The following is a 72089-nucleotide window of genomic DNA, read 5'->3' as shown; positions in this document are numbered from 1 at the left end:
TGGGCCAGGTATGATGATTCCCCTAAAAATTCTTTTATTGTTAGGAATTGTTTTCCTATTCTGTTTTTTTTTGTTTTGTTTTGTTTTGTTTTGTATTTTATATTTCAAGATGAATTTGAGAATTGCTCTTTCCATGTCTTCAAAGAATTGTGTTAGAATTTAGGTGGGGATTGAGTTGAATATCAAGATTGCTTTTTAATTTATTATATTAATTATACAAATCCATGAGCATGGGAGATGTTTCCATTTTCTGAGGTGTTCATCAGTTTCTTTCTTGAGAAACTTGAAATTCTTGTCATATAGATCTTTCACTTGTTTGGTTAGAGTCACCACAAGAAATTTTTATTATTTGAGAGTATTGTGAATGATATGGTTTCTCTACTTTCTTTATCAACCCATTTATCATTGTGACGAATGAAGGCTACTGATTCATTTGAGGTAATTTTATATACAGCCACTTTGCTGCAGTTATAAATCCTAGAAGCTCTCTGGTAGACTATTTGGAGTTGTTTATGTATACTATCGTATCATCTGCAAATAGTGATACCTTGAATTTTTCTTTGCCAATTTGTATTCCTTTGACATCCTTTTGTTGTCTTATTGCTCTATCTAGAACTAGTACTAGAGTACTATATTGAATAGATATGGAAAGAGGGGGCATCCTTGTATATGCTCTGATTTTAGCGGGATTCCTTCATTTTTCTTTCCATTTAATTTGATATTGGCTGTTGGTTTGTTGTATATTGCTTTTATTATGTTTAGCATATTTCTTGAATTTCTGCTCTCTCCAATACTTTTAACAAGAGTGTTATAGCTTGTCAAAGAATTTTTGAGGATTTAATGAGTTGATCATGTAATTTTTTTCTTTGAGTTTGTTTATATAGTGGAAAGCATTAATGGATATTCACATATTGTGCCAACATTGCATCCCTGGAATTAAGCCTTTTTGATCATGCTGAATAATGGTTTTGATGTTTTCTTTGATTTTTTTTGAGATTTTTTTATTTGGTATTTTTGCAGATATTCAAAGTGAAATTGGTGTTAAGTTCTATTTCTTTGTTGGGTCTTTGTGTGTTTTAGGTGTCAGAGTAATTGTGGCTTCATAGAATGAATTATGTACTTTTCCTTTTATATTTTTATGGAATAGTTCGAGGAATATCATTTTCATTAGTTCTTCTTGGAAGGTCGCTTAGAATATTACATTAAAGCCATTTGACCTTGGACTTTTTTTCTGCGGAGCGGGGATGAGAGTGTTTTAATGATGTCTTTTATTTCCTAGGGTGATATTGACCTGTTTAGATATATTACTTACACTTGATTTAACTTTGTTATATGGTAACTGTCTAGAAATTCATCCATTTCATCCATTTGTTGACTATAGGCTTTTGTAGTAGGATCTGATGATGTTTTGGAATTTCTTCCATTTCTGTTGTTATGTCTCCTTTTTCATTTCTGATTTCTTTTGTCTATTTTTGTTTATTTTCCATATAAAACATTCTGAACATTAGTATTTTAACAATCTCATGAGTGAATGGAAACTGACATTTTTATATAAAAAAATGTAAGCCACCTTTGTCACAAGTAACTTTCTGTAATTTATAACTAAATCAACAGTTTCTCCATGTTCATGTTTTCATTTTTATTTTTCGTTAATCATTTTATTAGTTTAATTCTCAGATGAAATCCCACTTCCCAGTTATCACTCAACAACACTCCCCTTGCCAATATGCACCTACCCCTTCCTTCCCTTTGCTTTAATGAGGATACTTTCCTGCCCACCCAACCTCTCCTGCCCCACTGCTCCAGCATCACTCTACACTGGAGCATCAAACCACCACAGGATTCAGGACCTCCTCTCCCAATGATGTCAGGCAAGGTCATCCTCTGCTACATATGTATCCAGAGTCCTTGATCTCTCCCTCACTCCATTGTTGGTGGTCTAGTCTCTGGGAGCACTGAGTGGTGCTGCCAACTGATGTTGTTGATACTGTTTTCCCTATGGGATTGCAATTTCCCTCTGCTCCTCCAGTTCTTCTATCAGCTCTTCCACCAGGGTCCCTGAGGTCAGTCTGATGGTTAGCTCCACACATTCACATCTTCATTGGTCAGTTGCTGGCCAGACCTCCCAACAAGCAGCCACAACAGATTCCTGTCAGTAAGTGCCTCTTGACCATAGCAACAGTGCAGGGATTGGTGTTTGCAGACAGGATGGATCCCCAGGTGAGGCATTCCCTGGTTTGCCCTTCCTTCAATCTGTGCTCCATTTTTCCCTGTTCTTCCTTTGGACAAGAATATTTCTGGGTTAAAAATATTGAGACGGGTGTGTTGGGACTGTGCTTATCTGTTGGAGGAGGTCGCTATAGGTTCTACATTCTGAGCCTCTGAGCATTTGGGCTATAGTCATCCAACGTGGGTCCTGGGAGCCTGTTGTTTTCTTTTTGTCTAGGAATCATTCAATGGCTATCCCCAGTTCCTTGTCTCCTCCCATACATCCTAGCAACATAATTTTATTTGATTTCCTGTCCATCTGTACCTCTCTCCCATCCACTCCAGTACCTATTACAGCACCCTTATTTTCTCCATCTCTTGTCTTCCTCTCAGATCCCCCTCTCCCTATACCTCCCTCGATTTTCCTATTTCCCCTGAAACAAGACAGAAACATCTACACCTTGTTTTTCCTTCCTACTATGTTCCATATTGCCAGTGAGTTGAAACTTGGCATTGTGAGGTTCTGAGCTAATTTCCACACAGCAGTGAGTACATACAATGTATGTTTTCTTCTGTCTGTGCTATCTCACTCAGAATTACATTTTCTAGTTCCATCTGCTTGCCTGGGAATTTCACGAAATCATTGTTTTTAAGCTCTGAGTAGGAATCCATTATGTAAATTACCACATTTTCTGTATCAATTCTTCTGTTGAGGGACTTCTGGGTTGTTTTCAGCTTTGGGCTATTATAAATAGGGCTTCTATGAACATAGTAGAGCATGTGTACATGTTATATGTTGTGACATATTTTGGATATATGTGCATTAATGGTATCGTTGGGTCTTCAGTTAGAGCTATTACCAATTTTCCAAGGAACAGACAGATTGATTTCAAAAATTGATTTATAAGCTTGCAAATCCCACCAGCAATTGAGAAACATTCCCCTTTCTCCACATTCTTGCCAAGATTTGATGTCACCTGCACTTTTGATCTTATCTATTATGATAGGTGAGAGGTGGAATCTCAGGATCAATTTGGTTTCCATTTCTCTGATGAGTAAGGTTGTTGAACATTTCTTTAAGTGTTTCTCAGCCATTTGAGATTTCTCAGTTGAGAATTCTGTTTACCTCTGTACTTCACTTTTTAATAGGGTTATTTGCTTTTTTGGTGTCCTAACATCTTGAGTTCTTTGTATATTTTGGATGTTAGCCCTATATTGGATATAGGGTTGGTAAAGATATTTTTCCAATCTGGAGGTTGCTATTTTGTCATTTTGATAGTGTTCTTTGCCTTACAAAAGTTTTTCAATTTTATCAGGTGTCATTTGTCAATTGTTGATCTTAAAGCATAAGCCATTAGAGCCCTGTTCAGGAAATTTTTCCCTGTTTCTGAGTATTTGAGTCACTTCCTCACTTTCTCTTCTATTAGATTCACCATACCTGGTTTTATATGGAGATCCTTGATCAATTTGGTCTTGAGCTTTGTACAAGGAGATAAGAACAGATCAAATTAAATTCTTCTACATGCAGATTTCCAGGTGAACCAGTACCGTTTGTTGAAAATGCTGTTTTGTTTTCCACTGGATTATTTAAGCTTCTTTATCAAAGCTCAAGTGACCATGGGGTAGTGGGTTCATTTCTGGGTCTTTAATTCTATTCCACTGATCTATGTTCCTGTTTTTGTAACAAAACCATGTGCTTTATATCACTACTGCTCTATGATAAAACTTGAGGTCAGGGAAGGTCATTCCACCAGAAGTGCTTTTATTGTTAAGAATTGTTTACCTATCCTGGGGTTTTCATTATTCCAAATGAATTTGAGAATTACTCTTTCTAACGCTATGAAAAACAATTGAACCTGTACATTGCTATTGGTAAGATGGCCATTTCTATTATATCAATCCTGCCAATCCATGAGTGTGGGAGATCTTCTGAACTTCTGAAATCTTCCTCAATTTCTTTCTTCAGTGATTTGAAGTTCTTGTCATATATATTATTCACTTTCTTAGTGAGAGTCACACCAAAATATGTTATTTATCACTATTGGGAAGGGTGTTGTTTCCCTATATTTTTACTCTGCCAATTTATACTTAGGGTAGATTAAGGCTACTGATTCTGTAGAGTTAATTTAAATCCAGCCACTTTGCTGAAGTTGTTTATCAAGTACAGGAGCTCTCTAGTGGAATTTTGGGGATTGGTAATGTATACTGTCATATGACCTGCAAATAGTGATGTCTTGACTTTTTCTTCCCAATATTTATCCCTTTGATCTCCTTTTGTTTTCTAATTGTCCTGGCCAAAACTTCGGGTACCATATTGAATAGTGAGGGAGAGAGTGTGCAGCCTTATCTTTTCCCTGGCTTTAATGGGATTGCTTAGTTTGGATACTATTTCTCTGCTGTTTATTTAGTTTTTCTAGGGGCTTAAATATTTTGTTGATTTCCTTGAAGGACCAGCTTTTGATGTGGTACAATCTTTTATAGTTAGGTATGTTTCTTTTTGTTTAATTTCAGTCATGAGGTTTACTATTTCCTTCAGTCTACTCTTCAAGTGTATCAAGGACCTCAACATAAACCCATATACACTGAATATAAAAATAAGAGAAAGTAGGGGCTGGGGATTTAGCTCAGTGGTAGAGCGCTTACCTAGGAAGCGCAAGGCCCTGGGTTCGGTCCCCAGCTCCGAAAAAAAGAACCAAAAAAAAAAAAAATAAGAGAAAGTGTGAAAAGCCTCGAATTCATTGTCATGTGTGTGTGTGTGTGTGTCTCTGTGTGTGTGTGTCTGTGTCTGTGTGTGTGTGTCTCTCTTTGTGTGTATGTGTGTGTTCCTAAACAAATCTTCAATGGCTAATATTCTAAGTTCAAGAATTATTAAAAAAATTGGAACCTCATGGAACTAGAAAGAATCTTTTTTTTTGTTTTTCTTTTTTTTTTTTTTTTTTTTGGAGCTGGGGACCGAACCCAGGGCCTTGTGCTTGTTAGGCAAGCGCTCTACCACTGAGCTAAATCCCCAACCCCTAGAAAGAATCTTTAAGGCAACAGACATAGTCCATAGGACAAATCAGCAACCTACAGATTGGTAAAAAATTTTCACTAACCCTGCATTGGATAGAGGGCTAATATTCAAAATATATCAAGAACTTAAGAAGCTAACCACAAAAAAAGAAGAAGCAACCCAATCAAAAAATAGGATGTAGACATAAAATGAGAATTCATAACAGAGATATATGTAATGGCAGAGAAACACTTAGAGAAATGCTTAAAGTTCTTAGTGATCAGTGAAATGCAAATCAAAGCAACCCTGAAATTCCAACTTACAGCAATCAGAATGACTAAGATCAAAAACTTAAATGATACAACATGCCAATAGGAGGATGTAGAGATCGTGGAACACTTCTCCATTGCTGGTGGGTTTGCAAACTGGTACAATCACTCTGGAAATCAATTTGGAGGTTCCTCAGAAAACTGGAAGTAGATCTACCTGAAGACCCAGCTACACATGGCATGTACTCACTAAGAAGTGGATATGAACAAAAAAAGAGTACAGAATATCCAGGATACAATCCATAGAACTCAAGAACCTTAAGAAGCTGAAGGGCTCAATGAAGATGACTCAATCAAACTTGGGAGGGTGAAGAAAACAATTATGGGGGTGGGGAGTGGCAAAAGGAGGGTGTTACCTGTGTAGGAAAGAGGAAAGGAGGGGAAAGGGAATATGTTAAGGTACTGGGGAGGATGGGACTGAACCCCCAAGGGCCAACAGGAAGAATGGAAATGGGAACCTTGAGAAGTAGGGGTTTAGGTGCATTGTTGTAGAATGTACCAGAGACCTGGGAAGGTGAGAGACTCTGGGGACTCAGAGGGAAGGACCTTAGATGAAATATCCTACAGTGAGTAGAGGGAACATGTAGGGTCCACCTCCAGTAGAAAGACAGGGAATCAAGTGGAGCAGGTGAATTTGCCATCCCACAGTCAATAACACTGACCCAGACTTTTGCTTCTCTAAAAGAACTGCAGGAAGAAAAGTGGAAAAGAGCCTAAGGGAAAGGCTAGCCAGTGACAGGTCCAAATTGAGATCAATCTCAAGTGGAACATCCAAGGCCTGACACTATTATTGATGTTATGGAATGCTTAAAACAGGAGCCCAGGCATGGCTGCCCTCTGAGAGGTTCAACAATCAGTTGGAAGAGTCAGGTACAGATACCAAGGGAAAGCAGTCAGGGACCACTGTGGCTTAAGTAAGGAGAAAGTGGAAGAAGCTGAGAAGTAGGGCTACCCTATAGGTAAACCAACCAGTCTGAGTTATTGGACTCCCAAGATCTCTCAGACAACAAGCCACCAACCAGGCAGTATACAAGACCTGATATGAGGTCCCTGACACAGATAGAGCATAAAACTGCCTGGACTTACCTCAATGAGAGATGATGCCCCTATTGGTCAAGAGAATTGAGGCCCCAGTGAGTGGGAGGTCTAGTGGGGTGGAGGATGGTGGATGGGGACATCAGCTTGAAGACCAAGGATGGGAGAAGTATGGGATGAGGAACGTCTAGAGGGCCAGGAGAGGGATAAAGACTGAAAGAAAAAGAATTAGGTAATCATCATCATCATCATCATCATCATCATCATCATCATCCCAAATGATTCCTGTTTCAGAGACGCCAGACTGTCTGATTATAGTAGCTTTCATATATCTGTCTTCATTTGCTCATTGCCCCAGTTAGGTTAAACCTGCATCCATGCAGAGCAATGGTGGAGAATTACTATCAAATGAGTATGCTGTGGTTACCTGTATGGATGCAAATAAAAACAATAAGGAGCTGCATTTATTAATGCCAATAGTTTGCAAAAAGGGGCTAATGTTCCATGAAACTTTTCCCTTAAGAAGACAAAGTGTTGACAGAATGAAACTTGTGCAATCTCAGCACTGATAGTTATAAGTGAATAGAGGTACCTTTTTATGGTACACAAGTAGCACAGCCAGATGTTGGTCAGAAACATCCCAGAGATCTCCAAAGCAACATGGATTATTGTTTTGCTTGTAGTTTCTCACCAGATCAATATTATAAGAGCATATTACTGAACACCTTGGTTACTGCATATAGAGAAAACAGTTTGGTCAATTTGGATCACACCTAGAAGCTTTCTTGCTGCAGGCTTGTATACAGAGAGAAAGAAAGTGACACGTAGGCTAAGGAGGAAAAGAACTTCTACCAAAATTATTTTGCAGCTATGAGCTATGAGGGCTAGAATACCAGCCTCCCAGTCAAATTGGCTTTTGGAAAAGGTATAAATATTTCTATCTGTTAATTTGGCAATATTTGTACTTTAATATATTTGTCCCTTTTCTTAAATTGTTGCGTTTCTGCTATTTTTTAAATGTGTGTTAGTTTCTTATGGTTATCCAAATGAAACACATGCACCAGTGGAATAGAATATGAAACCAGAAATGAACCCACACACACCTGGTCACTTGATCTTTGACAGAGGAGGTAAAACCATCCAGTGGTAAAAAAGATACCATTTTCAATCAATGTTGCTGGTTCAACTGGAGGTCAGCATGTAGAATAATGCAAATTGTACCATTTTCATGGTTCTATACTAAGGTTCAGTCGAAGTGGATCAAGGACTACCACATAAATCCAGGTACACTCAAAGTAATAGGAGAAAAAGTGGGGAAGAGTCTCAAATACATGGGCATTTCTTATTTCCTGAACAAAACATCAATGTCTTATGCTCTAAGATCAAGAATCAGCAAATGAGATCTCAGTAAACTGCAGAGTTTCTGTAAGGCAAAGGAAACTATTATTAGGACAAAATGGCAACCAACAGATTGGGAAAAGATATTGACAAATTCTACATCTGATAAAGGGCAAATATCCAAAATATACAAAGAACACAACAAGTTACACTTCAGAGAGCCAAATAACCCAATTAAAAAATGGGGTACCGAGCTAAACAAAGAATGTTCAGCTGAGGGATATCAAATGGTTGAGAAGTACCTAAATAAATATTCGTCATCCTAGTCATCAGGGAAATGCAAATCAGACCACCTTGTTATTCCACCTCACAGCAGTCAGAATGGCTAAGAACAAAAACTACAGATGCTTGTGAGGCTGTGAAGAAAAAGGAACACTTCTCTATTGTTGGTGAGATTGCAAGATGTTACACTTACTCTGGAAATCTGTCTGGACATTTCTTAAAAAAAAATTGACATGGTACTATCTGAGGACCCAGCTACACCATTCCTGTGTATATGCCCAAATGATTCTCCAACATAAAACAAAGACACATGCTCCATTATGTTCACGGCAGCCATATTTATAATAGCCAGAAGCTGGAAAGAACTTAGTTGCAATTCAACAGAGGAATGGATACAGAAAATGTGGTATACCTACACACTAAATATTTCTCAGCTTTCAATAACAATGCCTTCATGAAATTCACAGGCAAAAGAATGGAGCTAGAAAATATCAACCTTAATTTGGTGACCAAATCACAAAAAGAAAACCACACATGGTACGCACTCATTTATAAGTGGATATTAGCCCCAAAGTTTGAATTACCAGAGATTCAATTCACAGACCACATGAAGCTCAAGAAGATGGTTGACCAAAGCAAAGACTCTTCAGGCCTTCTTTAAAAGGGGAACAAAAATATTTAAAGGAGGGGATTTGTTGATAAAGTTTGGAGTGGAGACTGAAGGAATGACCATTCAGGGCATATATATATATATATATATATATATATATATATATATATATATATATATATATATGTGTGTGTGTGTGTGTGTGTGTGTGTGTGTGTGTGTGTGTGTGTGTGTGTGTGTGTGTTTGTGTGTGTGTGTGTGTCACTGAAAGGAGCCTGATATTGTTGTCATCTGAGTGACTCAGCCAGAACATGACAAATACAGAGTCAAATGCTAGCAGTAAACAATCGAACTGAGAACAGGGTCCCCACTGGAGGAATTAGAGAAAGTATTGAAGAAGTTGAAGGGGCTTGCAACCCTTGAAGAACAACAGAACCCACAAACCGTAGCTCCCAGGTCCTAGACCACTACTCAAAGACTAAACATGGATAGACCCATGGATCTAGCTGCATATATAGCAAAGGATGGCCTGCTTGGGCTCCAATGAGAATCTTTTTCCTTGGTCCTGCCAAGGCTGGACCTACCTATTTAGTGGAATATCAGGGTGGGGAGGTGGGAAGGGGGGTGTGTTTGGTTACTGGGAACACCCTTACAGAAGAAGTGGGGGGGAGCTACTATACAGTGCTTATAGACTCAAAGCCTAGCAAAAGAATAACATGTGAAATATAAATAAAAGTATCCAATAAAAATGTAACTTTTCCATATTTAGAATAAAACAGTAATAACATGAAGAAAACAACAATAGCAAAAAACAAGGATATCATGAAATTTGCAGTAAATTAATTGAACTAGAAATTATGGTCCCAAGTGATGTAATTCATATCTAGAAAGACATATATGCTATGTACTCAGTTATAAGTGGACATTATCCTTAAAGTACAGGAGATACATGCTACATGTCATAGATTTAAAGGAACTAAGTCATAAGGAGGACTCAAGTGAAGATGCTTATATTTCACTTAGAAGGGGAAATAAATATATATCAGAGGTGTATGAATGGGGAGAGTGGGTGAGGAAACTAATGGGGATGGGATCTAGTGTGGTGCAGGAAAGCAGAAAAGGATTTTGAGAGAAAAGGGGACCCATTTATGGGACATGTCTGGGGATAGCCTGAGACCTGGGATGGAGGAAACTTCTGAGTCTTTATGGGAATGACCCTAGTTTAGACATCTACTAACTGGGTATATGGAGACTGAAGTGGCAACACCTCTCAGACAGATAAGACTTCCAGGAAGGAAATGGACACCAAGCTACATCCAACAACTTTGACTGAACATTTCTCCAGCCTACGAAATACACTTGAATAAAGATGGAGCAGAGATGGTGGGAATGGCCAACAACTGACTGCCACAACTTGAGAAAGAGCCAAACCCTGACATGATTAATGATATTCTCTAATGCTTTCAGATTGGGACCTAGCATAACTGTCTCCTGAGAGTCTTCATCTATTAGTTGATGAATACATGTGTAGTGTCTCCACATTCAAATATTAGGAAAGGCTCAGGAACTATTGTGAATGAGTGAGGGATAGGATAGAAAGAGTCTGAAGGTCACTGATATCACAAGAAGACCTACACAGTCAACTAACCTGGACCTATGTGGCCTCACAGAGAAAGAACAACCAACCAAAAACCATGATTCAGCTAAAACTGGGACCCCTATATATTTTCATTCTATGTATGACTTAGTTTTCACATGGGTCCCCTAAGTATTGGAGTGGAAGCTGCTGCCAATCTGTTGTTTAACTTTGGATCATCTTCCCCAATAAGGATGGTCTTGTCTAGCCTTAGAGGCAGAAGCTATGCCTGCTCTAATTGCAGATGCCAGAGCAGTTTCTTAGCCATGGAGTGTTTCCTTTTATTTGAGGAAAAGGGGAAGGGTTAATGGGAAGTGGCAAGTGAGTGTGGATATATGAGGAGTGGAGAGAGTGGTGAATATATAAACCATTGAATAAAAGAAAGCAATCACAAGCAGGAATGGAGGGCTCTGGGAGGGAAAGGGAATTGGGGGTTGGGGAGGAGAGGGAACATTGATATGTTATTAGATGGGAGAAAGGACTGAAAGGCCTGAGGACCAGCAGAAAGAATGGAAACAGGCAACCTCAGGAGGTAGGAGGTTGGGAGGATCCTCCAGAATGTACCAGTGACCTGTGAAGCAAGAGACTCTTAAGACTTAAAGGAAGAGACCTTAGATGAAATGCCCTACAATTGGGAGAGGGAACTTTTAGAGTTCATCTCCAGCAGAAAGACAGGGCATCAAGTGAGTGATTGGGTTACTATTCCACAGTCAAAATGCTGACTCATAAATGTTCTTGTCTGAAAGATATGAAGGGATGGAAATGAACTGAAGACTGAGGTAAAGGAGATCCAGCAACAGGCCCATAGTAGGATCCAGGTCAAGGGGAGGCCCCAAGACCTGACACTATTACTGAGGCTATGGAGCACTCACAAAATGGAGCTGTCATGACTGCCCTCTGAAAGAGTCAGATGCAAATATTTACAACCAACCAATTGACATAAGCTGCTGACCCCTGTGGTTGAATTAGGGGAAATCTCTGAGAAGTTGAGGAGGAGGGAGACCCTATAAGAGGATGAGCAGTCTCAATTAACCTGGACTCTGAAGATCTCTCAGCCACTGGACCACCAACCAGGCAGCATACACCAGCTGATATGAGGCCCCCATCACATATTCAGCAGAGGAGTGCTGAGTCTGGATTCAGTCACAGAAGATGCACCTAAACTTCACCTAACCTTCAAGAGAATAGAGCCCCCAGTGACTTTCAAGTTGTGCTGGGGTAGGGGATTTAGGGGTGGGGAAATCACCTTGAAGTCAGGAGGATGAGGAGGAGGTATGGGATGAGGAAAAGTGAGAGGGTAGACTGAGAGGAAAATAAAATCTGGAGTGTAAAAAAATTAAATACAATTTTTAAATAATTAAGAAGATGAAGAAGAAGGAGGAGGAGGAGGAGGAGGAGGAGGAGGAGGAGGAGGAGGAGAAGAAGAAGAAGAAGAAGAAGAACAACAACAACAACAACAACAACAACAACAACAACAACATAAACAACAACAACATAAACAACAACAACAAGAGAAAAAGAAAAGGAGCTAAACTTGAGATATGGAGAAAGACTGAAATAAAGTTTCTCTATAATTTCTGCTTTGAGCCTTCAAGTATATGCTTGTTCCATATTCCTTTAACATCTAGTAGCAACATGTGCCATGAACTGAACCAGTCCCTTTAATGTTTATTTGGTTCAGTGTCCAACATAAGACAGAGACTGGGGATAATGGAGGTTCACCCAAGAATCAGTGGGCATGACCTTAGGGATACCCAATAAAGACTATGAGTGCCATTTGTATTCAACATAGTGTACTGGCCAGTTTTGTGTGTCGACTGGACAAAAGCTGGAGTTAAAACAGAGGAGCCTCAGTTGAGGAAACGCCTCCATGAGATCCAGCTCTAAGGCATTGTCTCAAGTAGTGAACAACGGGGAAGGTCCCAGCTCATTGTGGTTGGTGCCATCCTGGGCTGGTGGTCTTGGGTACTATTAGAAAGCAAGCTGAGCAAACCAAGTGAAGCAAGCCAGTAAGTAATATCCCTCAATGGCCTCTGCATCAGCACCTCCTTCCTGATCTGTTTGACTTCCAGCCCTGACTTCCTTTGGTGATGAACAGTAATTTGGAATAAACTGATTAATCTGAAGAAACACTTTCCTCCCCAACTTGCTTTTTGTTCAGGTTTGTGCAGGAACAGAAAGCCTGATTAAGACACATAGTAACCCTAAGGTAACACATGAAATGACTTATTAGTTCTGCACTTATATACAATTAACAACAGCTGAATCACAATGCAGAGTGGTAAACACACTTAATTGCTTGGTTCTCCTAGCTGTTGTCTTGACACTTGGAGTAGTTGCACAATACTTGCCTCTGAGTTGGGAGCTGACAACCCAGTGGTTGTTTAGTACACAAAGCTGGGTCTCTTAGTCCCACTGTGGCAGGAAAAACATTTAGGATTCTGGAGAGCTGCTGTTTCTTAGTCCAAGATTGAAGCTTGGAAATGCTGGCACTTACATTAGCTGATTCTATTGTGTGGTGAGTTGAAACAGACCATAAAAATGCATTTAGTCCAAAAGATTCTCTGAGATGTTACATGTGGATTCTGTGAATAAATACTGGTTTCTGTGGAAGACTAACCATTATTGATATGGCTACTCCACATTGTTGTCAGGACTATGAATGATAGCTGAGGTTATTTGGAATTTTCCTATTGAACTCCTATATATTTACTTAAAATGAGAGAGAACTGTTTCATACAAAGGGCTAAGCTATAAGCTGAATTACAGATACTTTTCCCTCTTTCAATAGTTGGATCCCTAGGCTTATTGAATAATATTTCCCATCAAAATAAAAAAAAATAATTACACAATAAAAAGTTAATGAAAGATTCAAATGCTGGATATGGTAGATCACTTTGAAAATCCAGATCAAACAGGTTTGAAGGAGTTTCAGAGCTATGTCACATACATCATAATTCTGGGCCATCCTGAATTATATGAGACCACACACCATAAAGAAGAGATAAATTTAAAAGAATAATTGCTTTACGGTGATGAGCTGAACCTGCAGACTCCATAGAGGATGCAGCTGAACTGGATTAGAGTGTCTGCTCTGAAGTATGACATAATGAGAAAACAGAGACTGAAGAAACAAAGGTCTCATGGATTGTTTCTTAATTGTCTTCTCCAAGAGTGACTTGTATCCCTGGATATTGAAGAGCCCAGTTATCTGCAATAAACCCTATCTGAGCCCCTTTTATCATTCTGAATACACTCCTGAATCAAGTTCTTATATTCTATCAGTGCTTGAGTCCATCTAGAACAATGTGGGTAGGCAGGAAAGGCAGAGTGTTAAAATAACTGTCATTATAGATGCACAGGGTGGACACACACACAGGAAATCTCAAAATAGAGCTGTTTGGAGTTTCCTTAATACCTATGAAGTTTATCATATTTCATTGTAGTTAAAAATTCTACCTTAAAAGACAGCACCAAGTGGTGAGACATTGACCAGGATAAGCCAGTTCTCCCAGTGAAGCAAGTGATCAGACCATTATTTCCTATGGACTGGTGGCTGCTTCAGCTGTCCCTCATCTCAGCCAGGGAGAGGAAAAAGAGCTCACAGCTGAGCAAAGATGGTGCTGAGGTTTTAGGGTGTGACTGGAAGGTTTAAATGTAGGATTTAGATTGTGTCTCTCTCAACATAAAGAAGAGGGCAGTTGTGGTTTCACAAATACGGTTTTTACAGTAAAACAAAAATGAATGTGTGTGTTGTGTAATGTGTGTGTGTATCTGTGTGTGTGTGTGTGTGTGTGTGTAATGTGTATGTAAGTATACTGTTATTTTTGTTTTTTCACAAAAATTTTGTAAGATGAAACTTAAGAAAACAGAATTTCTTCATGTTCTTCACTTCTCTGTTTTATTTCTTGGTCATGTGAAGTTTAGTGCTTCCTCTTTTAAGGTGAAGCTTGGATAAAGAAACAAAATATGAGTGTCAGTCAGTTCCATTTCTTCTGCAGTCACTATATCTTCAATGCTGATTGTGCCGCTTAACAGTTTACAGTCTTCCATAAATTCAGAACTCAACTCTACAGAGCTTAGAGGAAGCTGTTGCTCTTTGGCTTTACAGTTATATGCATCCTCCTGTCTCTGACATACAAACAAAGAAACAAAAACCAAACCCTGCCTACTCTGTGTTCAGTTTCTGTTAACTACCCTCTTCCTTCATCAGGCATACTGGTAGGTACCCCATGTCCTGTTCATACTTTGGTCACAGTAATGTATAACAAGCTCTTGGGTTCCTTCACACAGTTGTTGCATGCTGTTAGAGGAGGCAAACAAAATGCAGAGAACAGAAAGATCTGTCCCTTGTGCATGCAATTAACCTCCATGGTTAGGATGAAAACCTCTCAGCAGAGATAAAAATGCAAGTTGGTCTCAGCACCATTGCTATTTCTGTGGGTCATATGACATAAACATTTCAGATTTGAGGGAGTGGTGTGGGTTTTCTAGAGCAGCAATGGCTCAGGGCCATAGATGTGACAGTCTCTCACTTTTGCTCAAATAACCTCCTTTTCTTTTCTTTTCTTTCTTTCTTTTTTTTTTTTTTTTTTTTTTTTTGGAGCTGGGGACCGAACCCAGGGCCTTGCGCTTCCTAGGTAAGCGCTCTAGCACTGAGCTAAATCCCCAGCCCCATAACCTCCTTTTCTTGACCTTCAAAACACCTGCACTCTTGGAAATGGTCAGGTAAAGAATCTAGGCCATTTTTTTTATGATAGACTAGACACACACTATTACACAGTTCTCTCTTCCCTGTAGTTTAATTCTGTCTCTTTTGAAGGAGTTCTACTCAGGACTTCTCATCACAATTCTATGAGCAAATCTCTTAGAATAAAAATTCACCTTATCTTTAAAAAATTAATTGTGAATTTGTTCATGCCAAATGACAGACTATAAATTAACTAGACATCAGGTACCGATCGATATTAGAGTTTCTGATATATGAATCTGCCTTAATTCCATGACTTCATGCATAAAATGACTTTTTCAGTATGCTCTAAAGTATGCTCCATGTAGTTCTTCAATTAACAATAAAAAAATTCTATAAAACAAGTAGGATGTTCACTATGGGAGGATTACCTATTTAATTCATGCAATATATAATTGATTAGTAATTATATATGGCTTTAAAAATATTGAGACCAATATTTATAAAATGCAGAACTTCTTTTTATTTTTTAGAAAATATCTATCACAAATGGCATAAATTGGGGTAGTGGCATACAGCTATAATTCTAAGAGAAAAATTAGTGAGCACAAAGTTCTGTGAATGTGGCGTCAGCTGTGCTACACAGTAAGATACAACAAGTATTTTAAAATAACATCAACAAACAAACTAAAACCAAAACACCAGAACAAAATATAACTCAGGGAATGAGTATATACTGAACAGGTTAATTGTCTTAGGTTTGATTTCCCAACACTGTGAACATATCAGCATTTAAATCACTTCATGTGAAATGACAATGTTAACATCAAATATCTATGTTCAAAAGTGAGAAGAGAGTAAAAACGTCATTACCAGTGGAGTGCTTTAATGGCACTTCTAATCCATACTTTAAGCTGCTATTATCATAATACAAAATCAAGAAGTAAGTTTAAAAGTAGTAATATAAGACAAAATTTCCAACAGTGCATTTGAAATCTAAGCACAGAGCAGCTTCATTCCCCCCTTTTCCTATTGTTTTGCTAAGGACACTGGTTTTGTTCTCTCCGCAGTTTATATCTTCTCAGTCTTCCAATGTTAATTATTGACATGTATTTTGCAGCAGCACAGTATGTTGCTTCTTTGCTTTGCTCTCAGAGTTAGCTTTCATTAAACAATTTCCTCTTTTCACTTTGGTCGAGAGGAGGGGCAGAAAGTCATGAGGTTGAGTATCACTGAGAGGAAAGTTAGTTTTGCCTTTCATGTGGGAGCCTCTTTGTGGATATAGACCAGGAAAAGTCAACTCTGCTTCCAATTGGGAGACCAATACCTTCCAACAGAATCACTTCGGTATAGAGACACAGGTAAAAATACCTGCTTTTATTGTTTTCCTAACAATGATCAAATATTTTTTAGAGAATTTCCCATGGCTTGACATGAAAATAGGATTGATGAAGAAACCCTGCTGTTTCTGTTAGATCAGGTTAACTCTGGCAGCATGTGAAAACTGTTATTCTGCACTGGTGATTTTCTTTCACGGTATGATGTGAACTTTATTGTGTGCTAAGAAGTTAAGAGCGAGGGATCTATGGAGTTATTTTCTCTTTAACTGTGTCAAATGTGTATATATTATCCATCTGACAAATGTCACGATAGGACCAAGGTGAGATGGATCAGTTTGTAAAGGTACTTGCTAAACAACCTTGATCAAATACTTGAATTTAATCCAACTAACATTTAAGGTGGAGTGAGAGAACTCACTTTGTAAAGTTGGCTTCTGGACAGATGAACCTTTGCTCAGCCAGCTCCACCCTAGAGACAATAATAATAATAATAAGAAAAAAAAACAATTTGGAAAGAGAATTGTTTATTGAAAGGGATTTTTTGTCAAAAAATAAGGGAACAGGTAAATCACCCCAGAAAACTTCATAAATTAAAAACAAGGGAAGAATGTTGTAATATGTGCAGTGTATTATCTTTATTATCTGCTGTCTCACATCTCAGTAGTTAATGTAAAGGTAAAGTCAGTGACCAATACTTACTATTTACTAATACATTGTTATCTATTATCAGATTGAATTTTTCATGGGCATTAGCTCATGTATGCTGCATAGTAACAAAATTTATTTTCATATATCCTCCTCTTGCTACATCATGTATATTCTATGTGAGATGGTTGTGTACATAGAATGCTTAGAGATTAAACTTCATATTGTATCCTCTATGCTTCTCTCTGTTGCTCTCATACCCAACCAGCCATTTCCAGTTTTTTACTTTTCTTGTTGCTGCAGTTACTAGAGGCTACATAGGATTTCTGAAGACTTTGAGCCAGGAGCCTCACATGAGAGACAATATTTAGTTTTGTGTATTTGGGTCTGGATTATCCCACTCAGTAGGATCTTTTCTGGTTGCATCCATTCACAAGTTACAAGCATAGAGAACAAAGTGTAGATTGTGGCTAGAGGGAAAAGTACATCTCAGCTGATTCTGGCTTCCATGAAGAGATACTTACACGTCTTAGATCACCTGAAATATTCACTTTCAAATATTCCTTTGAAGGTATTGTCTGGGAAACTCTGAGAGCCATATATAAAAAAAAAGACTGTAAAAATATTCAATGTTTATGTGTTTGTAACAGAGCAACATTTTTATTTATTCCTAATGCTTTGACTCATTTTTATTTAATAGTTTCTTTAAAAGTTTTTTAATGATTTTCAGTGGTACCAATTTTTTTGTATTTCTTTTTTTTTATTTTATTTTTTATTAACTTGAGTATTTCTTATTTACATTTCGAATGTTTTTCCCTTTCCCGTTTTCCCTCCCCCTACCCTTCTACATGGGTGTTCCCCTCCCCACCCTCCCCCCATTGCCATCCTCCCCCCAAAAATCACGGTCACTGGGGGTTCAGTCTTAGCAGGACCAAGGGCTTCCCCTTCCACTGGTGCTCTTACTAGGATATTTATTGCTATCTATGAGGTCAGAGTCCAGGGTCAGTCCATGTATAGTCTTTCGGTAGTGGCTTAGTCCCTGGAAGCTCTGGTTGCTTGGCATTGTTGTACATATGGGGTTTCGAACCCCTTCAAGATCTTCCAGTTCTTTCTCTGTTTCCTTCAACGGGGGTCCTATTCTCAGTTCAGTGCTTTGCTGCTGGCATTCGCCTCTGTATTTGCTGTATTCTGGCTGTGTCTCTCAGGAGCGATCTACAACCGGCTCCTGTCGGCCTGTACTTCTTTGCTTCATCCATCTTGTCTAATTGGATGGCTGCATATGTATGGGCCACATGTGGGGCAGGCTCTGAATGGGTGTTCCTTCTGTGTCTGTTTTAATCTTTGCCTCTCTATTCCCTGCCAAGGGTATTCTTGTTCCCCTTTTAAAGAAGGAGTGAAGCATTCACATTTTGATCATCCGTCTTGAGTTTCATTTGTTCTAGACATCTAGGGTAATTCAAGCATTTGGGCTAATATCCACTTATCAATGAGTGCATACCATGTGTGTTTTTCTGTGATTGGGTTAGCTCATTCAGGATGATATTTTCCATTTCCAACCATTTGCCTATGAATTTCATAAAGTCATTGTCTTTGATAGCTGAGTAATATTCCATTGTGTATATGTACCACATTTTCTGTATCCATTCCTCTGTTGAAGAGCATCTGGGTTCTTTCCAGCTTCTGGCTATTATAAATAAGGCTGCTATGAACATAGTGGAGCACGTGTGTTTTTTAAATGTTGGGGCACCTTGTGGGTATATGCCCAAGAGAGGTATAGCTGGATCCTCAGGTAGTTCAATGTCCAATTTTCTGAGGAACCTCCAGACTGATTTCCAGAATGGTTGTACCAGTATGCATTCCCACCAACAATGGAGGAGTGTTGCTCTTTCTCCACATCCTTGCCAGCATTTGCTGTCACCTGAGTTTTGGATCTTAGCCATTCTCACTGGTGTGAGGTGAAATCTCAGGGTTGTTTTGATTTGCATTTCCCTTATGACTAAAGATGTTGAACATTTCTTTAGGTGTTTCTCAGCCATTCAGCATTCTTCAGCTGTGAATTCCTTGTTTATTTCTGCAACCCATTTTTAATAGGGTTATTTGTCTCCCTGTGGTCTAACTTCTTGAGTTCTTTGTATATTTAGGATATAAGGCCTCTGTCTGTTGTAGGATTGGTAAAGATCTTTTCCCAATCTGTTGGTTGCCGTTTTGTCGTATTCACAGTGTTCTTTGCCTTACAGAAGCTTTGCAGTTGTATGAGATCCCATTTGTTGATTCTTGATCTTAGAGCATAAGCCATTGGTGTTTTGTTCAGGAAAATTTTTCCAGTTCCCGTGTGTTCGAGATGCTGCCCTAGTTTTTCTTCTAAAAGTTTGAGTGTATCTGGTTTTATGTGGAGGTCCTTGATCCACTTGGACTTAAGCTTTGTACAGGGTGATAAGGATGGATCGATTTGCATTCTTCTACATGTTGACCTCCAGTTGAACTAGCACCATTTGCTGAAAATACTATCTTTTTTCCATTGAATGGTTTTGGCTCCTTTGTCAAAAATCAGGTGCCCATAAGTGTGTAGGTTCATTTCTGGGTCTTCAATTCTGTTCCATTGGTCTATCTATCTGTCTCTGTACCAATACCATGCAGTTATCACTATTGCTTTGTAATATTGCTTGAGTTCAGGGATAGTGATTCACCCTGAAGTCCTTTTATTGTTGAGAATAGTTTTAGCTATACTGGGTTTTTTGTTAATCCAGATAAATTTGCAAATTTTCTGTCTAACTCTTTGAAGAATTGGATTGGTATTTGAATTTAATGAAAATGAAGTTACAACATACCCTAACTTATGGGACACAATGAAAGCTGTGGTAAGAGGAAAACTCATAGCTCTGAGTGCCTGCAGAAAGAAACAGGAGAGAGCATATGTCAGCAGCCTGACAGCACACCTAAAAACTCTAGAACAAAAAGAAGCAAATACACCCAGGATGAGTAGAAGACAGGAAATAATCAAACTCAGAGCTGAAATCAGCCAAGTAGAAACAAAAAGAACCATAGAAGGAATCAACAGAACCAAAAGTTGGTTCTTTGAGAAAATCAACAAGATAGATAAACCCTTAGCCAGACTAATGAGAGACACAGAGAGTGTTTCCAAATTAACAAAATCAGAAATGAAAAGGGAGACATAACTACAGATTCAGAGGAAATTCAAAAAATCATCAGATCTTACTATAAAAGCCTATATTCAACAAAACTTGAAAATCTGCTGGAAATGGACAATTTCCTAGAGAGATACCAGGTACTGAAGTTAAATCAGGAACAGATAAACCATTTAAACAACCCCATAACTCCTAAGGAAATAGAAGCAGTCATTAAAGGTCTCCCAACCAAAAAGAGAACAGGTCCAGACGGGTTTAGTGTAGAATTCTATCAGACCTTAATAGAATACCTCATACCAATACAATCCAAACTATTCCACAAAATTGAAACAGATGGAGCACTACCGAATTCCTTCTATAAAGTCACAATTACTCTTACACCTAAACCACACAGAGACCCAACAAAGAAAGAGAACTTCAGACCAATTTCCCTTATGACTATCGATGCAAAAATACTCAATAAAATTCTGGCAAACCGAATCCAAGAGCACATCAAAACAATCATCCACCATGATCAAGTAGGCTTCATCACAGGCATGCAGGGATGGTTTAATATATGGAAAACCATCAACGTGATCCATTATATAAACAAACTGAAAGAACAAAACTACATGATCATTTCATTAGACGCTGAGAAAGCATTTGACAAAATTAAACAACCCTTCATGATAAAAGTCCTGGAAAGAATAGGAATTCAAGGCCCATACCTAAACATAGTAAAAGCCATATACAGCAAACCAGTTGCTAACATTAAACTAAATGGAGAGAAACTTGAAGCAATCCCACTAAAATCAGGGACTAAACAAGGCTGCCCACTCTCTCCCTACTTATTCAATATCGTTCTTGAAGTTCTAGCCAGAGCAATCAGACAACAAAAGGAAATCAAGGGGATTCAGATTTATAAAGAAGAAGTCAAAATATCACTATTTGCAGATGATATGATAGTATATTTAAGTGATCCCAAAAGTTCCACCAGAGAACTACTAAAGCTGATAAACAACTTCAGCAAACTGGCTGGGTATAAAATTAACTCAAATAAATCAGTAGCCTTCCTCTACACAAAAGAGAAATAAGCCGAGAAAGAAATTAGTGAAACACCACCCTTCATAATAGACCCAAACTATATAAAGTACCTAGGCGTGACTTTAACCAAGCAAGTAAGAGATCTGTACAATAAGAACTTCAAGACTCTGAAGAAAGAAATTGAAGAAGGCCTAAGAAGATGGAACGATCTCCCATGCTCATGGATTAGCAGGATTAATAATGTAAAAATGGCAATTTTACCAAAAGCAATCTACTGATTCAATGCAATCCCCATCTGTGGTACCAATTTTACCTAACATTTTATGAGCTGAATATATAGAACAAAGGAGTTGCCTCAATATTATAATTACTTAGTAAATTTTTAAGTCTTTATAATGTTTCGTAACAAAAACTGCTGTGAACATCAGAAATAAAAACAAATTAAACAGAAATTTGCAAAGTATTCTAACCTGTGATGAAAATCGGGCTCATTCCACGTCAGGATGTTTGGATCATTAAGTGGATTAGACCCCACCCTTTGCCAGCCCTCTGTATCATCAAATCCAGGTACCATACCAAAAGCGAATTGTTTCAACTTCTTTTTAGGAAATCACTCAAGGCCGCATTTTAACTTAAAATCTACTTCATACATCACTCCCAAGATGAGTGAGCAGGAGGTCACTTACTCAACTGTGAGATTTAAAAAATCTTCAGAAATGCAGAACCAAGTGAGGCCTAAGGAGCCTCAAAGGCCCAGAGAAGCTGGCCACAGAGGTAAGTGTTTTAAGTGTCCAAAATTATTTGATTTCATGCATTTTAAACTTTAAACAATTAAAAATATCCTACTGGTTTCTATTGAAATTCATAATTTTCCATATCATCTCGGATTCATTATGGACAATGGTAGAAGAGAATCGGAAGTATTAGTTGGAGGATAATCAAGCACAAAATTGTTCAAAACTAAGTTTAAAATATACAGCAATCAAGTTTTAAAATTAAAAAAAAGAAAGAATTATAACATCACTTCTACCCTTTAGTTGCTAGCCAGTTACAAAATAAATCAGATAAGGAGAATAGAACAATGGGAATGTGTAAGAAAAAAAAATCTGTAGAAACTAGAAGTGAGAAGAAAGAAGTCCAAAATGTGGATGCTTCAGTCCTTCTTAAAAAGGGAAACAAAATACTCACTGGAGGAAATATAGGGACAATGTGTGGAGCGGAGACTGAAGGAAAGGAGACCCAGAGACTGCCCCACATGGGGAACCATGCCATATGCAGGCACCAAATCCAGTAACTATCGCTGATCCCAAGAAATGGTTGCTGACAGGAGTCTAATATGGATGTCTCCTGAGAGGGTCTGCAAGGTACTTACTGATACAGATGGGGATGCTCAAAGCTAACCATCAGAATGAGTATTGGAAACCCAATGGGCGACTTAGAAAAAGGACTGAAGAGCTGGAGCAGTTTGCAACCCAATAGTAAAAACAACAATATTAACCAATGAAACCATCCCTGAGCTCCCATGGACTAAACCACCAACCAAGAGTACACATGGAGAGACCCATATCTTTAGCTGCATATGTAGCAGAGGATAGCATTGTCTGGGCATCAATAGGAGGAGACGTCCTTGGTACTGTGAAGGCACATTTCCCCAGAGGAAAGGAATGCCAGGGTACTGAGGTAGGAGTGTGTGAGTCAGACGGAGAGCATCCTCAAAGAAGCAGTGGAGGAAGGACGGAAGTGGGGGTGGGAAAGGGGATAACATTTGAAATAAAATATCCAATAAAAAATAAAAATAAAAAAAGTGAGAAACCATAAGATTTTTTTTTAGTGTAGTCAAGAAAAATTTTGAAAACTTTAAAACTAACAGACGAACTAGAATCTGAAAAAGAGTAAAGTTTCTAGAGAAACAAAATGCTACAGAAATGAAGCTTATGCAATAGAAACAATGCTTTAATTCTTGAGGAAAGTGTTTTGATTGTAAATACCGCAACATCTAATACAACAGGCAACAAAAGTTATCTGTCAGCTTAGGAAATCTCCAAATGAAGGTTGAAGATGAAGGGAGAATGAATGAGAGGATTAGTGGCTGTGGGAATGACTAAACCCTGTGAGTTCCTGAAATGTCAAAGAAATCAAAGCATAATTTCATTTATTTTTTTTTCGGAGCTGGGGACCGAACCCAGGGCCTTGAGCTTGCTAGGCAAGCGCTCTACCACTGAGCTAAATCCCCAACCCCCATAATTTCATTTCTTAATGAAAAAGCAGAAACATCACTTTTATTTTGTGTTGTTTTTTTTTTTTTTTAGTTTTTAAGTGTTTTAGTTTTTTACACACTGTTACATCTCAGTTCCGTGCTGAGTTTGTTTTCTTGTTTGAAGTAGTAGTAACCAGAAGCATGACTTTCAGATTCCGAGTACCTTACATTCAACAAAATGTCTAGTGTTTTATAGAGAAAAATCAAATTTATACAGAAAAAGAGATAGTTGACTTATATGCCCTTTCAAGGATGGCGATGTATAAAGATCAGGTCCAGAACAGCTGTGGTTCCCTACCAGTTCTCAGGAACATCCATCCATCTTTCATTCCTCTCAACCCTCAGTTATCTCTCTTGGTGGACTCTATGCTCCAGTTTGTTATCTTGTACTGCGATTGTATCTATGCCTCCAATGCCTTCTATAGAATGCACTTTTGTTCCTGTAGAACCGGGTGAGGGCACATGTGTGTCATGCATCTACTTCTATTTTGAGTTGGGAGGATTTACCATACAAGGCTAAAGCAGAAATGAGTTCAGAATTTTGTGAAACTTCAAACATTTAGTATTTCTTCGGTGGGTGTATTTTAGGTAGAAATCTACAATTTTGAGAGCATCTGTACAGCCTGTTTGTATCATTGACTTGAGCATAATTTCCCCTTCTTTTCATGTTGTACAAAAATATAAATAATATTTAGATGTGCACTTTTAATGGTGTTGTTTTTCTTGCTTTGTTTTGTTGATTTAAGAGAGTTCAGTCCCCTGGCAGCTCATTGTGATAGCTCTTGGAATCCTCTGTTCCCTTCTGCTGGTAACTGTTGCAGTATTGTTGACAAAGAGTGAGTAATTGAAGTACATATTTGTTGAACTTCTGCCTAAAATATAGCTTTGGACAGGGATGATGCAGTTATACACTCTGTCCGTTGTCCTGCCTACAATTAGGGGATGACTCAGAACCTATGAACTTTAATAACGTTTCCTGACACGGTGCAGTGCTCTGTTCTCTTTCATACCTAATCTGTCAGCTCTGAGGCTATTAGGAGCTGCCCTACTCTTTCTCACTCTTGGTCATATTCCTTTTGATGACTTGGTAATAGTCTACCTTATGCACTCAGGTGACGTTAATGTTATGTAAAAATATTTTAAGACACAGTTGTGCAAAGAACTTATGACATTCTTTTCATTTTCATTAATATATATATATATATATATATATATATATATATATATTGAGGTTATGGTTAAGTAAAAAGTCTTCATCAGTAGAGAGCTATTAAAGGATAAATTTCATTTAAAGAGAAAATCACTTCCAGGCTCTGTTAAAAACATGTGTATATTTTGTATTCCATACGCTCCTATAACAGGTGTCCCATTTATTAAAGTTTTTCTTTAGTTCAAATTTTCATGGTGGGTTAAAAAGTAGCTGTATATTTTATTTAGGTATTTATTTGGAAATTTGTGCTAAAAACTGAAATGATTGAAAGTTATTCCCACCATAATTTTATTCAGCTGTATTATTTTGTATAGTCAACTTAACTGTAGAGAAAAATTGATGTATATGTTTCAATAGTGAGACAATAGAAGGGGTAACTTGTAAATACTATGTACCCATGAAAAGAATAATATGTGTTGGCTGTCAACATAAAGCTTTTTATCTAATCTTAAAGTTTATTATGTACTGCTTATGGGCATTTTTGATGTTTCATCTGTGACTAATCTAGTTTTTCAGTATAATCACGAAAAACATGCACTGCCGGAGGAAACTCTAAGCCCCATCAATAACTGCAGCACCATGCAAAGTAATATCGATTTAAAGGAGGAAATGCTAAGAAATATGTCTATAAACTGTAGTCAAGGCAATGATCTTCTTCAATCTCTAAACAGAGAACAGACAAAATGGTACAGTGAAACTAAGACTGTTTTACCTTCCTCTCAGCACACAGGTATGTAGCGAGGGAGGACCATGAATACAGAATTGCATTATCATTTATTGTTTCTTTCATGGAAGCTTTGATGTCTAACCTTCAGCTTAAGATGTTGGTGATGCCTTGGTAAATCATTTGAGGGTTCCTTATTTCATGTAGGAACTGGCAGCTCAGAAATCCCTATTTAAGTTAGCTGAATCTTATAGTTTCTAGAAGCCAGTGTATCTCTGACACTTCTACTGCCCGCTGGGCATGAAATTACCAATCATCAACATAATCATGAGAACAGACTATCAACATCAAAACCTCCCTTGTATGCTTCTCATTTCTCTCAAGATAAGAGAATTTAACAAAAACATGGCACAATGCTAAGTTCACAGTACTTTGTGGAACAGTGTGGACACAATGCATTACAGCATATCTAGAATTCTGTCATCAGTTTAACTTCTTCTGAATAGCAAGTGCTCATTTCCTGCCCTCCAGCTCCTGGTATCTTAAAAGCCTCTGTTTCATAGAACTAGGCTGATTTAAAAACCTAGTCTGATAAGAATCATAAAGTATGGTCCTAGTCCTGGTGTGTTTCCCTTTATTCACCATCTTCAAGTTCATCCATGTTTGACACATACTTAGTTCAGCATCTCTCTCTTGGGTTTCATGTGAGACATGATATCATTGTGTAGTCCAGGTTGACTTGGAACTCAAAGTGTATCCAAGAATTGCCTGGAAGTCATTACTTAACTTAGGATGACCCCAAACTGATAGTTATCTTCCTGTCTCTCTGTTCAGAGTACTCAGGTTATAGGAATAAGTTATCATGCCCAGAAAAAGAATTTCCCTTTAAAGGATTAATGGTATTCTTCTCTCTATTTATTGATACATTATTGACCCAAGAAATGTTTCTATATCTCTAGTGTTATCAACAATGTTGCATAATTCATAAATGTGCAGGGGTCTGGACATTATAGAATCTCATTTTCTGGGACCTGGGAGATTTTACCCCATCCACTCCTCCTTTCTTTCTTTTTCTTTCTTTCTTTCTTTCTTTCTTTCTTTCTTTCTTTCTTTCTTTCTTTCTTTCTTTCTTCACAACCTTAATTAATATTGTGTTCTAATAACACAATTCCAGAAAATAATATATTTAACCATATAACTTCACTTTCACAGGCAAAAATGTTGAAATATACTGGTTCTGCTATGGTATAAAATGTTATTATTTCATCCTGGACACAAAAGCATGGAATGGATGTAAACAGACCTGCCAGGATTCCAGCTTATTCCTTCTGAAGATAGATGATGAGGACGAACTGGTACTGTAGACACTTGCACCTTAATTCTGTTCGATTTTGTGTCTAGTCCTGAAAAAGGAGATACTAAATTCATATTTTTCATTTGTATATGATTTTCCTATAATATGAACAAAATGTTGGGACAAGGGTCTTCTAGGGGGAGACCCATTACTACAGATACACTTAGGTCTTTCAGTCTACTCACTTACTCAGGAGCCTAGAAGAGAGTCCCTCAGAGAGCATGCCTTTTACTGATTAAGTTTAAGTCTTTCATACAGCACATCCTTTGGCTGAGAGTTATTTTCTACATAGAGTTCTAAATAAACTCCTTCTGTCTAATGTTTGCTCTTTGCAACTGGAAGTGAGAATTCCTGAGATGAGAAATCAGATGCCAAAAGGAAAAGTAACTGACCTCTGTTGCTGTTTGTAATATGAGATGATATGAAAAATGTGTCATTAAGTTCTTGACCAGTTAGGCCCATGGTGATTTTCACTGAAACTATCCCTACCTTTACTGAAAAGTATTCATATGTTTTATAATTTAATATCTGACATTTCCTGTTTTAATTATTACTAATGAAATCTCATTGAAGTCTTTATTTTTCTAGAGAAATGATGGCAGGCTCACCTTGAATACATTGTTATTTATAACACAGTATATTTATATATCAACTGAATACATGTTCAAATAATAACATAAAAGTATGTTTAACTACAAATAATAGAATAAGTATCCATTTGGTACACTAACTGTAAACAATTTTTATAATTTTTACTATTTTTGGGTAGTGGTAGTAGTAATAGTAGTAGCAGCAGTAGTAGTAGTAGTAGTAGTAGTAGTAGTAGTAGTAGTAGCAGTAGTAGTAGTAATAGTAGTAGTAGTAGTGATAGTTGTTGTTGTTGTTGTTGTTGTTGTTGTTGTTGTTGTTGTTGTCAGTGTTGTGAAGCAGAAGCAGCAGCAGTAGCAAGAGAAGGAGCAGGAGCAGGAATAAAATTATTTTACCCCCTGTTTTCTCAAACCCTGGCACATCAAGACTGCAGGTTGGGCTGTGTACTGTGAAAGGTACCCTGATTCCTGTTCAAGATAGATCGAATCCCTGGAAAGCCTAAATGGAACATCAGGCAAATTCCCAGTCTCCCAGATCAAGGCATCTAGCTGCAGCCCCCCACTGAACCCTATAGAGATATTTGAGACAGACTTTTCACATAGAGCAATACTCAAAACACCTACTCTATATGTGAGGACATGACCACAGGTCACATAGGCTCAAGACAGATCAGTCAAAGAAATAGGTCCATGCCCCTGGATTTGAAGATGAGGTCTTCCCAAACTCTCAGGAGAAACCAATAGGAAGTACCTTCTGTCAGACACTGACCCATCCCAAAACTATATTCAATAATCATGTTAAGGATTAAAAGTGTGCGGGAATTATTCCATTGTCTGAGAGCTTCTGTCATAAGAACTGTAACATTGTATCTTGGGGAAGAGATCTGCTCTCCCAAATTGCCACCAGAAGCCCTCTAACATCCTTAGCCAGCTAGTCAGTCTGCTGCTGGCTCAGCCTGGTCTGACTTGGCAGCAGCAAAATAGAGGACTGGCAGCGGGCATGGCAAAAGCTGTTCCCTCACCCTACCTGAGTTCTCTCCCTTCTTGGTACAAACCCATGAACATAGCCAGGCAATAGATCTCCTTGAGGAGCCCCAGGCAAGGTGCATACTCTTCCACTGAGGTCAGACAAGGAAGCTCAGTTAGAATATAACTCATATACAGCCAACAACTTTTGTCTGCTGCAATTGTTCAGATACCAAAAGAAGACAAATCTGCATATATGCTGGGAAGCCAAGGTACAGCCCTATATATATTCCTTGTTTAGTGGTCTGTCTCTGAGATTCCCCAAGGGTCCAGGTTAGTTGTTACTCTTGGTCTTCATGTGGAGCTCCTATCCCCTTCAGGGACCACAATTCATCCTCCAATTCTTCAATAAGGGTCCCCAAGCTCCATCCATGGTTTGGCTTTGGGTTCCTGTTTATGCATGACTAAGCTGCTTGGTAGAGTCTCACAGAGGTCAGCATGCTAGACTCTTGTCTGCAAGCATAACTGAATATCATTAATAGGGTCATGGATTAATGCTTTTCCACAGGATGGGTCTCAATTTGAGCCAGTTATTTGTTGCCTGCTCCCTAAGTCTTACTCCATTTCCAAATCCTGTATTTCTTATAGACAGGGTGAGTTTGTTTCAAATGTTTTGTCACAATATTGATATTGCTATTGCTCTCCAGGGATTCTTTCCTGGCTACAGGCAGCTTTCTCACCAGTCTACATAAGTGTCTCAGCTAAATACACCCATACTGATTATTGTGTGCCTCTCCTATCACTGGTCACCACGTTCCAGAAGATGTTCCTTACCGACATCCTCAGCAGTTGCTGAATTCCACTGATTCTCATGACCATCAGGTCATACTCCCATGCTTCCCCACACATGGAGCTGCAACTCCACTCCCGCCATGAACCCCTCTCCTGCTCAGTTCCCTCTCTCCATTTGCCTTCCATAACCATTCCATTCCCCCTTCCAAGTGAGACTCAAGAATTCTTGCTTGTGCCCCTCTTTCTGTCCAGACAACTTGGGTCTGTGGTATGTAGCAAAAACATTTTCTTTTTTATGACTAATGTCCACTCATAAGTTAAAACATACCAAAAATGCCTTCGTGGGACTTGGCAACCTCAGGATTATATTCTCAAGTTCCATCCATTTGTCTGTAAACCGGGTGTCTTTGTATTTCATAGATGACTACTAATCCATTGTGCAGATGTTACATATTTTATTAATTCTTCAATTGAGGGACATCTAAGAAGTTTTCAGTTCCTGGATATTATGAAGAACACTGCTATGAACATAATTGAGCAAGTGACTTTGTGGAATGATTGCACACTTTTTGGGTATATGTCTAGGAGTGGTATACCTTATTCTTGAATTAGAAATATTACACTTTTCGGGTAAACCTCCAAATTTATTTCTAAAGACATTGTGGAAGTTTCCACTCCCTCCAACACTGGAGCAGTGTTCTCCTTACTCCATAACCTTCTTAGCATGTGCTATCACTTGAGCTTTTAATATTAACCATGCCTACTGGTGCAAAGTGAGGTATCAGAGTTGTTCTGATTTGCATTTCTCTGGTTGCTGAAGACATTGAATATACATTTATGTGCTTCATGACCATTCAAGATTCCTACATTAAGAATTTCTATTTAGTTCAGGCATAGATAAAGCACTGAAAGAAATTGATACATCAGTCCAAAAATGCTAAATCAAAAAATAGCATTAAATTACCCTTAAATAGGAAGATTGTGACTTCTAGTCTAGTCATGCATACTTAGTGAAATGTGGTCTAAGAAACATACTCACACAGCATGCCATGATCGTAATATCTCAGGACACTTGAAGGTTTTATATTGAATAGCTTATAGAACTTAGTTTTGATTTAAATGTGCTATTGTAGGAAGTCCTTTCCAAAATGAACATGGTGGGATTGATGAATGAGAGAACAGGACAGCACAGAATGATACTGGAATGGTGGGAAATTACCTTGCTTGTTCTTTCACCAAACCTACAGAAAACTCATCATATGGTGTGTTGTTTCTTTTATAGAAGTTCCTTCGGCTACAGTTTCTTTCATACCAGTACTGGATTGGATTGTCATATAATAAAACAGAAAAGGAATGGTCATGGATTGACAATGGCCAATCTGAATTGTGAGTTTCCAAACTCTTAAGACTAAGACTGGTGTAGGTACTGGGAGGTTTGTGTGCAAAGGCTTTTTTCTCATTTCACATGTCTTTCCTCATATTCTCTGAGCTTATAGTTAAGGACATGTAGCATAAGGCAGTCTCTGAGAAAGTGTTGCAGAGGCAAGTTGTATGTTCACAGAACTGACAAAAAGTGGCTTAAAACTGCATACATCTCAGAACTGTTTCTTGTAATATAAGAAAGGCTCTAGAAAGCCAATAACTAAAAATAGTGTGGAGTGACCAAATGATCATGACAGATACATTGCACCTGAGTCATTCAGACATTCATGTTACATTTCTTTTTGTTTTCAGCTTATATTATATATACATGTGCCTGCCATTCACTTACGGTGTTTAGAAACTCCTTAGTAGTTTGATTATTTATAATTTGTTAGAAAACTCTTCCATGACTATCTTTGTTATGTATTTTTATTGAATATCATATTTACTTCCAAAAATATATGAACATATCAAACCCTACCCCTTCTAAAAGCTCAAACATGCATTATATTCACTTATATCTTCATAACTGTCTATAAGTGCATAGTTGTATGCACTCCACTGGAACAAGGAAACATACCGGTGGCCAACCACTCAATAAAGCATTATCTCTTTTTTGCATGCAGCTGTCACCTAAGAATAGTGGATTCTTGGGAAGAAATAAATTTGCAGAAATTTCTTCTTGTTCAGAAGCTTGAATTTCACAGAGCTTTACCCCTTGTCTTGCTCTTACATTTTTTCTATCTCCTCTTCTCTGCTCTCCTCTGAAATTTGCTGGTTGTGTGGAGGCAAATAAGTTGACTCAGATGTCTCCTTTAGGGCTCAGCACATATACACTTCTCCTATGCCCTGTGATAAATTCTGCAACTCTACATGGACTATAGCCTGCTATGTAAAGAAGGTTCTCTGCCTTAGAGAAGCATTTCAGCTTTATGAGTTCCCATCTGTTGATTGTTCATCATATAGCATGAGTTATTGGTGTTCTTTTCAGCAAAATTTGTTACCTGCCCAGGTGTTTCAGGCTCTTGTCTACTTTCTCTTCTATTAGATTTAGCATATCTTTTTATTATGTAGAAGACCTTGATCAACGTGGACTTGATCTTTGAAAAGGAAAATAGAATGAATCAATTTGAATTCTTCTACATGGTGACCCTCTAGGTAACCCAGCACCATTTGTTGAAAATGCTGCCTTTTTCACTGAATGGTTTTAACTTCTTTGTGAACATTGAAGTGACCATACGCTGTGGTTTATTTCTGGTTCTTTAATTCTATTCCATTGATCTATGTGCATTTCTCTGCACAAATACTATGCCATTTAGCTTTTTTTATCACTATTGCTCTGTAGAACAGCTTGAGGTCTGAAATGGTGGTCACCCCAGAACTTCTTTGATTATTGGGAATAATTTTTGCTACCTTTTTTTTAATTCCAAATGAATTTGTGAATTTCTCATTATACCTCTGTGAAGAATTGTATTGGAATTTTGATGAGGATTTCACTGAATATTTTGGTTTTAGACTTCTTTGGTAAGGTGGCTATTTTTATTATGTCAAACCTGCTGATGCATCAGCATGGGAGACTGTTCTATCTTCTGAGGAATTCTTCAATTCCTTTCTTCAGAGACTTGAAGTACTTGTCATACAAATCTTTCGCTTACCTGGTTAGATTCATACCAAAGTTTTTTCATAATATCTGAAACTATTGTGTAGGGTGTTGTTTTCATATTTTTCACAGTCTATATATTCTTTCAGTTTAGGAAGCCTATTAATTTGATAGAATTTATTTTATATAATTAGTGACTATTGTGAAAGATGTTGCTTCCATAATTTCATTGTCTGCCCATTTATTCTTTCAGTAGGGGAAGGCTCATTTGTTAGAGTCAATTTATATCCAGGCACTTTGCAGAAGTTCTTCAACAATTGTAGGAGTTCTTTGGTAGCATTTTTTGTGGTCTCTTATGTAAACTATCATAATATCTGCAAAGAGTGATATTTTGACTTCCTCCTTTTCAATTTTTATTTCCTTGATTTACTTTGTGGTCTAATTGCTCTGGCTAGAAGTTGGAATACTATAATTTTGACAAAATCACAACTTATAGATTGTAAAATATCTTTACCAAGCCTAGAATAGATAGAGGGCTAATATCTAAAATTTACAGAAACCTCAAAAGTTAGACAGCAGAGAGCCTAATAACCATATGGAAATGGGACTCAGAGCTAAACAAAGAATTCTCATGTAAGGAATCTTGCATAATCAGGAAGAACCTAAAAAATGTTCAACATCCTTAGTCACTGGGGACAGGAAATCAAATTATCCTGAGTTTCCACCTCATACCAATTACAATGGCTAAGATTCAAAAACAAATTTGACAGCAGATGCTGATGAGGATGTGCAGAAAGTGGAACAGTCCTCCATTTCTAGTAGGACTGCAGGCTGGTAAAACCGCTTGGCAAATCAAGGTTGCAGTTCCTCAGAAAACTGGAAAAAGTTCTAACTGAAGACCCAGCTATAGCACTCCTGGACATACACCCAAAAGTTGTTCCAAAATATAAGTTGCTCCACCATGTTTTTAGCAGGCTTATTTATAATCACCAGAAGCTCAAAATAATCCAGTTGTCCCTTAAAAGAAATATGGATACTGAAAATATGGTTCATTTATATAATTGAGTACTACTCCACTACCAAAAACAATGACTTCATAAAATTCATAGGTAAGTGGATGGAACTAGAAAATATCATCGCGAGTGCGGTGACCCAATCACAAAAAAAAAATGAAAAAAGAAAAAAAAATACACATGGTTTCCAAATAAGAGATGTAGGTACTAGCTAAAAGCTCTAATTATCCAAGATACAATCCATAGTCCACATGAAGCACAAGAAAAAAGATGACCAAATTGTGGATGCTTCACTCCTTCAAAAAAGGGAGGACAAAAATATACATAGGACTATACATAGAGACAAACGTTGGAGCAAAGTCTCAAGAAATGGCTATTTGGCTATATTTGGCTATTCCCGAGACAGCCTCACTGGGGAATTCAGCATGTATATATATATATATATATATATATATATATATATATATATATATATATATATATATATATACATATTTATATATGTATATATATGTGTGTGTGTGTACATATATGCATATATATGTGTATATATGGATATATATATATATACATATACATATAACCACTAAAACTAGACAATATTGATGAAGCCTATAAGTGCATGCTGAAAGGAGACTGATATAGCTGTCTAATGAGTGACTCATCCAGAGCATGACAAATACAGAGGAAAATGCTACCAGAAAACTACTAAAGTGACAATGAGGTCCCTGTTGGAGGAATTAGAGAATAGAGTAGAGGAACTGAAGAAGCTTGCAACCCCATAAGAACAACAATACTAACCAACCAGAATTTCTAAGGATTAAACCACTACCCAAAGACTACACATGGATATAGCCATGGCTCCAGCTGCATATGTAGCAGAGGATGGCGTTGTTGGGCACCAAGGGGAGGAGAAGCCCTTGGTTTTGCCAGGCTGGACTCCCCAGTGTAGGGGAATGTCAGGAAGAGGAGTAGGAATGGTGTTGGTTTTGGAGGGTGAACACCCTTAAAGAATAAGTGGAGGGAAATAGGATAGGGGGTTTATTGATGGGAAACTAGGAAGGGAAATGAAATTTGAAATTTAAAGAAAAGGTAGCCAATAATAACAAAAAAAGAGATAAGACCAAGGTGTGGATGCTTCAATCCTACATAGAATAGGCACAAAATAATCATAGGAAGTAGAGTGAAGGAGGGACCTGGGAGGAAGAGAGAAAGGGGACATCAAATGGAGGTAGGATCAAGTACTGTTAGAAACAAGAGAGATGTGAAGAATGTCAGGAAATTGAATATAAATATGTAGCAGTGAGGGATGTGAAGTACAGGTAATGACTAGAAAGTCTCAGATGCCAGGAATGCAAGAGGTACCCAGGACCCAATGGGGATGACTATAGATGAAATATGTAGCAAAGTGGACATAGAACTTGTAACAACCACATCCAATAGATAGGCATGGCCCTTAGTTGAGGTATGGGGCCACCAACTGGTCTCAAATTTTTTTTTAACCCAGAATGTTCCTTTACAAAGGAAAGACAGGTTCAAAAGTTGGAAGGAGACTAAATGAAAGGCCATCCAGAGACTATCCCACCTAAGGATCCATCCCCATTTGTAGACACCAAAACTTGATACTATTGCTGATGTCAAGAAGTGCTTGCTAAGTGGAACCGGGTATGACTATTCCCTGAGAGGTTCTACTATCACATGACCAACACAGATACAGTTATTCATAGCCAACCATTGTACTGAGCCCATGGACTTCAATGGAAGAGCTAGGGGAAGACTGTAGGAACTGAAGGTGATTATAACTCCATAAAAAGATCAATATCAACTACATGGAGCATCTAGAACTCCCAGAGACTAACCACCCACCAGAGAGTATACATGGAAGGATCCACAGTTCCAGATATATAGGTATCAGAGGATGACCTTATCTGATATCAGAGGGAGGGGAGGTCTTTGGTCCTGTGGAGGCTTGATGCCCCAGCATAGGGCGATGCTAGAGAGGTGAGACTGGGATTGGTAAGTGGGTGGAGGAGCACCCTCCTGTAGGTGAAAGTAAGGGTGTTATAGCAGATGGGATGTGGGATTGTGGTGCGGTAACAATGACACAGGATATCATTTGAAATGTAAATGCATAACATCACAAAAAAAGAGAGAAAAAGATTCATCTTTGATGGAGTTGAGAGCAGCACAGGTCTAGGCCATAGCTATAAATACTAGGAACACATTTTACCCACTGACTACATAGCAGGACAATTGGCCCAAGTGGCCTCTGACCACCTTCAATCTCAGGCTTTGGAGTTGGATTACACCATCCGACATGGTTCCCTCTTATCGTAAAGGACCTAGTTCCAATAAGAAAGCATCAATTTATCCTACAACATATCTTGCTTAACAGGTCAGCATTGTAGCATGCAGGTTCCAGTGCTGAATTGGTCTACTCATATCTTTTCTCCTCTGCAACCAGCAAAAACTGTTTCTAGCACTTTGAAAGCCAGACCAGGGGAAGATATTTCCATATTGATTGGGATTGACTTCTCTATGTGTTGGTGTTAAAGTGGGAAGTATCTTCAGCAGTAGGGCTTTCCATGAGTTTATGATGGATACCCAAGGGGAGGAGCAGTAACCTGTGCTGTGTAGGAGACCCTTGTCATCTCCCAGACCAGTAAGTAATTCCTCTTGAAGTGTCCTTTGCCTTGCACTTGGGTTCCTGTTAAAAACTCAAATCTTATTTTGAATGGGTTCTCTCCTCACTGAGTGCTCCCTGTTCCTCCCCACCTTCCTACTCACCCAAGGACCTTCTATTTCTTTCTCCTCCAAACAACAAAAAAGTGGAAATAAAATCAATCAGGTGATCAAAATACACAAAAATCACAAAAAAAATGTTTCCCCTCCCCAAAACCAAAACAACTACACAAACAACACACACACACACACACACACACACACACACACACACACACACACCCACACACACACACACACACACACCACTCCAAACCACCAAGGAATCAAGGAATAATGGAGTTTGTTTTGTCTTGATCATCTATGAACTTACTATCTTGTATTTATAGGGACCTTTACATATCCTTAGTTTTGGTTAATCTATCCTTTATTCTCTCATGCCCCTTATCTTTCAATCCTCATTCAACGTTGTACTTGAATCCTCTACCTTCTGCCTTCAAATTATATATTTATCATTTTTTCTGGTTGCTGATTTTTTTTAGAAATACAAATTTTCAGAAATCACCTCATTATTATTTATTCTTTAATAAGTTTTTATGTAGATATATGTTAAATAGCTTTCTATATAATATAAAATAAATGGAATTTTTGTTATTTTGTTCATATTATTTAGATAAGGAATCATCTCAAGATTCAGGCATTACTTGAAATCGTGATCCTCTTAGCTCTGTCAGGTATTGGGAATAAAGGCAGGCATGCCTAGCCTATCTTCAATCTCTTGAAAGATGTCAGTTATACTTATTTTACACGTGCTAATGATAATTCTAGTGCCTCTACTCTTGTGGATTTAATGTTCTATTTCTGTTGTCTTCTGTTCATGATGTCATTTTCTTTAGGACATTTTCTGGATTTCTTTGCAAATAGCTCTAGAAACAGTCTGAGGCATGGCATCTAGACTGATTGTTTTCTTAGGAAACTATTGTTCAGTGCCTGGGCACGTGGCACGTCTTTCTCACTTTTGATCAGCCTCTGCTGATCCTCTGAAGTGACAGCTCTGCTGAAGCCTAAGCCTGTTGTGTTGATGATCCTGACTGTGCATCAAGTGTGGTTTTAATTATTAGTTAATATTTGATTAGGACCTTTTTCTATAGCCATGTGTAACTTGGGTTTAAATCCTCCTAATTTAGCCACCCAAATGATAAAGTGAGTGGCCTGCCTCACTTTTCATAGCGTCATAACAAGGTTATATATTTTAGTCTACATTTGAAAGTATGTTATCCTAAGAATGTAGTTGTGCCACCTAATACACCGTTTAAGTTATTTTTCTCCTACTTTGTGGGGTGTGAAGTATGAACTCAGGCTGTTGGTTTGTGTGGACAATGTTACTGGCCCAAGAATTTTTTTTTTATGAGTTCAGTGAAAATTAACAGTTTTATTGATGAACTTTTTATTAAGTCCGTATTGTGTATACTTTGGAAAATAAACCTTGTTTTCAAAAACCTTGGCTTAAATCAATATGCTTTAAACTTAAATAACTGCCCATTTCACTTTTTGTCTACTATTGATTTATCTGTAATGGAATTATTATCTAAGAGGCTGTGTATTTTCAGTGTCACAAATATAGATAATGATGACTGTGGTAAAACCACTCCATATCTGTGCAAAGAGAGTATTGCTTTTCTCAGAATTTCTAAGAGAAGGGAAGGAAAGATAACAGTGGAATATTTTGTTATACTTGTTAATTTCCTGTAATGATTTGGGACTACATAGGGACCAAATGTTTTAACCACAGGTCTTTTTATTTTTTTCCCTCCACTTTTATTAAATTGGATATTTCCAAAATACCCCTAACTCCTACTCCTCCCCTTGTTTGTGGCTGTTCCCCTACCCATCCTCCCCCCATTCTCACTCTCCCCCCAACAATCACATACACTGAGGGTTCAGTCTTGGCAGGACCAAGGGCTTCCCCTTCAACTGGTGCTCTTACTAGGCTATTCATTGCTACCTGTGCGGTAGGAGCCCAGGGTCAGTCCATGTATATTCTTTGGGTAGTGGCTTAATCCCTAGAAGCTCTGGTTGGTTGGCATTGTTGTTCATATGGGGTCTCGAGCCCCTTCAAGCTCTTTCAGTCCTTTCTCTGATTCCTTCAACCAGGGTCCCATTCTCAGTTCAGAGGTTTGCTGCTGGTATTCGCCTATGAATTTGCTATATTCTGGCTGTGTCTCTCAGGAGAGATCTAGATCCAATTCCTGACAGCCTGCAATTCTTTGCTTCATCCATCTTATCTAGTTTGGTGGTTTTATATCTATGGGCCACATGTGTGGCAGGCTTTGAATGTGTGTTCCTTTTGCCTCTCTTCTACTCTTTGCCTCCCTATTCCCTCCCATGGTTATAATTGTTCCCCTTTTAAAGAAGGAGTGAAACATTCTCATTTTAGTCATCCTTCTTGAGTTTCATGTGTTCTTTGCATCAAGGGTAATTTGAGCATTTGGGATAATATCCACTTATCAATGAGTGCATACCATGTGTGTCTGTCTGTGATGGGGTTATCTCACTCAGGATGACATTCTCCAGTTCCTTTCATTTGTCTATGAATTTCGTAAAGTCGTTGTTTTTGATAGCTGAGTAATATTCCATTCTGTAGATGTACCACATTTTCTGTATCCATTCCTCTGTTGAGTTCTTTCCATCTTACAGCTATTATAAATAAGGCTGCTTTGAACATAGTGGAGCACGTGTCTTTGTTATATGTTGGGGCACCTTGGGGTATATGCCCAAGAGAGGTATAGCTGGGTCCTCAGGTAGTTCAATGTCAAATTTTCTGAGGAAGCTCCAGACTGATTTCCAGAATGGCTATACCAGTCTGCAATCCAACCAACAATGGAGGAATGTTCCTCTTTCACCACATCCTTGCCAGCATTTGCTGTCACCTGAGTTTTTGATCTTAGCTATTCTCACAGGTGTGATGTTCAATCTCAGGGTTGTTTAGATTTGAATTTTCCTTATTACTAAAATGTTGAACATTTCTTTAGGTGTTTTTCAGCCATTCAGCATTCGTCAGCTGTGAATTCTTTGTTTAGCTCTGAGTCACATTTTTTGATAGGGTTATTTGTCTCCCTGCAGTCTAACTTCTTGAATTCATTGTATATTTTGGATATAATTCCTCTATCAGTTGTAGGATTGGTAAAGATCTTTTCCCAATTTATTGGTTGACATTTTGTCTAAAAACAGTGTCCTTTGCCTTAAAGAAACTTTGCAGTTTTATGAAATCCCATTTGTCGATTCTTGAACTTAGAGCATAAGCAATGGGTGTTCATTCAAGAAATTTTCTCCAGTCCTCATGTGTTTGAGATTCTTCAACACTTTTCTTCTATTAGTTTGAGTGTATCTGGTTTGATGTGGAGGTCCTTGATCTACTTAGACTTAATCTTTGTACAGGGTGATAAGAATTGATCGATCTGCTTTCTTCTACATGCTGACTTCCAGTAGAACGAGCACCATTTGTTGAAAATGTTGCCTTTTTTCCATTGGATGATTGTGGCTCCTTTGACAAAAATCAAGTGACCATAGGTGTGTGGGTTCATTTCTGGGTCTTCACTTCTACTCTACTTGTCTATCTGTCTGTCTCTGCACAAATACCATGCAGTTTTTATCACTATTGCTTTGTACTATTGTTTGAGTTCAGAGATAGTGATTCCCCCTAAAGGTCTTTAATTGTTGAGGATAGTTTTAGGTATCATGGGTTTTTTGTTATTCCAGATGAATTTGCATATTGTTCTGTCTAACTCTATGAAGATTTCAGTTGGAATTTTGATGGTGATTGCACTGAATCTATAGATTGCCTTTGGTAAAATGGCCATTGGTACTGTATTTGTCCTGCCAATCCATGAGAATGGGATATCTTTCCATTTTCAGAGATCTTCTTCAATTTCTTTCCTCAGAGACTTGACGGTCTTATCATACAGATCTTTCACTTGATTGGTTAAAGTCACACCAAATTATTTCATATCATTTGGGACTATTTTGACGGGTGTCGTTTCCTTAATTTCTTTTTCGGCTTCTTCTCTTTTGTGTCGAGGAAGGCTACTGATTTATTTGAGTTAAATTTATACCCAGCCACTTTGCTGAAGGTGTTTATCAGGTTTAGTAGTTCTCTGGAGGAACTTTTGGGATCACTTAAGAATACAATCATATCATCTGCAAATACTGATATTTTGACTTCTTCTTTTCCAATGTGTATCCCTTTGATCTCCTTTAGTTGTCTGATTGCTCTGGCTAGGACTTGGATATCTATATTGAATAAGTAGGGAAAGAGTGCGCAGCCTTGTCTAGTCCCTGATTTTAGTGGGTTTCCTTAAACTTTCTCTCCATTTAGTTTAATATTAGCTACTGGTTTGTGTATATGGCTTTTACTGTGTTCAGGTATGGGCCTTGATTCCCTGTTCCAGGACTTTTATCATGAAGGGTTGTTGAATTTTTTCAAATGCTTTCTCAGCATCTAATAAAATGATCATGTGTTTTTTACCTTTCAGTTTGGTTATATAGTGGATTACGTTGATGTTTTCCATATATTAAACCATCCCTCCATCCCTGGAATGAAGCCTACTTAATCATGTTGGATGATTGTTTTGATGTGCTCTTGGATTCGGTTTGCAAGAATTTTATTGAGTATCTTTGCATCTATATTCATAAGAGAAATTATTCTGAAGTTCTCTTTCTTTGTTGGGTCTTTGTGTGGTTTAGGTATAAGAGTAATTGTGGCTTCATAGAAGGAATTCGGTAGCACTCGATCTGTTTCAATTTCATGGAATAGTTAGGATAGTATTGGTAGGAGTTCCTCTATGAAGGTCTGATTGAATTCTGCACTGAACCCATCTAGACCTGGGCTCTTTTTTATTAGGAAACTTTTAATGGGTGCTTCTATTTTTTTAGGAGTTATGGCGTTGTTTAACTGGTTTACTTGTTCCTGATTTAACTTGGGTACCTGGTATCTGTCTAGGAAATTGTCCATTTCCTCCAAATTTTCATGTTTTGTTGAATATAGGCTTTTGTAGTTGGATCTGATGATTTTTTCAATTTCCTCTGGCTCTGTTGTTATTTCTCCCTTTTCATTTCTGATTTGGTTAATTTGGACCTTCATTTCCTCAAGCTCTGCTCCATTTCCATGCCTGAATTTCTTACAGACAGGGTCAGAGCTTTGATTCTGGGCTGGCAACCCTATGTCTCACTTGATACTTTGTCTCTCTGTTGCAGGTTAGTGCTGTAAGTCCCCTTCCACACTGTGGAGCCTTTTATCAATGGTAACCCTTGAGTCCTGATAGTCTCTCACTTTCCAGCTCTCTGGAATATTCTACAAGTTTCTCCCAACCTCCCTCCACCTGAGTTTTCCAGTTATCATTCGTTCTGCTGGCCCTCAGGGCTTCAGTCCTTTTCTCCCACACAATACCACATCATGTTCTTCTCTCCGCCAACCCCATGTCCTTATACATCCCCTGTCCCTCCCTCTCTTCTCCTCTTGTAGTCCTCTCTCTGAAGTGTGACTGAGTTTTCCTCACTTGGGCCCTTCAGTTTGTTAACATTTTTGAATTTTATTAACTGTGTTTGTGTATTTTTGGCTAATATACTGTTATCAGTGAGAACATACCATGCATGTTCTTTGGGTCTGAGTTACTTCACTCAGAATGATATTTTCTAGTTCCATTTGCCTACAATTCTCAGGATGTCCTTATTCTAAATATCTCAGTAGTATTCCATTGTGTAAATGTAGCATATTTTCTGTATCCATTCTTCTGTCCTGGGACATCTGGGTTGTTTCCAGATTCTTGCTAATACAAATAGGGCTGATATGATCATAGTGGAACATGTGCCATGTGGCATAGTGGGAAATCTTTTGGGTAGATCCCCAAGAGTGTTATTTCTTGCTCTTTCTGTAGGTCTATTTCTAGTTTTCTGAGGAATCTCTAAATTGACTTCCAGAGTTGGTGTACCAGTTTGTAATCCTACTAGGAATGGAGGAGAGTTTCTATTTCTCGACATCCTAGCCAACATGTATTGTCCCCTGATGTTTTGATCTTATCCATTCTGACTACTATAAGATGGAAAGTCACGGTCATGTTGATTTGCATTTCAGTGATAACTAAGGAATTTGAGCATTTCTTTAGGTCCTTTCAGCAATTTAAGATTTCTGTGCTATGAATTATCAGTTTAGTTCTAGATCCCGTTTTTTGATTGATTTTCTTTTGGTGGTTCCTCAGGATTTTTTGATTCACATTTCCCTGATGACAGTCACCAAAACCAGTCACTATTGGGGATGCTAAGAGGTGGATGCTAATAAGAGTCTGATATAGTTTTCTCTTGAGAGACTCTGCCAGAGCTGGATATATACAGAGGCAGATGCTCATAGCCAACTATTGGACTGAGAACAGCTTTCCCAATGGAGGAGTTAAAGAAAAGAATGAGGTAGACAAAGGAGGTTGCAACCAAATAGGAAGAACAACAATATCATATAGCATAACATTCCAGAGCTCCAGGCACATACTACCAACCAAAGGGTACACATGGAGCAACCTTTAGCTCCAGCTGCATATTTTGGGCACCAATGGGAGGAGAGGCCCTTGATCCTATGAACTCTTGATGCTCCAGTACAAGTGAATATCAGTGCTGGTCTGCAGGAGAGAGTGGTTGTGTGGGTGAAGAGGCACCCTTATGGAGGGAGGGGGTGGAAGGACTGGATAGGGAGTTTCCAGAGGGGAAACCAGAAAGGGGGATTAGTATTTGTAATGTAAATATAGAAAATATCCAATAAAAGAAAGAATAAAAGGAAAAAAATTAAAAAGGAAATAAAAATGAAATCTCAGCCCATGTAGTTTCAGTGGGTTTCATGTTCTGTCTCCCCTTCTATGACCAAGACACTATAACCCTTACTAAGCTCGACTTCCTATGTATGAAAGGCTTTCTTTGAATCTTAAATACTCCACTTTCATCTTCCAAATACTGAAACTACAATTGTTTCTTAGTAGACCTGGCTGGACTTAAGTGTTATGAATCTCAGTTTTGAGTGCATTCTTTACTTAGTAACTTGTAGGTTTCTTAGGAGAAACACTGGCTTCAGTGCTGCCCTGACCATCTAAGTTGTCCTGCTAACAACTCAGGTGGGTTAAATCTGATTTCCATTAGTTTATAATAGAGAATACGAATAATTAATTATTAAGTAATTCTTGTTTTCTCACATAGCCCAAGCTGTTCCAGAACTCATAGTCCTTCTGTTTTAAGGGTAGTTATCTCTGTTTTCTAAAATATTATTTTATGTACCTGCATTTTTTAAAAAGAAGGATAGTTGTGGTCTCTGATATACCATCCTGCAGAAATCAGAGTTGTGTTGCATACAGGCAGTTCATTAGATTACCATGTTTCCATGAAGTCTCAGCTTCATTAATTATGAGGTCAGCAGGAAGAAAGGGAAACAATTTCACACAAAACATACAAGTCATCATATGTGATGGTATGTCAAATCTCCCCTTTCACTTTTAAACATAAATATATAAGTTCTTATTCTACGTGACAACCACATCTGTTTTATTATTATTCTAGAATTTTTATTGATTAAAATATTAATGTGAATGAAAGTTTAGCATAAAATAATTCTTTGGTAATAAATAAATTTTACCTGCTTACCAAAGAATTGGGAGTCTGAAATAAGATGGAAACATTTTGCATGATTAGGAGACCATTTCCTTTTATGAGCTTAGAGAAAAGACATTTATGTGGTGAACTTATGATTAGTAGTTCTATATTCCATATACTTTTGCAAATAGAATTTTAAAAAAACATGACTTATTTCAGGGAATTTTCAAAATTAAACAGTTGCCAATTGATTTTGTTCTTTAGATCCTTGAACCTAAAGAAATACAATGTAAAGGATGGAGACTGTATGTTCTTATCTAAAGCAAGACTAGAAAATGCTATGTGCTCCAACCCCTACCCATGTATTTGTCAGAAGAGACTGGATAAGTTCCCTCATTGACTCTCCAACAAGAGTTAAAGGTAAAAATGGAATGTGCTGATCCTCATTTGTTTCCTCTAATAATGTGTGACTGCTTTCAAACAGGTGTTTTGTTCACAGGATTTAGTCTGCTGTGCAAACAGCGAGATGAGCTGGAAGAGTGTGGGAATGTTCTCTGGAATCTGATGTGGCAGAGCAGAGGCTTCTTCCATCCTGGTGAAGACAGGACACATTTTCTCTGGTGCACGGACATGGTTTGCTTCAAAGTCTCCAGGACTCTGCACTTTCTGATTTCTTAAACTCTTATACAATTAAATCAAATCCCAATAACCAACCTGTATATTTCATTATGATTAGAATAAATCCTGTTACTTGAAATTGGCCTGGTGGATCAAGAGTTAAGGGTCATTTATAGCTACACCCTGAATTTGAGTACAGTTCAGATTACATGAGACCCTGTTTGAAAACAAAACATAAAAATTAAAACAAAAAATTGCCTGACCCCACTCCCCCAAACAAGCAATCCAACAAGAAACTGAAAATCTTCTTGGTATAATTGTCAATTTTCATTTAAGAAACCCACCTTTGACTTTTGTGTAAAGGATGAGGAGGGGATCTGAGAAGTGAAGGAGAGAATGGAATGCGGGAAGGATCTTTGTGAGGAGTTTCTGGGCATACAGGAGGTGCTGACATTGGGATTTGTAAAGTGAATAAATAAATAAATTTAAAAATATAGTATAATTATGAGATAGAATGTAGATGTAGGTTTTGGTTTTTTATATGTTAGATGATACTATTTTGTTTGGATTTGAATTTTTCATCTAGATTTTTTTCTAGTTGTTATGAACATTGCTTTTGGAGATAAAATATAATTTTAAATTTGTTGAACATTTGCAAACATATTTCAAGGAACTGCTGAATATATTTTATCTAAGGCATCAGTTATTCCACCCACCTACTTTAATCCATCTCTCATGAGTTGTGGCCTTGTAGAAATGATGGTAATAATTGAAGTTGGTGAGATGTAGTGGCTTACACTGTGACTTTGGCAGTTAAGAAGCTATGAAGTGATTGCTGAAAAATAAATAAAGGGAGAGCTTACACCATAGAACCAAACAAACCAAATAAAATCAAGACATGCATGTCCCTCAATATTTTCCAGGGCAACACTTTGTATTATGTAAGTACACACAAATGACTAATCTCAGGATTAGTAAGAGAAACTTGTTCTAATCTAGGATGTGTGTACCTATCCACAGACTGGATAATGTCACTCTAGGTATTTTATCCATGTTCATGATTCTGTTCATTGAGTGATGGTATCATTTTAGTGTTCCACTGTCCTTAATATTTTTTATGTTTTCAGGTGTTTGATTTTTGGTGGTGATTATTGTTTGTTTGGGTTTTTCTTTTGTTTGTTCAGAGAGAGCTTCTCAGTGGGCGACGCTGAGTCAGTCTCTCTCTCTCTCTTTCTCTCTCTCTCTCTCTCTCTCTCTCTCTCTCTCTCTCTCTCTCTCCAGGAAGACTTAGAACTCAGAGATTCCTTTGCGTCTGCCTCATGAAGGCTGAGATAAATGCGTGCATATGGTTTTGAACTTTTTACCTTTATATTTTAAAAATTATGTTTGGAGGCAGACTGTGTATGTAAAATAATACACCAACTATAGGTCATGAGAAAAGTGTAGGACACACCACACACACACACACACACACACACAAACACACACACACACACACACACACACACACACACACACACACACACCTTGGATCTTGCTATATAGACCAGGCTGTTCTCAAACTCATGGAGATGTGCCTTTGCCTCCCATATGCTGGGATTGAAAACATGTGGCACCATACCCAGCTGAAAAACATGGTCCTTGATCAATAAGTAAACTTCTTATCCTCTATCAAATCCAAACAGAGAATTTCCTTCTCCTCTCAAAATCCTTTCTTACCCCTCTCTCTGCTCTTATACTGTTAATTAGTTCTATTTCTATTACAGCATAGTATCAGCCTTCTTTTTGCTAAATCATACTTTAACATCAACCTACAACTCCTTTTTAAAACAATATTTTAATAGTTATTTAATAATGTCATAACATGTATTTCAATCATATTCATTTCCTTTCATCTGACTACGTACTTGCTCCTATATCCCTATTCACTCAAGTCTCTCTTCTCTGCTTACTTTTCTCTTGCTTTTTCTGAAACCCATCAATTCAAGTTGTGTTGTAAGATACTGTGGGATGTGGGGCATGTCCTAGAGATGGTTCACTTAAAACATTAACAAGATTAACAAATTTTTGGCTATATTAACCAAAGTAAACTGAGAAAATACAAGTTAACAAAATCAGTGATGAAAAGACAGACATTATAACAGGCACAAGAGGGAACTCAGGGAATCATAAAGGCATATTAAAAATCTACATTCACTCAAATGACCATCAGCTGCAATGAACATCGGAAAACGTAGGGAGAATCACTTCCAAATTCTTTTTTGAGTCAGAGACTGTTTAGATTGGATATTGTTCTAATGAAATTTTTATTTAATGAATAGGAAAATTACATTTACTGGTGATTTTCAGTAGTTTTGGTTTGAATTTTATTTGACCAGATAGTAAAGTAGCTAGGTATGCTTGTTTCTTAGTTTTGTTGCTTGGAATCTCTTTCTGTCCTTTCATCATATGTGATGTGATGTGATGTGATGTGTGTGTGTGTGTGTGTGTGTGTGTGTGTAGTCTCCTCCTGCCTGGGTGTCAGAGAAGAGGCCCACTGGTTATAAAAGAATCTGCTCTTGAGCAGTGATGGAAGCTTCAACATGGTGTTCACAACTGTGTAAACATATCAGTTTTGCAGTGAAGAAGACTCTAATGATAAAAATATTAATTATTACAAGGAACCTGTCTTACCATTCATCTGGACTGTTTAACTTTAGTTGATATGCTTATCACTCAGTATTAATTATTTATTATAATATAATAGGCTCTAACTTGCTCCTTTATCCTTAGACTCCATCTCTAATATTTAGATAATGTGGTATAAATGCAGGCAAATAAGGGCTGAATATGTTTTCCTATATTTTGAGCAAAAGTGAGCAGTAAGAGTGTCCCGGGGTGTCCCTCCTGCTTCTGGTTTAACAGCATGACTCAGCGAATATTATAGGAGACGTGTCAATGAAGGGACACTTATGTCTTAGTAATCTTATCACTTTCTCAGGAATCTGAAAGACAGTCCATTACAGAAACTCATTTTCCATGAAAAGAGTCACCTTTTGGAACAGCACACCCTGTAACTGACAGTTATCTTCTTAGAATGTCACTTACATTCTCAGAAGCCATAGTATTGGGCTTGCTCTTGATAACCAAGAAGTGAGGCTGCCTGAGATGAGTAATTGGATGGCAATAGGGAAAGTAATTGACCTCTGTGCCTGTGTGCAAAATGAAAGATACATGAAAACCGTGGAAATGAATGGTTTGTAAGAGTTAACCCACGGTGATCTTCACTGGTTTTGTCCATAAAATATACTTCATACTATTCTTATGTTCTATAAAAATATTTATATTTAGAAATGAGTATTCAAAAGAATATAAGTGGCCAAGATTCTGAAAATGTCCTAATTCCATTTGTTGCTAATGAAATCTTTCCTCGTATGTAGTTTGTGTATTTCCTAGAGAAATGGTTGCAGAATCAGATTGAAACCTTTTCCATTTAGAACATGACGCACAGTTTATATGCCAATTTAATACATGTTTGAAATACTACAGCATAAAATAAATTTTAATGTCACATAATGGTATAATTCTCCAGTTTCTACAATAAACAAAGTTTAAACCTGTATTTTAAAATACATGCAGTGATTTTAGTAGAGCTCATTCCACTCTGACATCATATGTAAGACACATTAAACATTTCCAAATATCCTCTCTCTCATATGCAACTTCTGGCACTTCCAGTTTAGAACTACAGAAAAGAGGTCACTTAGGTACCATCTTTGGCTCTATATTAAGGCTTGTCTAAGAAATACATTCACAAATCATTTCATGAATCCAGAGACTCTAGGCCCCTAAATTTTTCATTAAAATAACTTATGAAACTGACATTGGCTTTGACATAAATGAGCTACTACTGGGAAATCACTTAAACATGAACATGGAAGAAATGAAGGGCTGGAGGACAGGGCAGCAAAAAACAGAAACAGGAATAAATGAAACCTGTTTTGGTTCTTCCTTTCATACAAAAATACAACAATTTTTATCATGAGATGCTTTATTTCCTTTACAGAAGTTTCTTCAGCGCCGGTTTCTACAAACACTTATTTGATTGCATTATCCTATATTGTCAAAGGGGAATGGTAATGCATTGGCTATGACCCATTCTAACTGTGGGTTTCCTCAACCTTTCCCACTGGTGCAGGGGTTATGACACTTGTGGACAAAGTCTATTTTCTCATTTTACATGGCTTTCCTCATTTTTTATTTTATTTTATTTATACTCCAAATGTTGCCTCTGTTCTGAGTCTCCCACTCAGAGGTTTTCACCATACCACTGCTACTTGCCTCTGAGACCATGCTCCCCTTCACGAAAACCCACATGCCCATCTCACAGCCCCTACCAGAGGCCCTGGTGCATCAAGTGTCTACATAATTAGACACATATACTCCCACGGAGGCTAGACAAGGTAGTCTTATGATACATATGTTCCCTAGAGGATATGAACCAGCCCATGTATGCTCCTTTGTTGGTGACTCAATCTGGAAACTCAAAGAAGTCCAAGTAAGTTGATACTGTTGTTCTTCCTTTTGGATGCCATCCCTTTCAGATCCTTCTATCCACACCCTAACTCTTCCTTAGGGGTCTCTGATCTCAGTCCAATGCTTGGATATAAGTATCTGCATCTATCTCAGTCAGCTATTGGTTGAGCCTCTCTGAGGCAGTTAGGCTAGGCTTCTGTGCAAGGATATCATATTGTCAGTAATAGTGTCTGGTTTGTTTCCTGCATATAGAATAGATCAAATGTTGTGTGGCCACTGGATGTCCTTTCCTTCAGTCTCTACTTATTTTTTGTCCATGCATTTCTTGTAGACAGAAAAAATTCTGAGTAAGAAATTTTAAAGATAGTTTTGTGGCCCATTTCTGGACTGGAGGCCCTGTCTATTGACTGGAAATGGTCTCTTCAAGTTCCCTCTCCATATGGTTGGGCATGTCAGCTAAGGTCATCCACATTGAGTCCTGAGAGCCTCTCACATCCCAGGGCTGTATCTCAAAACACGCCCAGGGAGGTTCATATTTCCATTCAATCGCCTGGCCTTTGGCTTTCTCTTCTGTCTCCAAACTTTGTGATCTTGTCTTTGTTATCCCAAACACTTCCCTCCCCACCAGCTCCCTCCTCACTTCCTCTGTGTCCCATGACACCTTGCTCTTCCTTCTAAATAGAATTCAAGCATCATTTCTTGGGTCTTCCTTCTTGTTTATCCTGCTATGGTCTGTGAGTTATATCAGGGGACTTTTGTATTTTTGGCTAATATCCACTTATCAGTGAGTACATACCATGCATCATTTTTTGTCTTAGTTACTTTACTCAGATGATATTTCTAGTTCCATTCATTTGCCTGCAAATTTCAGGATATCCTCTTTTTAATATCTGAATAATTTCTATTGTGTAAATGAACCACATATTATTTTGTATCTATTTGTCAGTTGAGTGACTTCTGGGTTGTTCCCAGGTTCTGGCTATTACCAATAAAGCTGCTATGAACATATTTGAGCATGTGTCTTTATGGTAGGTTGGAGAATATTTTGCATATGTCCACGAGGGCTATAGCTGTTTCTTCAGGTAAAACTATTTCCAATCTGAGAAACTGTCACACTGTTTTTCAGAGTGGTTGTACCAGTTTGTCATACCACTAGCAATGATGGAGTGTTCCACACCCTAGCCGGTATATGGCAGTATGTCACTGAAGTTTTTGATCTTAGCCATTCTAATTGGAATTAGGTTGAATCTCAGGGTTGTTTTAATTTGCATTTCTCTGATGAAAAAGGCTTTAAATATTTTTAAGCACTTTTTGGCCATTCAAAATTCTTCTGTTGTGAATGCTTTGTTTAGCTCTGCACCACAATTTCTAACTGAGTTTTTGATTTTCTGGATTCTACCTTCTTGTGTTCTTTGTAAATTTTGGATATTAGCACTCTATCAGATGTAGGTTTGGTAAAGATATTTTCCCAATCTCTAGGTTGCCCTTTTGTACTATTGACAGTGGCTTTTGCCTTATAGAAGTGTTTAGTTTCATGAGGTACCATTTGTCAATTGTTAATCATAGACCTCATGACATTGGTGTTCTCTTCAGTAAATTTTCCAGAAGGTGTTTGAGGTTTTTGAGGTTCTTTCCCATTTTATCCTCTATTGGATTCAGTGTATCTAGTTTTATGAGGAGATCCTTGATTCACTTGGACTAGAGCTTTGTAGAAGCTGATAAATATGGATCAATTTTCATTCTTTTAAATACAAAGTGCCAGTTAAACTATCATCATTTATTGAATATGCTGTATTTTGTCTACTATATAGTTTAGGCTTCTTTGTCTAAGGTCAAGTTTCCATATGTGTGTGGGTTTATTTCTGTGTCTTCAATTCTTTTTCATTGATCTGCCTCTCTGTCTCTGTACCAATACCATGCAATTTCTTTCTCTATTGTTCTGTAGAACAGCTTGAGTCCAGGCATGGTTATTCCTCTAGAATTTGTTTTATTATTGAATATTGTTCTCTCTATTTTGTTTCTTTTTGCTTTTCCACATGAAATGTCCATATCTGTGTTGGAGTTTAATGGGGATTGTACAGAATTTGTAGATTTGATTAGGTAAGATAGACATCTTCATTATGTTAAGCCTACTGATCCATTTAGGTCCATTTATACATGATCATGGAAAACCTTTTGCCCTTAGAAATTATTTGCATTTTATTCTACTTATTATATATTGATTTATTTTTATTCAAAATTTACTTGCAGCATTTTGATTCTAGTATTCTTTTGTAATTATTTATTTTTATACTCCTGACTTTATTCCTGTCCTGGTACACCCTCTAACTGTTCCAAACATGTACCTCCCCCCTGCTCAACCCCTTTGTATCCACCCTTAAGTGTTCACTTCTAGGATTTTAATATCGTGTGTACTTATTTTGGATTAAATTTACTAGTTTCTCCAATTGTCGCTGAGTGCCCTTCACAATGTTGGCCTCATAGTTGGGATGCTGATAATCCAGTGGTTTTTTTCAGTCCACAAAGCTGGATCCCTAGGTAGAAAATCCTTTAGTATTCTTGAGAGCAGCTATTTCTTTACCTATGATGGAAGCAGGTTGAAATTCTATCTCTAACATCAGCTTATTCCATTGTACAGTGAGTTGAAGTGAAATAGACTATTAAAAAATGTCCTTAGAGAAAAAGCAAGAAAGGAAGAAAGAAAGAAAGAAAGAGAAAGAAAGAAAGAAAGAAAGAAAGAAAGAAAGAAAGAAAGAAAGAAAGAAAGAAAACAAAATCACCAAGATGTTAAATGTGGATTCTCTGAATCAGAATTTGTTTCTGTAGATGTCTAACCATTATCAATATGGCTACTCCATATTATTGTCAGGATATGGGTGATAGTTGAGATTATTTGAAACTTTTCCTATTACACACCTACATATTAATTAAAGTGAGAGGGAGCTCTCTCTTACAAAGGGCTAAGCTATAAATTGATCCACAGATAGTTTTGCCACTTTTAATCGTAAGATCTCTGGGCTTATTGGATAATACTTCTCATCAAAATAAGAAAAATAATTACAGAATCAAAAGTAAAAGAATGATAAAATTGCTGGATATGGGAGATCACACATGATAGATATAGTTTCAGAGCTGTGTCACATACATAGTAATTCTGAGCCATTCTGAACTGTATGAGACTACACATCATGAAATAGAAACAAATTAAAAGAATGAGTGCTTTAAGGAACATGAACTGGGCCTGAAGACTCCACAGAGGATGCAGAGAAACAATATTAGAGTGTTTACTCTGAAATATGAGACAGTGAGAAAGCAGGGCGTGAAGAGGCAAAGATCTTATACATTGCTGCCTAACTCTCTTCTCCAAGAGTCAATTGCGTCCCTGTGTATTGAACAGCTCACTTATACACAATAAAATCTGTCTGTACCCTTTATCATGCTTACTACATTCCTGAATAATCTTCCTCATTTCCTGTCAGTGCTTGAGCCCATCTAGGACTATGTGGGTAGGCAGAGAAGGCAGAGTGCTAAAATAACTGACATTATAAATGCACAGGTTGGACATAAGCACAGGAAATCTCAAAATAGAGCTTTTGGGGGTTTTCTTAAGACCTGTGAAGTTTACCATATTTCATGTGGTAAAAGTTCCACCTTGAAAGACAGCACTAAGTGGAGAGACACTGGCCAGGAGAAGCTAGTCCTCCCAATGTTGCAAGTGATCAGTCCATCCTTTCCTCAGGCTGGTGACTATTCCAAGTGTCTCTCACCTTAGCATGGGACAGTATTAGCAGCTTACAGCTGTGCAATGATGACACTGAGGTCTAAGGTTCTGACTGGAAGGATTGAATGTGGGGCTAGGATTGCGTCTGTCTCAACATAAAGGTGTGGACATTTGTGGTTTCACAGCTAAAGGCTTTTACAGCAAATCATCCATGAATTCACACAGACAACCAGACACACACACACACACACACACATACACACACACACAAAGTAAAAAACACTTAGAAAGAGGTGTGTGTGTGTGTGTGTGTGTGTGTGTGTGTGTGTGTGTATGTGTGTACTGTTGGTACTGTTGTTGTTTTTTCCACAAATATAATGTAGAAGATAAAACAAAGATTTCTTCAAGTTTTTCCCTTCTCTGGTCATGTGAAGTTATGTACTTCCTATTTCATGGTGAACCTTGATTAAAGAAACAATATGGGAGTGTCAGTCAGTTCCATTCCTTCTATCTTCAATGTTAATTGTATCCCTTAACACTTTACATTCTTCTATAAATTGAGAGCTCAACTACAGAGAGCTTAGAGGAAGCTGCTGCTCTTTGGCTTTACAGGTATGGGCATCCTCCTGTCTCTGACAAACAAACAAACAAACAAAACCCAAAATCTTCTCACCCTGTGTCCAGTTTCTGTTAACAACCTTCTTCCTTCATCAAGTGCACTGGTAGGTACCCCATTTCCTGTTTATACTTTAGTCACAGTAATGAACAAACAGTTCTTCGGTTCTTTCCCATGGTATTTTGCATGAATTTAGATGAGGTACACAATGTAGAAAGAACAAAAAGTAGTATGCCCTCTGCATGTATTTAGCCTCATGTTAAAAAAGCACCCCCTCAGCAGAGATAAGAAAGCAAGAAGGTCTTGGTGCCATTATGACTTCTTTGGTCACTAGGCAATAAACCTTTCAGAATTGCCGGGGTGATGTGGGTTTTCTAAAACAGGAACTGCTCAGGGATGTAGATGTGACAGCTTCTCACTTTTGCTCATATACCTTCCTTGTCCTGACCTTTAAACACCTGCACTTTGGGGTATGACAAGGTAGAAAATTTAACTGCTTTTGTGTCTTAGATAAGCTTCTGGAGTCTAAAGGCTAGACACACACCATTACCCAGTCGCTACATCTCTATTGTTTAAATGAGTCTTTACTGAAACAGCTTGTTTCCAAGAATTCTCTTCACAATTCATGACCAAAACTCGTACAAGGAAAAGTTACCTAATCTCATATCTAAAAAAATCAATTGTGAATTTGTTCATGCAAAGTCATAGACTATAAATTAACTGGATGATAGATATTAGAGTTTCACAAAGGTGTATTATCTGAAATTCTATGACTTCATGAATAAAATGGCTTTTTTATTATATTCTAAAGTATACCCCATGAAATTCTTAAACAGCAAAAAACACTACAAAAAAATTAGGATGTTCAGCATCTCAGGATTATCTTTTTTAATTTATACTGTATATAATTGATTGGGTACTTGAGATCAATATTTATAAAATGCAGAACTGCTTATAATTTATTAGGAAATATCTAACACAAACATCGCATAAATTAGTGTAGTGGTATACTGCTATAATTCTAAGAGAATAAAGAGTGAGAACAGAGGTCTATGAGTATGAGATCAGCCTGTGTACATAGTAAGATTTGGCAAGTATATCAAAATAACAACAAAATATCCAACAAAAAAAAGCCTACAAGAACAAATTGTATCTCAGGGAAAGAGTATATAATGAGCATGCTCATTGACTTAGATTTCCCATCACCATGAACATATCAGCAGTTAAATCATAACATGTGGAATGACAATGTTCACAGTAAATATCAATGTTTAAAAAGGTAGAAGAGTGTAAAGAAAGTCATTACCAGTGGAAACATGAGAGCTTTAATGGCACTCCTAATCTATACTTTAAGCTGATATTAGCATAATTCAAAAGGAAGAAGTAACTTTAAAAGTAGTAATGTAAGACAAAACTCACAACGGCCCATTTGAAATCTAGGCACAGAACAGGTTCAGTTCCTTTTTTCCTAATTGTTTTGTTAAGGACACTGGTTTTTCTTTCTCTGCAGTTTACATCTTCTCAGTCTTCGAATGTAAATTAAAGACATTTATTTTGCAGCATCTAGCACAGTAAGTTGCTTCTTTCCTTTGCTCTCAGAGTCAGCTTTCATTAAGCAATTTCCTCTTTTCGCTTTGGTCAAGAGGAGTGGCATAAAGTCATGAGGTTGAGTATCACTTGAGGAAAGTTAGTTTTGCCTTTCATCTCAGAGCCTCTTGGGGATACAGATGAAGAAAGGTCAACTCTTCCTCCAACTGGGAGATCAATTCCCTGTAACAGAATCATTTCAGTGTAGATACAGAGGTAAAAATGCCTGCTTTTATTGTTTTTCTATCAAATCATCAAATGTTTAATTTAGAATTTCACATGACTTGACATGAAATGGGTATTGATGGGGAAGCCCTGTTGGTTGTGTTAGATCAGGTTAACTCTGGAAGCATGTGAAAACTGCTATTCTGCACTGGTTATTTTCTTTCACTGAATGCAGTGAATTTTGTTGTGTGCTAAGAAATTAAGGTAGAGGGATCTCTGGAGGACTTTACTCTTCAAATGCATCAAATGTTTAAATATTTTCAATCTGACAAACATCACAAGAGGAACCAGGTAAGATAGATCAGTTTGTAAAGGTACTTGCTATATAACCCTGATCTAATACCTATGTTTGATCCTTGGAACTCACGTGTAGTTGGAGTGAGAGAACTAACTTTGTAAAGTTGTCTTCTGGACAGATGAACCTTGGTTCAACCAGCTCTACAATAATAAACAACAATTTTGAATTGTTTAATGAAATGATTATTTTTTTACCATAAATAAGGAATAAAGGTAGATAACCTGGGAAAACTTCGCAAATTAAAAACAATTTAAGAGTGTTGTATTATGTGCAGCATGTGGTCTTTATTATCTGCTGGCTCACATCTCAGTTATTAATGTAAGGTAAGGTCAGTTAACAGTACTTACTATTTACTAGCAAATTGATATCTATTATTAGATTGTTTTCTTCATGGGTACTATTTCATGTATGCTGCATAGTAACAAAATTTATTTTCATATAGCTTCATCTTGCAATATCATACCATGTGTGAGTATATTACATGTAGATGGGTGTGCACATGGAATGATTTGAAATTAAAAGTTCAAATTGTTTCCCCTTTACCTCTCTCTTTTGCTCCCACATCCCATTCAGTGATGTCTCCTTTTTACTTTTCTTGTTGCTGCAGTTACTAAAGGTAACATAGGATTTCTGAAGACTTTGAGCTAGGAGCCTCAGAGGAGATACAATATTTAGGTATGTCTTTCTGGATCTGGATTATTACTCTCAGTAGAAACCTTTCTGGTTGAATTGATTAACCAGGTTCAAGCATAGAGAAGAATATGCAAATTGTGGTTAGATGGGGAAGATGTACATCTCAGTTAATTGAGGATTCAATTCAAGAGATATTTATATATCTTATATTATGTGCAGTATTAACTTTCAAATATTATTTTGAAGGTTGTGCCTGAGAAACTCTGAGATCCATGTATCAATAAAAATACTGAAAGAACATTTACTATTCATGTGTTTATAGAAACGTGTAAATAATTTTAAAGCAACATTTTTATTTAATCCTAATGATTTGAGTCCTGCCTACTTTGACACTTTGTTTTTTAATTTTTAATGATTTTCAGTGAAGCCTATTTTACCTAACATGTTTATAGGCTGAATATTTAGAACCATTGCTGTACCAATAGTATAATGAGTTAGTAAATTTTTAATTCTTTATATTTTTCTTAACAAAATTTGCTGGAGCCACTAGAAATAAACTAATTTAACAGAAATCTGCAAAGGGTTAATACCTCTAATGGAAATAAGGGTCATTCCATGTCAGGGTGTTTGGATCATTAAGTAAATCAATCAGACCCTACCCTTTCTTAGTCCTCTGTATCATCAGATCTAGGTACTTTCCTAAAATGTGTATTTCAACATTTTTTCTAGAAATCATTGAAGGCCCAACTTTAACTGAAAACAAACTTCATACATCACTCAAAAAATGAGTGAGCAGGAGGTGTCTTACTCAAATGTGAGATTTCAAAAATGTTCAGGTTTGCAGAACCAAGTGAGGCCTGAGGAGACTCAAAGGGCCAGAGCAGCTGGCCACAGAGGTAAGATATTTTAGTGTCTAAAATCAATTGCTTTTATGCATTTTAAACTTTCAACAGTTTAAAAATACCTTACTGGATTCTATTGAAAACTACCATGTTCCACTTTATCTGGGGTTGGTTTTGCACAAGACTAGAAGGGAACTGGGAGTATTAGTTGGAGGATAATTAAGTACAAAATTGTTTAAAACAAAATGTAAAAAATAAAGCAATCAAGTTTTAAAACTAAAAAAGGAAGAATGATAAACTACTTCTACTCTTTAGCTTTTATTCAGTTACTGAATAAATCTGATGGGGAGAATAAAACAATGGGAAAATGTAGGGAAAGAAATCTTGAGAATCAAGAAGTGAGAAGACAGACTGAAATTTACATTTTCAGTCCTTCTTAGAAGCCAGAACAAAATTCACACATGAGGAAATACAGCGAAAAAGAGTGAGGCAGAGCCCAAAGGAAAGGACATTGAGAGATTCCACTACATGGGGAAAAATCCCATATGCAACTACCAAACCCAGTCAATATTGCTGATGCCATGAAGTGCTTGTTGAGAGGAGCCTGATGTGGATGTTTCCTACAGGGCCTGCCAGAGCTTTAATGATAGAGACCAGGATGCTTGCAGCTAATCATCAAACTGAGCATGGGAACCCCAATGGAGGAAGTAGAAAAAGGACTGAAGGAGTTGAATGGGTTTGTAACCCAATAGGAATAACAACAATATCAACCACCTCAGATCTTCCAGGGACTAAAACACCAACCAACAGTACACAAGGAGGGACCCATGGCTTTAGCTGTATATATAGCAGAGTCTGACATTGTCTGGCATCAAGAGGAGGAGAAGCCCTTGGTACTGTGAAGGCACATTTCTCCAGAGTAGTGCAATGCCAGGGTGATAAGGTTGGAATGGGTGGTTGGGAGGAAAAGCATCCACATAGAATGGGAAGGTGGAATGAGAGAGAAGGAACCTGGAAAGAGGATAACATCTGAAATGAAAATACATGAAATCGCCAATAAAAATTAAAATTAAAAAGATGTAATAAACCATAAGGACATTTTTGGTTTTTTATTTGGTCAGGTCAAGAAAAATACTGAAAACTTTTAAATTCACAAGCCAGAGTCTGATAAAAGACTATTTTGTAGAGAAACAGTATCCTACAGAAATGAAGCTTATACATTATAAATAATATTTTCATTCTCTAGGAAAGTGTTTTAATTGTTATAAATATCTCCAAAATCTAATGTAACAGGCAACAAAAGTTGTCCATCAGAGGATGAAGTCCAAATGGAAATAAAATTGCAGATGAAGGAAGAGGGGATGAGAGGATTAGGGGGTGTGGGAATAACTACACCCTATTATGAGTTCCTGATAATGTCAAAGAATCATTTATTAATGAAAATGAAGAAGTATCACCTTTACTTTTCTTCTCTATTTCCTTTTTAGTTGTTCTATACATACTGTCATGGCTGTGTTCCAAGCCAAGCTTGTGTTCTTCTTTGATGTAGTAATAATCGGAAGCATAAGTTTCAGATTCCAAATACCTTAGATACTGAAGAATATTTAGTATAATATAGAGCAAAATCAAACTTACAGGGAAAAAGAAGTAGTTTAAGTATAGGCCCTTTCCAGGATTTATACAGATCAATTCTAGACCAGCTGTGGTTCCTTAATAGTTCTCAAGAACATCCATCCATCTTTCATTCTTCTCCATCTTCAGTTATCTTTCTTGGTGGACCCTATGCTCTAGTTTGTTATCTTGTACTTACATTGTACCTATACCACCAATGCCGTCTCTTGAATGCACTTTTGGTCCTACAGAAATGGGTGAGGACACATGCCTGTCATCCAACTACTTCTAGTCTGAGATCAGACTATTCACAATACAAGGCTAAAGCAGAAATGAGTTCAGAATTTTGTAAAACTTCACACATGAAGGATTTCTTCATTGGGAGTATTTTAGGTAGCATTCCCCAATTTTCAAGGCACTTTTCACTCTGTACCATCAACTTATATATGATTTCCCCATGTTTCTCTGCTATACAAAATTTGATTAGTATTGAGATGTGCTGTTTTCATGGTGTTGTTTTTCTTGTTTTGTTTTGTTGATTTAAGAGAGATCAGTCCCCTGGCAGATCGCTGTGGTAGCTCTTGTAATCCTCTGTTCCCTTCGGCTGGTAGCTGTTGCAATGTTCGTGACAAAGAGTGAGTAATTGAGATACATATTATTTGAACTTCTACCTAAAACATAGTTTTGGAAACGGATGATGCAGTTAAATACTCTGTCCATTTTGTAGCCTATAATCAGGAGATAAATCAGAAACTATGGACTTTAATAACTTTTCCTTACCCTCTGCAGTGTTCTGTCCTTATTCATGCTAATCTGTTAGCTCTGGGGCTCTTAGGAGTTGACCTGCTCTTTCTCACTCGTGGTCATGCTCCTTTTGAGGACTTGGTGGTAGTGTACATTCTGAGCTCAGGGGACTGTGAATATTACATAAATGTATTGTAAGATACAGCTTTGCAAAGAACTTATGGCATTCTTTTCCTTTTTCTTTAATGCATTTGAGGTCATGGTTAAGTAAAAAGACTTCATCTGTATAGAGACAGTAAGTTTAAAATTTATTGCAATCCTTCACATTTACAGAAAAAATAACTTCCATCCTGTGCTAAAACATAAGGTTATATGATGATATTTTGGATGCCATATGATCTTATAACAGTTTTCCCACATCCTAATAGTTTTTTTTTAATTCAAATGTTCATGGTGGGTTTAGAATTAGTAGAATACTTAGAAATTTATTTGTGACTAATCTAGTTTTTCAGTATACTCATGAAAAACGTGAACTGCCGGAGGAAACTCTAAGCCTTATCAATAACTTCAGCACCATGCAAAGTAACATCTATTTAAAGGAAGAAATGCTAAGAAATATGTCTATAAACTGTAGTCAAGGCAATGATCTCCTGCAATCTCTAAACAGAGAACAGACAAGATGGTACAGTGAAACTAAGACTGTTTTACCTTCCTCTCAGCACACAGGTATGTAGTGAGGGAGGACCATGAATACAGAAGTTTATTATCATCTATTGTTTCTTTCACGGAAGGTTTGATGTCTAACCTCCAGCTTAAGATGCTGGTGATGCCTTGGTTAATCATTTGAGGATTTCTTATTTCATGTAGGCACCAGCAACCCAGAAATCTTTGTTTGAGTTAGCATAGTTTTATAGTTTCTACAAGTCAGAGTATCATTGAAACTTCTACTGCCCCCTGGGCATGGAATTACCATTTATCAACATAATTATGAGAACAGACTATCAACATCAAAACCTCCCTTGTATGTCTCTCATTTCTCTCAAGGTAAGAGAATTGAACAATGACATGGCACAATGCTAAGTTCACACTACTGAGTGGACCAGTATGGACACAATGCACTACAGCAGATCTAGAATTCTTTCATCAGTTTAACTGGCTCTGAACAGCAAGTGCTCATTTCCTGCCCTCCAGCTCCTGTTAACTTATAAGCCTCTGTTTCATAGAACTGGGCTGATTTAAAAACCTAATCTGGTTAGAATCTTAATTATGGTCCTAGACCATAGTGTGTTTCTCCTTATTCACCATCTTCAAATTCAACCATTTTGTCACATAGGCCAGCATCTCTCTCGTGGGTTTCATGTGAGACATGACATCATTGTGTAGACAAGGTAGACTTGGAACTCAAAGTGTATCCAATGTTCGCCTGGAAGTCATTACTTAACCTAGGATGACCCCAAACTAATAGTTATCTTCCTGTACCTCTCTCTTTGGAGTACTCAGGTTATAGGCATGTTATCATGACCAGCCAATGCATTTCCCTTTAAAGGATTATTAGTATTCTTTTCTCTACTGACTCATACATGATTGACACAGGAAATGTTTCTATATCTCTAGTGTTATTAACAATGTTACAGTACTCATAAATGTGCAGGGGTCTCTGGGCATTATAGAATCTCATTTTCTGAAACCTAGGAGATTTTATCCCACCCCCTCTTTCTTTCTTTTTTTCTTTCTCTCTTTCTTTCCTTCTTTCCTTCTTTCTTTCTTTCTTTCTTTCTTTCTATATTCTTTCTTTCTTTCAACACAACATTAATTTATATTGTGTTCTGATAACACAACACAAGAATATAATAAATTTAACCTTTTAACTTCACTTTCACAGGCCAAAATTTTGAAATATACTGGTTCTGCTATGGTATAAAATGTTATTATTTCATCCTGGACACAAAAGCATGGAATGGATGTAAACAAACCTGCCAGGATTCCAGCTTTTTCCTTCTGAAGATAGATGATGAGGATGAACTGGTACTGCAGACACTTGCCCCTTTATTCTGTTAGATTTTGTCTCTAGCCCTGAATAATGAGATATTAAATCCATATTTTATATGTATATGATTTTTCTGTAATATAAACAAAACTTTGAAACAAGTGTCTGCTAGGAGAGTCTCATTACTACAGATACACTTGTGTCCTTCAGTCTACTCCCTTTCTCAGAAGCCTATAAGAGAGTCCCTCAGAAAGCATGCCTTTTCCTGATTAAGTTTAAAGCTTTGGGACAGCACATCATCTGGCTGAGAGTTATTTTTCTTCATAGAGTTCTAAATAAACTCCGTCTGTCTAATGTTTGCTCTTTGGAAATGGAAGTGTGACTTCCTGAGATGAGAAATCAGATGACAACAGGGAAAGTAACTAACCTCTCTGCCTGTCTATAATATGAGATGATATGAAAAATGTGTAATTAAGTGGTTTACCACTTAGGTCCATGGTGATTTTCACTAAGACTGTCCATTCCATTACTGAACAGTATTCTTATGTTTTATAATTCCCATATCTGACATTTCCTGTTTTAATCATTACTAATGAAGTCTCATTGAAGACTATATTGTTCTAGAGAAATACTGGCAGACTCACCTTGAAATCATTGTTATTTATGACACAATATTATATTTATATATCAATTTAATTCATGTTAAAATAATAACATTGAAGTATGTTTAAATCCATTTGATACACTTAACTGTAAGCATTAATTTAAAATTTTTATTATTTTTCCATAGGAATAGTACTGCTACTAGTAGTGGTAGTAATAGTACTAGTACTAGTAGTAGTAGTAGTAGTAGTAGTTGTAGTAGTGTAGCTACAGCAGCAGCAGGAGTAGCAGCAGCAGCAGCAGCAGCAGCAGCAGCAGCAGCAGCAGCAGCAGCAGCAGGAGAGGAGCAGGAGAGGGAGCAAAAATATTTTGCTCCCTTGTTTTTTCAAACCCTGGCACATCGAGACAGCATGTTGGGCAGCGGGCTATGAAAGGTACCCTGATTTCTGTTCGAGATAGATCAAATCCTTGGAAAGCCTAAATGGACCAGATCAAGGCCTCACTAGCTGCAGCTCCCCCACTGACCCCTATAGAGAGATTTGAGATAGACCACTCACATAGGGCAATGCTCCAAGCCCCTACTCCATAGGTAAGGACATGACCACAGGTCACATACGTTCAAGACAGATCAGTCATAGAAATAGTACCATGTCCCTGAATATGTAGTCGAGGTCTTCCAAAACTCTCAGGAGAAACCAATAGGAAGTACCTGCTGTCACACACTGACACATACAAAAACTGTATTTAAGAATCATGTTAAGGATTAAAAGTATGCAGGAATTATTCTATAGTTTGAGAGCTTCTGTCATAAGAGCTGTAACAATGCCGATTGGGGAAGAGATCTGCTCTCCCAAAATTGCCACCAGAGCCCTCCTGCATCCTTCTCTAGCTAGTCAGTCCACTCCTGGATCAGCCTGACCTGAGCATCAAAAAGGAGAACGACTGGCAGACGGGGTACCGAAAGCTATTCCCTCCCCAAACCTGAGTTCTCTCCCTTCTTGGTCCAAACCCATGAACATAGCCAGGCAATAGATCTCTGTGAGGAGCCCCAGGCACCAGTAGCCCCTCAATTCCATGAGGCTAGGTGCATCCTCTTCCAGTGAGGCCAGACAAGGCAGCTCAGTTAGAATATAACTCAGGTACAGGCAACAACTTTTGTCTGCTGCAATTGTTCAGATACCAAAGGAAGACAAATCTGCATAAATGCTGGGAAGCAAAGGTCCAGCTCTACATATGTTCTTTGTTTAGTGGTCTGTCTCTGAGATCCCCAAGGGTCCAAGTTAGTGTTACTCTTGGTCTACATGTGGAGCTCCTATCCCCTAAGGGATCACAATACATCCTACTATTCTTCCATAAGAGTCCCCAAACTCCAATCAAGGTTTGGCTTTGGGTTACTGTGCATGTATGATTAAGCTGCTTGGTAGAGGCTCACAGAGGTCAACATGCTAGACTCCTGTTTGCAAGCATAACTGAGTATCATTAATGGGATCATGGACTGATGCTTTTCCACAGGATGGGTATCAATTTGAGCCAGTTATGTTTCCTGTTCCCTCAGTCTTACTCCATTTCCAAATCCTGCATTTCATATAGACAGGTTGAGTTTCTTTCAAAAGTTTTGTCAGTTTGTTGATGTTGCTATTGCTCCCAAGGGATTCTTTCCTGGACACAGGAGGCTGTCTCACCAGTCTACATAAGTGTCTCAGCTAAGAACACCCCTACTGATTATTGTGTGCCTCTCCTATCACTGATCACCACATTCCAGAAGATGGTCCCTACTGACATCCTCAGCAATTGCAGAATTCCATTGTTTCTCATGACAATCAGGTCATACCCCACACGTGAAGTTGCAACTCCACAACCCTCATGAAACCCTCTTCTACTCAGTTCCCTGCCTCCAATTGCCTTCCATAACCATTCCATTCCCCTTTCCAAGTGAAAATCAAGAATTCTTGCTTTTGCCCCTCTTTCTATCCAGACAACTTGGGTCTATGTTATGGGGTCTTGTGGTCTCTATTTTATGACTAATGTCCACTCATAAGTTAAAACATACCAAAAATGTCTTTGTGGGACTTGGCAACCTCAGTTCCATCCATTTGTCTGTAAAACAGATGTCTTTGCAATTCATAGATGACTACTATTCCATTGTGCAGATATTCCAAATATTTTATTAATTGTTCAATGGAGGGACATCTAAGAAGTTTTCAGATTCTGGATATTATGAAAAAATTGCTATGAACATAATTGAGCAAGTGTCTTTGTGGAATGATTGAGCACTTTTTGGGTATATGTCTAGGAGTGGTATAGCTTGTAATTGAATTAGAACTATTACCACTTTTCTGGTAAACCTCCAAATTTATTTCTAAAGACATTTTGCAAGTTTCCACTCCTGCCAACACTGGAGGAGTGTTCTCCTTACTCCATAACCTTCTTAGCATGTGCTATCACTTGAGATTTTAATATTAACCATGCCTACTGGTGTAAAGTCAGGTCTCAGAGTTGTTCTGATTTGGATTTCTCTGGTTGCTGAAGACATTGAACATACATTTATGTGCTTCATGACCACTCAAGATTCCTACATTAAGAATTTCCTATTTAGCTCAGGCATAGATAAAGCACTGAAAGAAATTGATACATCAGTCCAAAAATGCTAAATCAAGAAATAGCATTAAATCAGTGTTAAATAGGAAGATTGTGACTTATAGTCCAGTCATGGTTACTTAGTGAGTTGTGGTCTAAGAAACATACTCACACAGCATGTCATGATCTTAATATCTCAGGACACTTGAAGGTTTTATTTTAAATAACTTATGGAACTGACTTAGTTTTGATTTAAATGTGCTATTGTAGGAAGTCCTTTCCAAAATGAATATGGTGTGACTGATGAATGAGAGAACAGGACAGCACAGAATGATACTGGAATGTTGGGAAATTTTCTTCCTTGTTCTTTCATCAGACCTACAGAAAACTCATCATAGGGCATGTTGTTTCTTTTACAGAAGTTCCTTCGGCTCCAGGTTCTTTCATACCAGTACTGGATTGGATTGTCATATAATAAAACAGAAAAGGAATGGTCATGGATTGACAATGGCCAATCTGAATTGTGAGTTTCTAAACTCTTAAGACTAAGACTGGTGTAGGTACTGGGAGGTTTGTGTGCAAAGGCTTTTTTCTCATTTCACATGCCTTTCCTCATATTCTCTGAGCTTATAGTTAAGGACATGTAGCATAAGGCAGTCTCTGAGAAAGTGTTGCAGAGGCAAGTTGTATGTTCACAGAACTGACCAAAAGTCGCTTAAAACTGCATACGTCTCAGAACTGTTTCTTGTAATATAAGAAAGGCTCTAGAAAGTCAATAACTTAAAATAGTGTGGAGTGACCAAATGATCATGACAGATACATTGCACCTGAGTCATTCAGACATTCATGTAACATTTCTTTTTGTTTTCAGCTTATATTATATATACATGTGCCTGCCATTCACTTACGGTGTTTAGAAAATCCTGAGTAGTTTGATTAATTATAATTTGTTAGAAAACTCGTCCATGACTATCTTTGTTAGTAATATGTATTTTTATTGAATATCATATTTACTTCCAAAAATATATGAACATATCAAACCCTACCCCCTCTAAAAGCTCAAACATGCATTATATTCACTTATATCTTCATAACTGTCTATAAGTGCATAGCTGTATGCACTCCACTGGAACAAGGAAACATACCGGTGGCCAACCACTCAATAAAGCATTATCTCTTTTTTGCCTGCAGCTGTCACCTAAGAATAGTGGATTCTTGGGAAGAAATAAATTTGCAGAAATTTCTTCTTGTTCAGAAGCTTGAATTTCACAGAGCTTTACCCCTTGTCTTGCTCTTATATTTTTTCTGTGTCCTCTTCTCTGCTCTCCTCTGAAATTTGCTGGTTATGTGGAGGCAAAGAAGTTGACACAGATGTCTCCTTTAGGGCTCAGGACATATACACTTCTCCTATGCCCTGTGATAAATTCTGCCACTCTACATGGACTATAGCCTGCTATGTAGACAAGGTTCTCTGCCTTAGAGAAGCATTTAGCTTTATGGGTTCCCATTTGTTGATTGTTCATCATATAGCATGAGTTATTGGTGTTCTTTTCAGCAAAATTTGTTACCTGCCCAGGTGTTTCAGGATCTTGTCTACATTTCCTTCTATTATATTTAGCATATCTTTTTATTATGTAGAAGACCTTGATCAACGTGGACTTGATCTTTGGAAAAGGAAAATAGAATGAATCAATTTGAATTCTTCTACATGGTGACCCTCCAGTTAACCCAGCACCATTTGTTGAAAATGCTGCCTTTTTCACTGAATGGTTTTAACTTCTTTGTGAACATTGAAGTGACCATACGCTGTGGTTTATTTCTGGTTCTTTAATTCTATTCCATTGATCTATGTGCATTTCTCTGCACAAATACTATGCCATTTAGCTTTTTTTATCACTATTGTTCTGTAGAACAGCTTGAGGTCTGAAATGGTGATCACCCCAGAACTTCTTTGATTAGTGGGAATAATTTTTGCTACCTTTCTTTTAAAATTCCAAATGAATTTGAGAATTTTTCATAATACCTCTGTGAAGAATTTTATTAGAATTTTGATGAGGATTTCACTGAATATTTTGGTTTTAGATTTCTTTTGGTAAGGTGGCTATTTTTATTATGTCAAACCTGCTGATGCATCAGCATGGGAGACTGTTCTATCTTCTGAGGAATTCTTCAATTCCTTTCTTCAGAGACTTGAAGTACTTGTCATACAACTCTTTCACTTACCTGGTTAGATTCATAGCAAAGTTTTTTCATAATATCTGAAATTATTGTGTAGGGTGTTGTTTTCATATTTTTCACAGTCTATATATTCTTTCAGTTTAGGAAGCCTATTAATTTGATAGAATTTATATTATATCATTAGTGACTATTGTGAAAGATGTTGCTTCCATAATTTTATTGTCTGCCCATTTATCCTTTCAGTAGGGGGAAGCTGATTTGTTAGAGTCAATTTATATCTAGGCACTTTGCAGAAGTTCTTCAACAACTGTAGGAGTTCTTTGGTAGCATTATTGTGGTGTCTTATGTAAACTATCATATTATCTGCAAAGAGTGATATTTTGACTTCCTCCTTTTCAGTTTTTATTTCCTTGATTTTCTTTGTTGTCTAATTGCTCTGGTTAGAAGTTGGAATACCATAATTTTGACAAAATCACAACTTATAGATTGTAAAACATCTTTACCAAGCCTAGAATAGATAGAGGGCTAATATCTAAAATTTACAGAAACCTCAAAAGTTAGACTGCAGGGAGCCTAATAACCATATGGAAATGGGACTCGGAGCTAAACAAAGAATTCTCATGTAAGGAATCTTGCATAATCAGAAAGTTCCTAAATAATGTTCAACATCCTTAGTCACTGGGGACAGCAAATCAAATTATCCTGGGTTTCCACCTCATACCAATTACAATGGCTAAGATCAAAAACAAATTTGACAGCAGATGCTGATGAGGATGTGCAGAAAGTGGAAAAGTCCTCCATTTCTAGTAGGACTGCAGGCTGGTAAAACCCCTTTGCAAATCAAGGTTGCAGTTCCTCAGAAAATGGAAAAAGTTCTACCTGAAGACTCAGCTATAGCACTCCTGGACATATACCCAAAAGTTGTTCCAAAATATAAGTTGCTCCACCATGTTTTTAGCAGGCTTATTTATAAACACCAGAAGCTCAAAATAATCCAGTTGTCCCTTAAAAGAAATATGGATACTGAAAATATGGCTCATATATATAATCGAGTACTACTCCACTACCAAAAACAATGACTTCATAAAATGCATAGGTAAATGGATGGAACTAGAAAATATCATCGCGAGTGCGGTGACCCAATCACAAAAAAAAGAAAAAAATACACATGGTTTCCAAATAAAATAAGTAGGTATTAGCTAAAAGCTCTAATTATCCAAGATACAATCCATAGTCCACATGAAGCAAAAGAAAAAAGATGACCAAATTGTGGATGCTTCACTCCTTCTAAAAAAGGGAGTACAAAAATATACATAGGACTATACATAGAAACAAATGTTGGAGCAAAGTCTCAAGAAATGTCTATTTGGCTATATTTGGTTATTCCCGAGACAGCCTCACCGGGGAATTCAGCATATATATATATACATATACATATATATATATATATACATATACATATATATATATATGTGTGTGTGTGTGTGTGTATGGATATATATATATATATATATATATATATATATATGTACATATAACCACTAAAACTAGACAATATTGATGAAGCCTATAAGTGCATGCTGAAAGGAGAACTTTCTAAGAACTTTTTCTATAGCCATGTGTAACTTGGGCTTAAATCCTCCTAATTTAGCCACCCAAATGATAAGGTGAGTGGCCTGCCTCACTTTTCAGGGTGTCATAACAACGTTATATATTTCAGTCTACATTTGAATGTATGTTACCCTAAGAATGTAGTTGTGCCACTTAATACACCGTTTAAGTTATTTTTCTCCTACTTTGTGGGGTGTGAAGTATGAACTCAGGCTGTCGGTTTGTGTGGAAATGTTACTGGCCCAAGAATTTTTTTTATGAGTTCAGTGAAAATTAACAGTTTTATTGATCAACTTTTTATTAAGTCCATATTTTGTATACTTTGGATAATAAACCTTGTTTTCAAAAACCTTGGCTTAAATCAATATGCTTTAAACTTAAATAACTGCCCATTTTACTTTTTGTCTACTATTGATTTATCTGTAATGGAATTATTATCTAAGAGGCTGTATATTTTCAGTGTCACAAATATAGATAATGATGACTGTGGTAAAAGCACTCCATATCTGTGCAAAGAGAGTATTGCTTTTCTCAGAATTTCTAAGAGAAGGGAAGGAAAGATAAAAGTGGAACATTTTGTTAAACTTGTTAATTTCCTGTAATGATTTGGGACTACATAGTGACTGAATATTTTAACCACAGGTCTTTTTTATTTTTTTCCCTCCACTTTTATTAAATTGGATATTTCCAACATACCCCTAACTCCTACTCCTCCCCTTGTTTGTGGCTGTTCACCTACCCATCCTCCCCCCCCCATTACCACTCTCCCCTCAACAATCACATACACTGACGGTTCAGTCTTGGCAGGACAAGTGCTTCCCCTTCAACTGGTGCTCTTACTATGCTATTCATTGCTACCTATGCGGTAGGAGCCCAGGGTCAGTCCATGTATAGTCTTTGGGTAGTGGCTTAATCCCTGGAAGCTCTCGTTGGTTGGCATTGTTGTTCATATGGGGTCTCGAGCCCCTTCAAGCTCTTTCAGTCCTTTCTCTGATTCCTTCAACCAGGGTCCCATTCTCAGTTCAGAGGTTTGCTGCTGGTATTCACCTATGAATTTGCTGTATTCTGGCTGTGTCTCTCAGGAGAGATCTAGATCCAATTCCTGACAGCCTGCAATTCTTTGCTTCATCCATCTTATCTAGTTTGGTGGTTTTATATCTATGGGCCACATGTGTGGCAGGCTTTGAATGTGTGTTCCATTTGCCTCTGTTCTACTCTTTGCCTCCCTATTCCCTCCCATGGTTATAATTGTTCCCCTTTTAAAGAAGGAGTGAAACATTCTCATTTTAGTCATCCTTCTTGAGTTTCATGTTTTCTTTGCATCAAGGGTAATTTGAGCATTTGGGATAATATCCACTTATCAATGAGTGCATACCATGTGTGTCTGTCTGTGATGGGGTTATCTCACTCAGGATGACATTCTCCAGTTCCCTGCATTTGTCTATGAATTTCGTAAAGTCGTTGTTTTTGATAGCTGAGTAGCATTCCATTCTGTAGATGTACCACATTTTCTATATCCATTCTTCTGTTGAGTTCTTTCCATCTTACGGCTATTATAAATAAGGCTGCTATGAACATAGTGGAGCACGTGTCTTTGTTATATGTTGGGGCACCTTGGGGTATATGCCCAAGAGAGGTATAGCTGGGTCCTCAGGTAGTTCAATGTCAAATTTTCTGAGGAACCTCCAGACTGATTTCCAGGATGGCTATACCAGTCTGCAATCCAACCAACAATGGAGGAATGTTCCTCTTTCACAACATCCTTGCCAGCATTTGCTGTCACCTGAGTTTTTGATCTTAGCTATTCTCACAGGTGTGATGTTCAATCTCAGGGTTGTTTAGATTTGCATTTTCCTTATTACTAAAATGTTGAACATTTTTAGGTGTTTCTCAACCATTCGGCATTCCTCAGCTGTGAATTCTTTGTTTAGCTCTGAATCACATTTTTTGATAGGGTTATTTGTCTCCCTGCAGTCTAACTTCTTGAATTCATTGTATATTTTGGATATAATTCCTCTATCAGTTGTAGGATTGGTAAAGATCTTTTCCCAATTTATTGTTTGCCATTTTTTCTAACAACAGTGTCCTTTGCCTTAAAGAAACTTTGAAGTTTTATGAAATCCCATTTGTCAATTCTTGATCTTAGAGCATAAGCCATTGGTGTTCATTCAGGAAATTTCACCAGTTCTCATGTGTTTGAGATTCTTCCACACTTTTCTTCTATTAGTTTGAGTTTATCTGGTTTGATCTGGAGATCCTTGATCCACTTAGACTTAATTGCTAAGGGTGATAAGAATTGATCGATCTGCATTCTTCTACATGCTGACTTCCAGTTGAACCAGCACCATTTGTTGAAAATGTTGCCTTTTTTTCCATTGGATGATTGTGGCTCCTTTGACAAAAATCAAGTGACCATAGGTGTGTGGGTCCATTTCTGGGTCTTCACTTCTACTCTACTTGTCTATCTGTCTGTCTCTGCACAAATACCATGCAGTTTTTATCACTATTGCTTTGTACTATTGTTTGAGTTCAGAGATAGTGATTCCCCCTAAAGGCCTTTTATTGTTGAGGATAGTTTTAGGTATCATGGGTTTTTTGTTATTCCAGATGAATTTGCATATTGTTCTGTCTAACTCTATGAAGATTTCAGTTGGAATTTTGATGGTGATTGCACTGAATCTATAGATTGCTTTTGGTAAAATGGCCATTGGTACTGTATTTGTCCTGCCAATCCATGAGAATGGGATATCTTTCCATTTTCAGAGATCTTCTTCAATTTCTTTCCTCAGAGACTTGACGGTCTTATCATACAGATCTTTCACTTGATTGGTTAAAGTCACACCAAATTATTTCATATCATTTGGGACTATTTTGACGGGTGTCGTTTCCTTAATTTCTTTTTCGGCTTCTTTCTCTTTTGTGTAGAGGAAGGCTACTGATTTATTTGAGTTAAATTTATACCCAGCCACTTTGCTGAAGGTGTTTATCAGGTTTAGTAGTTCTCTGGAGGAACTTTTGGGATCACTTAAGAATACAATCATATCATCTGCAAATACTGATATTTTGACTTCTTCTTTTCCAATGTGTATCCCTTTGATCTCCTTTAGTTGTCTGATTGCTCTGGCTAGGACTTGGATATCTATATTGAATAAGTAGGGAAAGAGTGCGCAGCCTTGTCTAGTCCCTGATTTTAGTGGGTTTGCTTAAAGTTTCTCTCCATTTAGTTTAATATTAGCTACTGGTCTGTGTATATGGCTTTTACTGTGTTCAGGTATGGGCCTTGAATCCCGGTTCCAGGACTTTTATCATGAAGGGTTGTTGAATTTTTTCAAATGCTTTCTCAGCATCTAATAAAATGATCATGTGTTTTTTACCTTTCAGTTTGGTTATATAGTGGATTACGTTGATGATTTTCCGTATATTAAACCATCCCTCCATCCCTGGAATGAAGCCTACTTAATCATGTTGGATGATTGTTTTGATGTGCTCTTGGATTCAGTTTGCAAGAATTTTATTGAGTATCTTTGCATCTATATTTATAAGAGAAATTATTCTGAAGTTCTCTTTCTTTGTTTGGTCTTTTTTTGGTTTAGGTATAAGAGTAATTGTGGCTTCATAGAAGGAATTCGGTAGCACTCCATCTGTTTCAATTTCATGGAATAGTTAGGATAGTATTGGTAGGAGTTCTTCTATGAAGGTCTGATAGAATTCTGCACTGAACCCATCTAGACCTGGGCTCTTTTTTATTAGGATACTTTTAATGAGTGCTTCTGTTTCTTTAGGAGTTATGGGGTTGTTTAACTGGTTTACTTGTTCCTGATTTAACTTGGGTACCTGGTATCTGTCTAGGAAATTGTCCATTTCCTCCAAATTTTCATGTTTTGTTGAATATAGGCTTTTGTAGTTGGATCTGATGATTTTTTGAATTTCCTCTGGCTCTGTTGTTATTTCTCCCTTTTCCTTTCTGATTTGGTTAATTTGGACTCACTGTCTGAATCCTCTGGTTAGGCTGGCTAAGGGTTTATCTATCTTGTTGATTTTCTCAAAGAACCAGCTTTTGGTTCTGTTGATTTTTTGTATATTCCTTTTTGTTTCTACTTGGTTGATTTCAGCTATGAGTTTGATTATTTCCTTCTTTCTACTCCTCCTGGGTGTGTTTGCTTCTTTTTGTTCTAGAGCTTTTAGGTATGCTGTCAAGTTGCTCATATATGCTCTCTCCTGTTTCTTTCTGCAGGCCCTCAGAGTTATGAGTTTTCCCCTTAGAACAGATTTCATTGTG

At 37.5% G+C, this 72089-nt stretch overlaps 2 protein-coding genes across 5 annotated transcripts in view; both read left to right on the top strand.

The window, feature by feature from the left end:
- The first annotated feature begins 16326 nt into the window (after nt 1-16326).
- On the top strand, nt 16327-44201 carry Klra17 (killer cell lectin-like receptor, subfamily A, member 17). Of its 2 annotated transcripts, NM_001111310.1 has the most exons (8): nt 16382-16481; nt 21881-22048; nt 24278-24367; nt 25250-25471; nt 26618-26760; nt 30387-30490; nt 43709-43864; nt 43944-44201. In NM_001111310.1, the coding sequence occupies exons 2-7, from the start codon at nt 21937-21939 to the stop codon at nt 43842-43844; spliced, it is 807 nt and encodes a 268-aa protein (NP_001104780.1). In that variant the 5' UTR covers nt 16382-16481; nt 21881-21936; the 3' UTR covers nt 43845-43864; nt 43944-44201. The 2 variants fall into 2 exon arrangements, with proteins under 2 accessions (XP_087514647.1, NP_001104780.1); XM_087658521.1 differs by lacking the exons at nt 21881-22048; nt 24278-24367 and having other exon boundaries at nt 16327-16481.
- A 10381-nt stretch (nt 44202-54582) lies between these two features.
- Ly49si1l1 (immunoreceptor Ly49si1 like 1) overlaps nt 54583-72089 on the top strand; it is a 21148-nt gene continuing 3641 nt past the window's right edge. The window contains exons 1-7 of one of the 3 annotated variants that reach the window (XM_087659593.1): nt 54583-54717; nt 55632-55699; nt 56387-56553; nt 58656-58745; nt 59359-59580; nt 60737-60879; nt 64441-64544. In XM_087659593.1, the coding sequence (XP_087515719.1) occupies nt 56442-56553; nt 58656-58745; nt 59359-59580; nt 60737-60879; nt 64441-64544 (671 nt within the window). In that variant the 5' untranslated portion in view covers nt 54583-54717; nt 55632-55699; nt 56387-56441. The remainder of the gene's footprint in view (nt 54718-55631; nt 55700-56386; nt 56554-58655; nt 58746-59358; nt 59581-60736; nt 60880-64440; nt 64545-72089) is intronic. The other 2 variants (XR_015686205.1, XM_087659594.1) reach the window with 2 other exon arrangements.

This window comes from Rattus norvegicus, chromosome 4 (assembly GCF_021556685.1).
Source record: "Rattus norvegicus strain SHRSP/BbbUtx chromosome 4, alternate assembly SHRSP_T2T, whole genome shotgun sequence".
NCBI classification, from domain to species: domain Eukaryota; kingdom Metazoa; phylum Chordata; class Mammalia; order Rodentia; family Muridae; genus Rattus; species Rattus norvegicus.
This window is presented reverse-complemented; position numbering and strand designations above follow the sequence as displayed.

What these genes read in the sequence shown, in the direction of transcription:
- Klra17 (NM_001111310.1), top strand. Translation starts at nt 21,937, where the DNA reads ATGAGTGAGCAGGAGGTCACTTACTCAACTGTGAGATTTAAAAAATCT. An exon ending in ACCTTCCTCTCAGCACACAG is followed by an intron (nt 25,472 to 26,617) that starts GTATGTAGCGAG and finishes TCACTTTCACAG; the next exon opens with GCAAAAATGTTGAAATATAC. An exon ending in GACAATGGCCAATCTGAATT is followed by an intron (nt 30,491 to 43,708) that starts GTGAGTTTCCAA and finishes TTTGTTCTTTAG; the next exon opens with ATCCTTGAACCTAAAGAAAT.